The 72,089-nt window shown below is 41.5% G+C and overlaps 2 protein-coding genes across 2 annotated transcripts in view; both read right to left on the bottom strand.

The window, feature by feature from the left end:
* Positions 1-13,708: 13,708 nt before the first annotated feature.
* atf7ip (activating transcription factor 7 interacting protein) lies at positions 13,709-43,115 on the bottom strand. Its single transcript, XM_030780263.1, has 14 exons — positions 43,052-43,115; positions 25,192-25,489; positions 24,136-24,421; positions 22,690-22,886; positions 21,816-21,953; positions 21,270-21,344; positions 21,020-21,084; positions 20,615-20,676; positions 19,840-20,520; positions 19,603-19,643; positions 19,363-19,420; positions 19,085-19,177; positions 14,487-14,560; positions 13,709-14,205 (listed from the first exon to the last, which is right to left on the bottom strand). The coding sequence occupies exons 2-14, from the start codon at positions 25,480-25,482 to the stop codon at positions 13,729-13,731; spliced, it is 2,538 nt and encodes an 845-aa protein (XP_030636123.1). The 5' UTR covers positions 25,483-25,489; positions 43,052-43,115; the 3' UTR covers positions 13,709-13,728.
* Positions 43,116-65,298: 22,183 nt separating this feature from the next.
* The window catches only part of septin3 (septin 3), a 12,100-nt gene continuing 5,309 nt past the window's right edge, over positions 65,299-72,089 (bottom strand). Inside the window, exons 5-10 of the mRNA XM_030779558.1 lie at positions 71,791-71,928; positions 71,091-71,208; positions 70,767-70,862; positions 70,207-70,303; positions 66,036-66,087; positions 65,299-65,636 (exon numbers count right to left, since the gene is read on the bottom strand). Coding sequence (XP_030635418.1) covers positions 65,498-65,636; positions 66,036-66,087; positions 70,207-70,303; positions 70,767-70,862; positions 71,091-71,208; positions 71,791-71,928 — 640 coding nt within the window. The 3' untranslated portion in view covers positions 65,299-65,497. The remainder of the gene's footprint in view (positions 65,637-66,035; positions 66,088-70,206; positions 70,304-70,766; positions 70,863-71,090; positions 71,209-71,790; positions 71,929-72,089) is intronic.

Genomic DNA, 72,089 nt, shown 5'->3' with positions numbered 1-72,089 from the left:
GATGGTGAAGACTTGAATCTTGACTCTGACTTGCAGAGCAGTAAATTGGACCCATGTCTGGTTACTCTAAGAATATGGATAAGATGTAAAAAAAAAAAGAAAAAAAAGATGGTTTGTTGTGGCATGGGCAGGGACACATTACACATTTTGCATTGTTGAAACATTTGAATGCTCCATAGCTAACTTATTATCATACTTAATACATACAAGCTTTATATGAAATAACTTATGTCATATTACTGTTATCAGTGGCTATTACGTTCACATAAACTGTAAATAAAACATTTATTACCTGTTATAAGAAGGAAACACGGAGCAGAATAACTTTATGCTGGAATTGCCTATGGTGATAATTTAGCTTTGTTATGACACGGTACCCTGCAAGTATTTTGATTGGCTGTCCATTCTATGACCTCACCTTCTAATACAGCAGCTAAAACCCTATTAGTGCTCTCTGAACTGTCTTAGCTCCTCCCTGTAGCCTCTCTTTAACAACAACACCTGGGTAACATAAATGACCTCTTTTATGTTTATGGCAGCTTTGTACACTCATTCACCCATACAGACACACACACACACACAATTGATGAATTAATGTTTGCCATCTAAGATGTTTGTCTCAAACATCTTTTATGTGTGACCCGTTCTCTTATTTCTTTGCCCCAATTCATAACAGACACCCTCTCAAGCATGTACAGGCACAAACACACAAACACACACAAGCACACACACACACACACACACACACAGACAGAACCTAATCCTGCCCTTGCTGTCCAAATCCTGTTAATTGCTTCGTCAATATTTTGAAGTGGTTCAGGTGAGTTGTTCGGCACTGGTTAATGAGAACGTCGCCCATCTGTTCTTCTCTAACACTAACTCTAACGCCGTATCGATCGGCGAAAGAGGGTCATTACGAATGAACTAACGCTCCGCAAGACACCTGTGCAGCTTAACCATGAAAACCATCAAACAGACCATCACAGGATAATCCTACTCTTGTCTCTCATTGGACCAAAAAAAAAAAAAAAAGACACTACCAAAAAACGAAATGATACCTCTACCAAAAATAAACTCAGAGATAAACTTAAACTCACCTAGCTTTATCTGACAGAAACAATAATGTCAGCACAGTTTGTCTCAACTGGATACAAAACTGTCATGGTTTTCTTAATGGTCATGGGTTGCTTACAGATTTTGACTTGGGTAGGTCCAAAAGTGGATAAGACATGGGTAAATCCAGAGTGCTCACTGTCAAGAGATGGAAGGTTCTAGAAAGTGTCTTGAGCACTAATTATACAGGGGAGATTGAGACATTTAGTACAAGTGCACAATATTCTTCTTCCTCTTCTTCTTCTTTGTAATTTCACTATCAAGCGCAGTAAAAAATTACAATTAGTATAAACCAAAAAACTCCATCACCATATGTGAGACGTGATAAGATTTCTATATCATTAAAATGACGAACATTGACGTAACTTTGACATAGCACACCATGATACTTTATGACAACTGGCGTGACTGTTTTTTTTGGTCCTTAAATTATTCCTGGGCTGAAGAACACCAAGCTAAGGTTGCATTTCAACACTGCCAAAAATCTTTATGTAAGGCTCCAGAAGGTTGCTAGACCCCCTCCCAGTAGATGTTTCACCATCCCTTGGGTCGATGTCAATCAAACTCAAGCATGGCAGACAGCTCTTCGTGACCCCATCAAACAAGGTTAAAACAAATCTGTCACCCCAAATGAAAAGCCTTGAATGACTGGGACGAAGAGCCGTGTCATCGTGGATCTCGGTTAAGTAAATGAGCCTTTTTCATCCATACGGATCCACTCTTTAGCGATCTCACTACAGACCTCTTAAAAAGGGCTGATAAATGAATAGAGGACGACCTGTCCTTCTCTCTCACCCTTTCTCCCTCTCTCTCTCTCTCTCTCTCTCTCTCTCTCTCTCCCTCTCTCTCTCTCTCTCTCGTCTGTGACTCTTCAGTCGATCCACTTAGCTGCTGTTTCTCACGAAAGCTGAGACGCGTGACTCAAGTTCAAAAAAAAGAAAAAGAAAAAACTATCAGGCTCAGGAGTATTACTGCACACTTAATCTCCAACAGGTACTACTGATATAATACACACACACAGTCACACACACACACACACACACATACGCACGCACACACACACACACACACACACGTACACAAACACACACACAGTCACACAGACACACACACACACACATATACACACACACACATACGCACGCACATACGCACGCACACACACACACACACACGTACACACACACACACACATATATAAACACACACACATATATAAACACACACACACACATACAGTCACACAGACACACACATATACACACACACACACATATACACACACACACACACACATACACACAAAGAGAGAGGGGGGTGGGGTGTCACAGCTAATATGACACAAAGGAAATATGAACTTTGCTTATATAGTACAGAGAGAGAGAGAGAGAGAGAGAGACAGAGAGAGAGATCCTGCATCCTTACCTTGAACATTGCCAGCCCAACTCTCATCCTTTCTCCTCAACTCTGGCATGATGGTGTGATCTGGAAATCCTCTCTTCCTCTCATAGCCTCGGATGGAGAGATGACAGACAGCTGAAGCCACACAAGGAGGAGAGAGCAGAGAGAGAGGGAGCGAGGGAGGGAGGGAGATCTGGTGCGTAGGTCTGGAGTGTTGGCTGAGCGAAGTTCAAAGGTGAAGTATGTCGGGCTCTACAGCGCAGCCACGCTGGACCGACAAGAGCTAAGAGGTGATCCTAAGTTAAAATATTTATCAAGAACAACTCAGATTAACGTTTTACGGTTTACATCTGACCATCCATCATGAGTTTAAAAAATGTAGAGATAACACACGGATACACTTACTGACCGAAATGTACAAAACGTGCCTAAAGTAGCCTAAATGTATTGGAAGAAAAAAAAAATTCGGCGATGAACAAACAAAAGAATGGCCGTTTAAATTAAAAAGTACTGTCGTACGGTTCTCTGCCTCTTATATCCATATTCACGTCAAAAAAATTGAGATTTTGGTCTCAAATATTGAGCTACGCTTGCAACGGCGGCCGACAACGTCTGCTACCGCTTCTTCTCAACAAACTGCACGTTGAAGAGTAGGTAAGGAGTGGAATTGGAGGTTTGAAGACACATGCGGCTGCTCATTCACATATTTTTTTTTTTCGCTGATCCTTGTTCGTCTTTCGTAGGAGAGGAGGCCGCTTAACTGAGTTTTCTCCGCAGGTAGCGCGCACTCTTCCCCGCGGCCGCGCTTTCCGAATTAGATAGTGAGAGTGGAAGAGTTGCACGTTGCACAGTCGGACGTCTCTCTCTTTCCCGAACCCTTCTCGCGGTTCTTTTGAGGCTCAGTCCCTGTTGAGACTGTTCACGAGTCTTTGTTGCGTTTTCCTTATCGTCAAACTACAAAAGGAAATGAAGAGAACGTTTGAATGTATGAACGTGTGAATAGGCAACATTGTTTTCTACCTTTCACCAAATCTAATATTACTTTTTTTTAAATCAACTCTCGTTAACCATCTCTCTCTCTCTCTCTCTCTCTCTCATTTCAAATAATCAAGGACTATCAGACAGTTTCATTTAGGAAGTGTTATCCTATCCAGTGGCGTATTCCCAACTCCGTCAACACAAAACCTGAAATGGCATGCGTAATCGTATATATCTGTCGTATATCACATATATGCCTGTATTTCTGGCATATAATAATAATAATAATAATAATAATAATAATAATAATAATAATAATAATGTTGTTATTATTTCTGTGTCTTAACCCACAGTTAACCATGTTATATTGTTATCTTGAATATAGACTTGATGTTATAGACTTGAAACAGGGTTGTGACTGACCGGTTGGAATAAACAATATATTGGGATAGACCTTTCTCAAATACTGTCAACGTGTGCTCAAGCGCGCACACACACACACACACACACACACTTACACACATACAGAGATGTGGCATGTTACTCACCAAATTAACCCATTGTTGTATTTCATCAGTAATTTAGAGGTGATGTTTTGAAAGACTGGACACACAGAACAGGAAAGACAGCACAAGCACTCAAGAACACAAGACACAATGTTTTTTCTCCTCCGCCATGTTCCTCCACTCAAAACCATCTCACAGCCATGTCAATAGTCCACAAGAAACAAATAAAGACAAAAAAAAAAAAAAGTTTGATTTCTTAGGAAAAAAAAAAAAAAGGATATATATTTTACTTATAGACCTGATATGACCAAATTACAAAAACAGTTCTTTATGGGACACACACTGATAACAAAAAAAAGTGCAGTGAGCTAGTCTTCGAAATTGTTTGGTTCAGTTTTTTCTTCAGACTAGTCAACCATGATAGGGAAGAAATCATTGCATGAACCTTCTCGTGTGAATCACAGGTGGGGGGGGTCGGGGTGGGGGGGGGGGGGTAATGGAAGGACTGAGACAGAAGGGAAGAGGGGGCAAAAAATGGCAGTTTGACATGAAATGGAGCAGTCTTCACAGGTTTAAGCTTTAGCATTAGCCTGACATGATGTTCAGAGCTGTTCCGTTTCCTACCCTTTTATAATATCCTCTTTTTGTCTCTGTCAACAAACCCCTGGTTCCGCCATCATTTCTGGCCAAATTAACATTTAAAGCGCACAACCGTTTAAAATAAGAGTATCAAAAAACCAAAAAAGCCTCAAACTTTCTCACTTAGAACTGAAGCACATTTCCAAACAGACTAAACAATTATACCCCCTGTTCAAAAGGAACAGATGTATAGATATTAAATAAACTACATGGAAAGAAACTGAATGAGTATGGTATGAAAAAACAATCAGAAATGTTGTTAACGTAGAAGAAGAGGAGGATTCAAAGACAAAAAGGGGTCCAGAAAAAAGACTTTTGGACACAGGGAAGAATTTATCAGGGGTAAAGAGGAAAACCTTGTGGGAGTCTCCCCAATGTGCATCAAGTGGACCACGAGAAAGAAAGAGAGGAGGAGAGAGAGAAACAGAGAGAGAGAGAAAAGGGGTTGATGAAATTCTTACATGAGCAAGATTTGGTCTTATATAATAGAAATAGATAATACACAGGAAGAGGCTAAATTAATAAAGAACTAAAAGTGAAAGAAGAAAAACCAAACGTCAACGTGGGACGAGATGAAACGGATCCACAAGGACCGTCACCCTAAACCAAACCCAAACCCAAACCAAGATCCGGGGGGGGGATGTTCCATGTGCCTTGTACTGTGATGAAATCTGTCTCACAGGTCTAACAAACATTCCAGTTGTCCAAAACCCAATGTAATCAGAACCCTCTGAGACATCCTTAAAACCATTTCGTTCAATTGCTTAAGTAAAGGGGACTGACAGAACCGCAGTCGAGGCTGTGCCGACAAACAGGCTTCGTAATCTCGTTTTACATCCTCGTACAGTAACACATCAGAGAGATCCTCGCGTGTGAACAAATGTCTTTACCAACGTCTCAAAACAACATCCAAAATCCAAAAGCCAATGATAAGCCAAACACGTAGCCGCCGAGGTTTAGGCTGGAACGTGTACTACAACCTGTTTGAATTTTTGAAAACAACTAAAAGATGATTTTTTTTGACTCAGAGCAGCGGAATGGACAACTCATGCATAATCTCTGTTAGAAATGCAAGGCCAGATTAAATCATCTGAGGGAAGACGGAGATTATAAAGAAAGACGGATGGAACGAGGGATGAGATGGTTAACCCCTCTCTTGGTGAATGACAGAGAAAAATGAGAGATTTTTTTTTTTGGGGGGGGGGATTGGATAAAAGAAGTGGGTAAAAACAAAATGAGTAGTAACTGACTGCTATCAAAGCCCTGGAGTCATTTGGATAAATCTATAGTTTAGTGTGTGTATGTGTGTATGTATGTGTGTGTCAATGTGTGTTTTATGTACACGTAAAGAACACACAAATACACACACAGACAAACAGGTAGACAGACACTAAACAGTTATTAAACCTACCTAGAAGTATATTAAAGCATCCAGCAAGAAACCGAGTGATGCGAAAAGAGGAGGAATGGTGAAGGGGCCAAAGGAGGAAGTAAAAGAAGAAAAAAAAAGGGCGGGAAAAAAGAGAGAAGCAAAGAACTGATGAGGACGTGCTGAGATTCGTCTCCCGAAATTCCGTCCAAGTTTCATTCGGAGCGCGGTCGAGTTTGGTGACGGAGGGAGTGGGAGGTCTAGAGCGAGGGAGGTGGGGATGGTCAGAGAGGGGCAGCGGAGAGATGGAAAAGAGGGACCGGTGAAAGGATGAGGGGAGAATGAACCGGGTGGAAGAAAAGAGGAAATCACAATAAAGAAACAAATAAAGAACGAAAAAAGGCTCTCCCCCTCTCTCTCTTTTCTCTCTTCTCCTCTCAGTCATAAATAGACAAAATTGTACACCAGGTAGATGGAGAAGTAGATCAGAAGGCAAATGATGGAGAGAGCGAATAAATGAAAAGATGAAGCACCTCCCAGCACCACGATGAGGAAGAAGAAAAACAAAAAACGAAAGAAAAAAACGAATACTCCAGTGCCTTCCGTTTTCCTTTCTGTTTTTTCTTTTTTTTTTTTTTTAAAGGAAGGAAGGAAGGAGGTCTTTCAGTTTATTCCCCCTGTCCCCTTCCTCTATTTTTTTCCTCTTTCTTTCTCTCTCTCTCTCTCTTTCTCTCTCTCTTTCTCTCTCCCTCTCTCTTTGCATTCACAAAAAAAAAGTGTCCTCCGTTCCGAATGGGAAATAGCCCTTTTCCATTGACTCTGAGGTGTAGAAGACAGCCACTGCAGACAGAGGTGGACTCGCAGCAATGTCTGCTTAAGAATGCCTAACTGTGAGTCTACCCGCTCTCTTTCCCTACCCCTCCCTCAGCAGCGTGTAACGGGAGTGTGGGAGAGAGAGAATGAGGAGGTGTGTGTGTGTGTATGTGTGTGTGTGTGTGCGAGAGAGAGAGAGAGAGAGAGAGAGAGAGAGAGAGAGATGAAGGAAGAGAGTGGGAGATGGGTCCCTCTACAGGATTATAATTCAGTTGTGTGCGTGTGTGTGTGTGTGTGTGTGTGTGTGTGTGTGTGTGTGTTTGTGAGGGAGAAATTGGCAGTATCTTTGAAACAAATGTCCTGTATGTTGTGAATTGTTTTGTGGAGTAGAGAAGAGAACAATGGGGTCACTCTGGGATCAACAAATAAAAGTGTCTGTCTCATATTGTCTTGTGCACTTGTCTGTTTTGAGAATTTAGTAGGAAAAAAAAAAAAAATATATATATATATATATATATATATATATATGCCTATATATATTGTCTCAAACGTTGTCAATTCAATGTACAAATACACATTTAACAGCTTTTGATTGCTGCAGTGTTGTGCATTGAAGGTCTTCTCTTTAATACCACATAAGCAGCGATTTCAATTACATCTCTACCTCTACCTCACTCATTTCATCTTAAGGCTATACCTCGTCTTTTCTCCCTCTCTCTGTCTCTCTCTCTCTCTCTGTCTCTTAAGTTGAAGTGCCTGCTTTTTCTTTTGATCCTTTCTGTCTTGGCACCTATCATATTCTTCCCTCTGAATTGTCTGCCTGCTCCACACATGTCTGTCTATACAGTTTTGGCTCATGAAAAAAGGCATGTATATACAGAGAGAGAGAGAGAGAGAAAGAGAGAAAGAGAGAGAGAGAGAGAGAGAATTGAATTTGAAATCCCCATTTTATTAGGTCAGAACCAAATTAAAGATCAGACAATCACACCTCAAGTAGTTTCCTCAAAAGAAAGAGAAAAGGGAAAGTGAGTGATCAATAATAAATTAAAAGAGAGAGAAAGAGGTGGAGGGGAGAGAGAGGAAGAGAGAGAGAAAGATTCTTTACGTAAATGAAGACAGGCTGGACTCAGGGAAGTGTAGGTAGATGAGAAACCGACAGAGATATTAAGTCTGTAAGTATTTCAGAATAAGTATTGAAAGATTGCACTAATGTTTGTGGTGTTTACTTTGAAGACCGGCTAAGATGGTTTTGAACCTTCCCAGACTCATTATGAGGTACTTACCATGACTTAACAGACTAGTCTTCAATATCTCACAATCATAACTAGTTGATATGAAAAGCCCAAGCTGTTTTTTGTTTGTTTGTTTGTGTTTTTTTAAATGATTTTTAATGTAAACTTATGTAGTGGTGACTCATATGTCAGTCAAAATACTTTTAAATACTTCTTGATTATTCATGATCTTAATACTTAGGACTTATCTATTATTTCTGCTGACTGCTTGTTGTGATCAGTCCTCTGTTCTGGAAACTGGTTGCCATGTGAGTGTATCTTACTGACACCTCGTGGTCATTAAGGTGTATTGCTGTCACGGGCTGTCAGACTAAGGCCAGTTTTTTACTGACACCCTGTGGTAAGATTCTGAAAATTTCAGTAGCTCAGTCTCCTGTACCTCTGTGGCATGAAGTCAGAAGCTGGCAGTCCATTGGTTCATTGTTTGTTAAATGTGACCATGAGAATGTCCCCTTCTAATTTTTATTCAACTGGTTCTCCACCTCTAAGAGGTCACGTATGGCATCATATGGTGTATATATATATTTCACTTCACTAAAAAACATATTTACGAAGACCCACCCTAGCCACTTCCAAAACACTGAGATATTCAAAAAAGTTTAGGTACTGAAATTGTCCAGAATGTATCACACTCATTCATAATTTACAGTTAATGACAGCTCAAACATGACTGAAAAAAGCTGTTTTTAACAGTCTCAAAAGAAACTACCAGTACTTAAAGAGTGCCTAATGAACATCTAATTGTGGAAACAGTGGTTACTATAACCAAGTCAAGCTACAACTGTTTTTTTTTTCTCTTTTTTTGTAGGATTCAACTCCTTTTCCATCATACTGATACTTTTGTGATGAAGATGTGATATCAAACATCTGAAGTGCCCCGAAGATTGTCTTGCCCACATGCAGTGCAGAACAAAATGTAATACCAACAAAGCTGTTAACACCCCCCCCCCCCCCCCCCCCCCCGCCCCCATCATTCAGATTAGACCACTACGACTACAACTTTCCATTTGAACTTCAAGATTTTTCTGTGACGACTCCTGCGTGTTGAAGATGTTGAAAGTCCTAGAGCTATTTCCCAGATTCACCTCCCAGGTTCATCTCTTTTTGTCATCACTTTGACAAGACTGAATTTTATATAGTCTCATATTTAGATTTACAGACACCACTGATGTCATTATCTTACCCCAATTCAATGCATTTTCTCATCAGACAAGACTGCAAAAATGTATAGTCTCCTGCTGGTTTCCCTGTGGTGTTTTGCTATAGCCGCGTTGAAGGGAAGTTGGCTTACCTGCGCTGTGCCTCACTTGTGGATTCATACATTTTCTTTTGGTCTCTCATTCTGCATGATGGATACACCTGGCTGTAGATTATGCCTTGCTCCTCTTAACCCTCCTGATTTTCATAATGCATTCCCCTCCGGTCAACCTAGACCTCCTCCGTGAATCAATCACAGGGCCACATGTGCAACGTGCTGTTCTCCCTTTTTGGTGACGCGTGAACATCAGCTTGCGAGTTTAATTCTGGCAACGAATAATATGTTTCCACTGTCTGGGGTACCTGTATCCCTGCCCACTGAGAGGAACATAGCCTCAAGTACCACCATGCCACCTTGACTGCAAAGTCAAGCCTGACACTAAATCAGTGCCTCTTATTGGGGATGATAATCTCTCCACATCTGCGGCTCATTTAGAATCACTGCTGTTCCAGTTTAAAGTGTCGCTGGGAGCAACTTCCTGCAGGTAAATCGCTCATTCTAGCCTCAGTTCCATCTGAAGTGGATGCTAGCTCCTCTTTTGAGGTTGATTTAGCTTCCACGGGAGTCGCCGACTTCTTTCCTCATGGAGCACGGCATGAGTCCCGTGAACTCCATCAAACTACAGCATCGGGAAACTCAAATGATTTCTCGGTGGGCAGGTCTCATGCCCTGTCAGCCACTATCTAGTTATTCTTGTTCCCTATCCAGTTGGCCTTGCTTGGCTTCGGTGTAGTGCAGCCTTTTGGGAAACCTGTGGTGTATGTGACCCTGCCTGAACCTTTTCACCGAAGAGACAGCGACTCACTCTTGACCTTACATTGCAAAACAAACTCTGAGTTCTGGGGAGCACGAAGGATGAGTCCTAATTTGTCAGGGACTATGACCTTGCCGTCCGGATCTGCAACATCGATAGAACAATTTGCTACCTTCTTGCTTTGCGGTCATCCTTTGCAGCAGATGGCTGTTAGCCAAGGATTAGCTACATTACCCGTGAGTTGGGTGCCTTATTCCCACCTATTCTGATCTCATTGTCCAGGGCTACTCTGTGCAATCCGCCCCTTGATTGGCTATTTTTGGCCTTGTTCGGAAAGAAAAAAAAAAGCCTCAAACTGCTGTGAGAGCATCTCTGAGTCTTTTGCCGGCAAGTGGCAAATGGAAGCTCACCAATATCTGGAGATCTGATTTCCCTAATGCCCTATGCCCCTTGGAGTGCGGTTTGCCTCAGAAACGACTCTGCCTTGCCTGGGCACAGACTAAATAGCGTGTTGCTGTAGCATCCGTAACCAGCCTCGATATACCAACCTCCCACTAGTGCACTGTCTAGCCTCTGTTACAATGAGATCTGCTGGCCAATGGGAGGGCTGTACTATCCTTCCATGTGAGTCTAGGGAACTTGAGTTCTCACAGACGCTGTCAGGGAACTACCACCACCTGCAGCTCTGACAGGCTGGCACATTTTCGTTTTCTCTGATTTCATTTTGACATCTCAAATACAAGATCTTACTGTACCTTTACTCCAAGGGAACTCGCAAATTGTATTCATTTCAGTCCTGATTCATCTCTGCTAATGGAAACAGGGACAAAAATTCTGTTTTTGAATGACTGGCTCAGGCAATTTTGGGAACACAGTCTAATAGATAATTTGGCCCTGCTGTACCACTGGGCCTGTATAGGCAGAGACCTTGGAGAGGAACTCTCGCACCGTATGCATTTCATCCCATTCTTTATCCTCTGGAGGTCTTACGCTGAACTCAGCAGTGTGGCCACCTAGTGGGTACATAAAGATTGGCCTAGCATTAGTCTAAACTTTTACTCTCACTTCTAAAAGGCACCTTCTGCATCCAGCTGGAGGTGCTACCTCACTCCAATGACAAGGCGTGGAACCCCCTTAGCCTGTGTGACCAAGTCGGTTCTAAACCTGCAATCCTACTGATGTGAGCATGACTCAGGATTGTAAGACCGTGTGATTGACTGCTGTACAGAAATCAGTGGAAATTGTTCCTTTGACTAGTGTGCTACTGTGGTATACTGAGCTATGCAGTTCCTGATGATGCTGAGATCTTGTCAAGGATTCCTTGATGTTGTAAATGTCACTCACGATGAAAGAGTACGTTCTTGCCATTATCTGCTGTCAGCAGCAGGCTGGATGCGAGCCGTGGTGTCTGTGAAAAGTTCCGGCTAATTGCATGCACCATCCGTTAGCCTTAGCTGTGCGACAGGGTTCTGGCGCCACACTGTGGACTAATCTGGTATTTCTGGATACGTTTTTCTTAAGGTTTCTGCCAAGGTGCAGTGGAACCCTGCAGCGACGCTTGACTGGAAGTGTTTTGACAACATGGTTTGTTTACAAGGGGTGTTCAACGGACTCTCGACAGCGCGACACCTCGTGCAGTTTTACAAGATTCTGCATGAACAGTGCAGCTTCAGCCACTGCGATAAACCCCTGTTTTTCTGCCAGCGGAGGACCTACACATGGGTGAACTGCCTTGTGTGTCTGTTTTCTGAGGATGTAAAATGCATGAAAATGGCTTCTATGTCAAATCCTGTATCATCCCCTTTTTGTAGGGGTAAATACATGCTACATGCAGGAGGTGATCCATAGGTATAGCCACCCTTTTTACAGTTCTCCAGTAACCAGAGTCCCAACCAGAATTCGTTGCCACAGGTGACATGGTTGCTGTAGGCAAAACACATGTGTAAGTGAGCAAGACTTGGGCAAGAGGAGGATCTTTTAGTGAACTGAGCCCAAAGTTAATAGGTCTCTGTTTGAACTGGACCGTCCCAAATTCGTTGCCACAGGTGACAAGGTTGCTGTAGGCAAAACACATGTGCAAGTGAGCAAGACTTTGGCAGGAGGAGGATCTTTTAGTGAACTGAGCCCAAAGTTAATAGGTCTCTGTTTGAACTGAACCGTCCCAAAGTCGTGAACTGTCCCTTACTCGTCTCACCAGATCAAGTCCAAAAGGCTGTCGCTAGAAAGCTCCTGATGGTCAGTTTGCAAAGTCAATCCCTGTGCCCTTGACAGTATCACCAGAAAGATACCACGTATAGAGAATGAAATACAGGCTGAACAGGCCCTCTGAAGCCCCCCTCCGAGACCCCCCCCCAAATGTGGTTTCTAAACATTCTAAAAGTTACTGTCGGTTTGCTTCGGAATGTTATTTCATTTTCTGAGTTACTTCACAGCACAAACGTTTCTCTCTGTTTGTGGTGCACAGCAGCGAACAGTTTGTGAATCGTGAGGCATCTACTCAGTGCGTTTATTTAGACCTAACACAGTATCTGCTCATCTCTCTGTAGTGCCCTGCATTATTTCTATTGCATAAGCATAACGCTCAGTTATTTGTCCATAAATAATTCAGTACTTTGCAGCTCAAAATATGTAATCATGTATGTGTGGCCTAAATCTGGAGTAAACCTTGAGGGCATGAACGGGCAACTCAAGACTTTCAAGATTGTGAGACTGCACACGAATATTTCAATGAGCTCTAACAAAAAACAAACAAACCAAACCAAAAAAAAAAAAAAACAATCCAAAGTTTTATTTTCTTTTTTATGTCAATACCTTTATTGAACATCATTCCTGTAGCGTCTGGTTACCAGACAGAAAATTTCAAAACGTTAACGCTGTCATTCCCTTCAGCTTCAGACTGTATGTATGGAGCGTTTGTGCAACTTATTGAGTGTTTTTTAAAAAACAAAAGTCGTCATCCTTTTAAAAAAAAGAGAGGGAATAAAAAAAAAAGAAGAAGAAGAAGAAGAAGAAACAGGGGAACACAACCGTATAAATATCTGACCCGTCAGGCAAACGTTTAACTCTGTACAAGAAATCTACGCACAAAAAGTGTAATTTTTAGGCAAAACGAAAACCACCGTCAATTCCCTTAGCCACTGTTCAAAGTAACATCTGAACACATAGTGTGTATGTTTATCTGTTTGTGTAAGTATCAGTGTGTGTATTAATATCTTCATGGCATCCTCAAGTTCCAAATACCACAAACAGGCAAAAAAAAAAAAAAGACAAAAACATAAACATAAACAAAAACGGCAACAACAAAAAAAAAGTTCAGTGGTTGGACACACAATAAGCTATGACATGTTTTTCTCCAGTTTCTCATTTTAAGTATTTTAAGCCTCACAGTTGTCCATCATGTTGTCCACAGCTGTCCCATCAGTCAGTCTCGAACGTTTCTCTCTACGAGGAGAACAAAAAAGCTAGAGAAACCCTGATGGCACAAAGGATGCAACAGGAAAAGAAAAAGAAAAACAAAACAAAACAAAAAAAGATTGTGTAGCTTCGCTGTTGTCAGTCGAAGCATTCAGTCCTTAATGGCGTTCCCGTGCCTCCGCTCCGTCCGCTCAAGAGGACGAAGTACTGATGACGTCAGTACACTGAGGTTCGCAGAAGGGCCCGAAACGACCGTACACGTCTTTGGCCCTCACGGCAAAGTAGTACGTGGATCCGGACACAAACTGCGTCAGGGTGCAGGCCATGGGCAAGGGGAGAGCCTTCACCTCCCCGATCTTCTTCCAAAGGGACTGGGTCGCGTTGGCAGAGTGGTCCTGGTGATAGGCGTACAAGTGGTAGCTGTCCACCGCCGCGCAGTTGCGGTCGGTTTCGGCCACGCACCAGGACAAGACGATGCCGTTCTGGCTCTGGACGCGCGCCAGCTTCAGCTGAGGCTGCTGTGGAGGAGACGTCTGGGCCGCTTCCGGGGGCAAGCGGACCGGGATGCCGGGTGGTAACGGCAAAGGAGGGAGAGTCACTGAGGAGGAGGAGGAGGAGGAGGAGGAGGTAGCAGAGGAAGACCCCGGACGAGATTTGGATGGGGAGTCCTGCAGGAAGAGAGAGAGAGAGTGGGGGAAACAAGAGTTAGAAGGAAAAATGATGTAGTCTTTCTTAATGAGTATGCGGCTACGCATCACGCAGAAACTTAACAGTTTTAGCTCTTTAAACGTTCATCAAATGAGCTGGAAACACTGCCGCAGTATTTCAGAATGACACAAGTGTGTCTGTTTGAGAGAACTGGGGTGCAAGAACTCCAAAAAATGGGTGGTGTCAATCATTTTCTTTCTTTACGGACATGGTGGGGATAAATTGGACGCAGTATACTCACCATTGGGGAGCGGTTTAATGCGAGCTGAGAGTTATTGCCAACGCGCTGTCCTGGAGAAGATCGCGCAGTGGAACCTACAAACGAGATCATTTAAGAACCGTTTACTGACGTCCTGAATAAAACACTGACTGAACCGACTTAACGCTGAATGTTTAAAAAGCACTGCTGTTTATAATACAACAACAAATAACACAAATCAGATTGCACTCTCAGAAAGTAACAAGTAACCCCTCTGAGGCAGGGACGGTCTGTGGCCAGTGAGTAAATACTTGAGCCAAAAAGAAGAACTATATAACAGTATATGTAATTTAGAATATACAATAATATATAATATAACCCTATATAATATAGGATATAATGCAGAGGCAGAGAGAGGCAGACAAAGAGAGTGATATAATACAGCCAGATAATGCGTATGGGGAAATATAAAGAGAGAGAGAGAGGGAGAGAGAGAGAGAGAGAAGACTACTTAACACTAGTAGCGCCGTGCTGGTTTTACCTACTTATAGCGTGGCTAGGCGGTCAAAAGACCGCTGAGTCTTCAGACAAGGACGCTGTTACTGACACATAATGGTCGCTAGATGGCGCTACTTGCACGAAGCAAATAGTTGAGTCATAAAATCAGTTGGCGTTGGGCCAATCTGCCATTCATTTTCGTGTTGATAGTCAGTGATTATTCATGAGAGCGTTTGTTGTCCAGTTCTCCCATCATTCCATTAAGCACAATGTTTTGATTATTTATTTATAGGCGGCAACCATGTTTCCAAAGGCATAAATTCCGGAGTCTTGATGAAACTCGACTGAGAAAACCACCTGAACAAGACTAGACAAGACTAGTTCAGCTAACTGTTTCATAGTGCTTGTTTTTAATCTGCAGTCTTCTATCCTGGCGAATTCGTTTTTAAAAGGGATGTCACACACGTTACGAGTTAGACTGCAGCTGGTCTGTAAATGCGTAACCTGACTATCAGCATTCAACTGTCGGCTGACAATGATCATATCGTTGTCCCTTGTCATTCATTAACTGCAAGGGCATGGTCTAAGTAGTGCAAAACTCAGAGACAACTGTGATTGTAAATTAAGTATCGTCGCGACAGATTACAGATTTGGACATTCCAATTGTTGGGCGACATGTCGGGTGACGGAGTCGGCTATAAACCGGACTTGATGCCTATTCAATATAAGAACCTATCGGAATGACAAGACAGGCACTAAAAACGTCATACTGATTGAGAATTACAGTGAATTACAATGTGTGTGAGACGAAACTTGCGTAAGTTTAGAATGTGAGGGGGCTTTGGGTAGCGCTGCAGAAGTAGGCTAAGGCGCTTCAGTTCCGAACTCGTCTGTCTCCGTGAAATTACTGCATGACGTGTTTGAAACGAGGACGTTTTATTTTCCGAAGGGGGAGGGGGTTAGTGCAAGAACTGAAAATGGGTCTGTTTCTAAATATTGCTCAGTATTGACTACATTTCCCATACTACTCTGTTCTAGAGTCAGGGAAACTGAGAGAACAAAGGGGCTGCCGGGATGTTTTCAGAGTGTGAGAGTGCTTTGAATGGCGCTGGAGAAGTACGCGTGTCAGTTCATAACTCGGCTTTTACAATAAATAGCGTAACATACGAGAGGCTGCATTTTTACCATTTATTGAAACTGAATTACAGCCAGAAAAAAGGGGGAAAAAAACCCAAGAAAAACTTCCTTCCTTCCACAGCTGTAAAAATGTGTAGTTTATTTACAATAAATACTTAGGACAAAATAAATTATACATTATACAAGATAGATACGTTAGATCTATACAAATTCTATACAATGAAAATGTACAAAGTAAATACATCACAAAGTACTTTTCGAGCTATTCAGTATCCTGTGTGTAGAGATGCTGCTACCCCCTTTGCACGGCATGCCTAAGCAGGAAATGTTGCACCTTTATGTTGCGTTTACATTTCAAGTGGAGAGATATTCGACCGACAGCCTAGAACAATGGCCTAGGCGTGATCCCAACCCCCTCCTAAAGACCGCGTCATGAATCATTTGGACAACGGACCAACTCAGAGGTTCCCTCCAACAGAGGCTAATGTTTTGCTAGTAGCTTCACCACCATTCAAAGGCTTACATTGCAAGGTTTACATTTGGTTTGCATTTCTGGCAGATGTCATAAGTTTTGTTCCCTTAACATTTGCACTGAACATTGATACAGTGAGGAAATAGTCTCTAGCAGTTTTCTTTGCGCCAAGGTCAGCTGCAACTGTCTGATGTGTTGTGCTCGTAATGACAGCGTCAAGAATAGTTTGATTCGCTGACCAGCTCGAGTCAAATTCCCTTCAACGTAGCGAACTGCGCACGTCGCGTTGTCAACATTCCAAGCACAGCTTTGGTGCATTCTTGGAGCATCTGCCACAGACAAGTCGCTTGCAGATCAGGCAGATGTCACAAGTTTTGTTCCCCGAACATCTGCCGACTTGACACTGTCTCCTTTTCACAGGTGCGAACGTAATTTCATGCAAAAGGGTCCTACGCGCTGCTGCCGCTGCTGCCTTCGCCATTTTCTGATTCGCGCACAGCTCCCTCACCAGCTCGAGAATAAATTTCCTTCGGCTTATGGTAACGTTCATGCACTGTTTGTACAGAATGTGTGCATTAATTGCAGCCAGGTCTAGGAGCTTGTAAAACACAGCTACAGGCCAACGGCGGCTGCCCCCCTTTACCGAGTACAGCCGTGCCATGTGATCCATAACATCAACGCCAACTTTAGTGCTGTTGTAGTAGGAAATTGTTTCAGGCAGTTTCTTTGCGCTGTTATCCGTTGAAACTGTCTGATGCATTGTGCTCAGGATGCAAACGTTTTTCTTTGGTTTTGCCTGGTAAATCGTGAGTGTGACTTCTCCAGCCCTCAGCACCTTAGTGGAAAATCTTTCAGACTGTGTCCGTGTACAGGGGGGCATCTCTCTTCTGTTTTTATTCAGCGCGCCAACAATGGTGGTTTCGTTCACCAAAAGGTAGTTTGCCATTGCCAATGAGGTGAAGAAATTATTTGTGGTTACATTTCTCCCTTTCCCCAGGAAAGGCTCCAGCAGACGCATCACAACATTGTCCAATAACTGCTGACCAGCCAGCCAACAGTCATCTCTCCCTAGATAGGGAATTGCATTCAACATATATTTTGTTTCAGCATCAGCGGCCACCCAGAATTTAATACCAAATTTCTCAAGTTTATTGGCCATGTACTGTGTGAAACGACAGCGCGCCTTAGTAGGGAACAGTTGCTCATCTACAGTTATGTTCTCACCGGGGGTGTAAGAGGCAATACTGTTCTTCACAAATTTATCAAATATCTCAGATATCAGTGCAAATTTATCTGTCACAAGGCGGAGAGCCCTCGTGTTCTTGTCGTCGAAGCGCAGGTAGCGCATGATCTCTCGGAATTTCTGCCGAGACATCGTCTCTTTGAAAATGGGATTTCCCAAGTCAGCAGACCAGTAGTCATCCAGTTTCATGTTTTTACCGCCCGTAATACCTCTCAAATAGAGGAGACCCACGAACGCTTTAAGTTCGTCGGCCGTCAGTTCGAACGCGTCAGCGTTATCTCGACCGGCTTCCGCTTCAGTGTACTTCTGAATCGTTTCCCACATTTCTGTGTCAATCAAACACAGTAAACTGCTCAATGGACTTGTAATATTGTCCTTGGCATAACACGTGGGCCCTGGGGTTTCTCTCATCGTACTGCACTCTCGCGCTCTACCCCCAGGGTTGCCAGCGGTTTGCTCAACCCATACTGTGCCATCTCTCGCCTCCTGAAACGAGTCCCCAGCGCACTCAATTTCACAGTCTGATTCTGAACCCGAACCAGATTCAAGATTCAGATTCAGATTCAATTCACTTCCGTCCTCTCTCTCATCATCTCCATCCGAAACCCCACACAGTTCGCCCTCCGATTCCATCTCATCAATATTCCACAGCAGGTCCAGCACTGCTTTGTTTTGAGGTCGGGAGAGTTCAGAGAACAAGTTACGCCCATGTAGGCCTACATGAAACAAAAATGCGCTTCGTAATTATTAAATTAAGTTAATGTTGTCATTTTGCAATATGTTATACATATTGTGTGCAAAATGATGACAATGTATGTGTATATACATACACACTGTACATATTATTGCTGCTATAAATACAAATCTTATTCACACGTCTGAATGACAGAAAACTCATTTGAGCGAACCCTTGCGACATCTGCTGACAGAAAAGAGAACTGCAGCCTCGAAAGGCAGGAAACAACATGGCCGAACGTAAGGCTGGCAGCAGTTTCACACAAATAGGAGCAAAACAGCTTTAAACTAGCTTGTAACGGTGTGATCTGGAAAATTTAAGGATGCTGGGTGATACAACGCACAAATCTAGGAAAAATCTTGAAAGGAGGACTTGGAGTGCAAAGAATTTTTTTTTTTTGGTCACTACGGTCAGGTGACTGCTGCTCGGTGCTTCTGGGTAGTAAGTAGCTTAAACCAGCGCGGTGCTTCTAGTAAGACGTCACAGCGGTCACATGACTGGAGCTCGGCGCTTCTAGCATTAATGAATGAAGGACAGGCTGGGGAGACACTCACCGGTGGGCGTGGAGCTAATGAGAGGAGGGGGCTGTCCTGAGGGACGCTGGTTAATGGCTGATGGGGGAACTGGGGCTTTCTTCACTCCAGTCACTATACGACAACAACAACAACAACAACACAACCAGGGAGAGGGAGTGAGAGTTAGAGAGAGAGAGAGAGAAAAAAAACCAATAAGTGTAAAAAGAAAGAAAGGAACAACCACAAAAAAAAAAAAAACAGCTTTGGGGTAAAGGTAGTGGAAAAAGAGGGACGATCAGCAAAGGTCAGATCCTCACCTTGGACGTCGTCATCGTCTTCTGTGAGGTCGATGACAGAGCCTTTGGCTCGAGCAGCCTGTGAAGGAGAGTTTAGAAACCCATTCAGTTTATTCTCCACACAACACTTCAAAAACTCAATCTGCATGCCAACGTGAAGCAAGATTTCACTGAATCAATGCAATGGGCAGATTAATCTCAATAAAACTCAGTGAATATATGTAACATAACGAGTATGTTTAAACCCAGAGAGAGACAGACCTGTGTTGGCATCTTGTTTACAGAGTTTGATGCTTGATTATCTGTGACAAAGAGAGATAGAGAGAGAGAGAGAGAGAGAAAAAGATGAAAATCTAACCCATCTCATCCAGACACACTTTGCAGTAAAAGAGGCTTTAGTGACACAGTAATAACAGGTTAACATGCCACCTTTACATCCCAGGTTGCACTGCATGGAATCATGATGTCATTTCAGCTCCTGCCGTCTCACACTCTCACCTGTTTTTGATGCCATGGCAGCAGCAGAGGGCGGTCCGACCGCCCCCGACCCCGTGGCCGCCGGGCCTGTGGTCGCCGGAGACGAGGAGGCGGAGGCTACGCCTATCCCGGCGGCGCACTGGGTGGGCACGCGGGCCGTCGTCACGGAGACGCCGGCGCTCGGCGTGCTGATCATCCCGCTGCCCCCCTGGTGGACCGGCCTCGCCACCGCGGCCTGGCCGGACGAGGATGATAACGATGAGGGCGTCGAAGACGTGGTGGCACTGGTCTTCTGCAGGATGAAGGTCGTGCCGGGGGTCGTGGTCTTGGCCTTGTTGAGGTTGTTCACGGTTGCTAGGGACGACACGGGGATGAGTCCGACCCCACCGGCAGTGTTGTGCGTGGTTACCAGCGCGCCGCTCTGCCCGTTGGCCATCGCTAAGGGCAACTGGATCAGCAAAGGCTGGATCGACACAGGCTGCGACCCCGAGGTCGCAGGTGACGAGGTCATGACCCCGGTGCCCGGGCCAGTTTTCAGCAGCAACGTGCCAGTCTGGGTCTGACCCGTCAGCGTGGATGAAGACGAGGGGGTGGAGCTTGTCGTCGTGGAGATGATCTGCAGAATGGGGGGCGCAGGAGAAGCCAGAGCGGAGGAGGTGGGTGTAGCCGGGGTGGAGAGGGGTTTGGGCTGGGCTGGTGTAGCTGGGTAAGAGATCAATGAGGAAAGAGTTTAAGAAGAGCAACTAATAGACAGTCTCTCTTTCAGCTGTCAGGTAACGCCTCTTATAAAACTTACCAGAACTGGTCGCACTTGGACTCTGATTGTTCATCTTAGGGTCCACTGTGACCTTAACAGTCCTGCAAAAAAAAAAGAGAAAAAAAAGCCAGGTTTACAGACAAATTATCAATAGAAGTTCATGACCAGACTCAGTCGGGCCACACATACAGTATACTCTATATGTGGATGACAATGAAATTCTGCATTTCACCACCGGGGGGAGTGAGACATCACTGAAAACTTTGAGCTGTGTGATGTGAAAGCATAGATCCAAGAGTCTTAACAGCTACAGGTTTTACACATGAGAGATCGGAGAGTTGTAATCAGCCGACATAATAAAGATCATGCAAATGTATGGAAATGCTGACAGATAATCAAACAGAAACACTGGAAGGTATAAGATAGCAAGAACAGTTTATTTACCGTTGGGCATTTTGAGCTGTGTTGGCAGAAGACGTAGCCTTTGCAGCAGCAGCGGCGGCAAGTGCCTGATGAAAAAAAAAAAAAGAAAAAAAAAAGAAAAGGTAAACATTTTTTTTAAAAATTAACAGAATGTTTGTTTTTCAGCTTCTGGTTCTCCGTACTGTGGCCATTCCATGCGTCTCCTGAGGGCATAAAAAAAAATGAATATCTAAAATGTGGTGAATTATTTAACAGGGTCGGCCTAACACACCTCTTGAGTTTTCTTTGTGTTCTCGGACGCCTGATTGGCGGCTCCAAACTTCTTGGCCAGTCTCGCGATCTTGGCCTAAAATCAGAAGAAACAAAGTCATGAAGGAAATCAAGGCGTAAGTGTGAGGGAAAAAATGTTGATCGTAGCATCGGAAGCCAGTTTGTGCAAAAGTGTGTGTGTGTGTTTGTGTGTGTGTGTGTGTGTGTGTGTGTGTGTGTGTATTTGTGTTTACACCTGTGAGCAGAGTCTTTTCAAATGGCAAAATCATTAATCCTAGAACCTAGCCAAAGACTCTCGGGTAACACGAATGCGGTCGTCTTATTAATTCAAAAGGTGAAGTGTAGCAACTCTTCACTCCGTATATCAAACCAAAACAGCTTTCTCCCCCCCCCCCCTCGGAGGGACGGCAGTTAGACAAACAGCCAAGCGAGCGGTCATAGTAAACGTTCGCATTCCACAGACGCGTGAAAGCCGGTTGAGTGAGTTAAAAAAAACCCCAAAACAAACCAAAAAAAAAAGGCTGACGGGGGTAAAACGCTGTCTGACCTGTAGTGTGTTAAGGGTTGTCTGGTGTTTAGTGGCACAGTCGATCTTCTCCACCCTCTCTCTCAGCTCCTGTAAACTCTGGTCGAAGACGGTGAGCTGCAAAGCCCGCAATCTCTCCTCAACCAGCTGCTGCACCAACTGAATCACGGGAAAGAGAAGGATTTAAGTCTTAGCCGTTCACGTAGACACAGTAACCAGTCCCCCGGCTGATGCTTTTTTGTGCCCCTGTGAAACATTCTGGAGTAGTCATGGACTTGCTGTTTTTTCGTCATTCCATATTACAGTACTGACTTACAAGACCACAGCGTAATGACTTGTACTAATACAGACTAGGGTTAAATATGAAGTCTATGCAAAATAGGATGTTCTTCCATAATAATAATAATAATAATGATAATATTAATATTAATAATAACAACAACGATAATAACTATTATTATTATTATTACTGACACATCATCAATAACAAAATAACAATAATAATAAAATAGACAAGATTTAACAAAATTAAACAGTTAATGTTTATTCCCCCCCTCTAATATTTAATAATAAATATTTAATTAAAATAAAAACAACATTAAGAATTTAATCAAGCTAGCATTTTTTATAACTACTGCATTCGCAATTACTGCAATACTACAGAGGTCTTACTCCCACTGCTGCAAAACTGTGAATAGAAACTTAAATTAACTGACATAGCTGATGCAGGATTAAATCAAATGAAACATTTTAAGAAATAAAATAAACATTGAATGTCATCATTAAAATTCTAACGAAGAAATATAAGAAATCAATTTAACATTAAGAAAATCGACAATCATGAAAAATAAATAAACAAATAAATAAACGAATAAATAAAAATCACGCCTCTCACCTTTTCCAGTTTGAGCCGACTGCCAGCGTTGGCCGTGATCTTCAGTTCCAGTTGAGCCTCCAGTTCCACACCTTCCACCTTCTGCCTCTTCTCGTCTCTTTCGCTCTCTGCACCTTTCCCTCCGTTCTCCTCCTCCTCCTCCTCTTCCTCTTCCGCTCGGCCTCTCTTCCTCCCGGTGGGAAGGCTGTCGTCGGGCGCTGACGTGACACAGCCATAAACAGAGCGGGTCTTAATTCAAAGGCATTCGTTCTATTCTACGGTCCTGTCATAATGTGTTTTACATCACTGTTGAGTCGACTTCATCGGCGTGCCAGGGCTATCTTTAACGATTACAAACAATCTTGGCTTTTTCGTATGTGTTACTGAGCGAGCAGGGGGGGATGTAAGAATATTAAAGTCGGTTTGAAGACGGATTTCTCCGGGAAAGACAAAGCGTTGTCATGAAACGAACAGTAAACTTTTCATTTTAATTTTTAATTCGCAAAAAAAAAAAAAACATGAAGAGAGAGAGAGAAGGAGAAATTACGACCCCGAATTTCAGATTGAAGGGGCCTGAAAACCATGCTCAGCCCAGGCTAAATACTCAAGAGTAAATTACTGGGTTATTTTAAATAAGGCTCTTCCGGCCTGTCATACTCCACCAGCCACCAGCTGACTCCACAATTCAAAAGCAACGAGTAATGTGTACTCAGGACAGGACGCGACCGCAGTCAAGGAAAACTACACAGGCGTGACTGTAACACTTGATGAGTTGTTGAGATGACTTATCGCATGTGTCACTGCTTTTACGAGTCCCAGTCTGAGTCAGAGTGAGAGTCAGAGCATGTCTGCGTGGTGTCCAATAGCAACGAAAGATGGGTGTTTAGAGGCAATCATGCGGAATATCTGAACTGGACAGGATAAAAAAAAAAAAAAAAAAAAAAAAAAAAAACATTTGCGCTCTGCCTAGCATCAGAATCACTTTGAATCAGATTTGGATTTTAGTCTGTGACTAAAGATGAATTCGAGTCAAATATCTTACTTTAAACAAATAAATAAATAAATAAACAGGTGTCTGTCACACCAAATGACCAGAAGGATCATAAAGTGGCCTCCTGATTGGGTGACGTAAATTCACTGCAGGTGAGCTTACGTCTGCTCCTCTGATTACCTGTGCTAAACGGCGTACCTTTTTTCGTTTCGCAATTCCTCCGTTTTGCCACGAAAAAAACATGCGATTCCTCCATGTCTCCTTTGAGGTGGATGGAGTTTGAAATGCTACATCAGAAGCCCAGTGCTAATACATCTCAATTTTTTTAAGGATTTTTTTTTTTTTTTGTTCAATCCCAGAGGTGAATTTTTTTTTGGAACATGGGACACACTGATAAAAGATAAGGACCAAGATATAGAACACATTCCAGTGTTTTTGCAGCCAAAGGAACCATTTTATACCTGTGTCCACTGAACCAGCAGATCTGGGTCTGGGGGAATCCTTCTCGTCCTTGACTTTCTCGCTATCCGAATCCATCTTTTCGTCTTTCGTATCGTTCATGTCATCCCTCTCTCCCTGCACGTCATCCTCCTCGCTGAGACAGAGGAATCCCTCTTTCACGTCGGGGTCCGATTCCAGGCCGGCCGACTGGGCCGGGGACGAGGGAGAGGAGGGAGACGACAACTTGCTGCTCTTCTCCTCGGGGGAGCTGGCGGGTCCGTCATCCACGTCCATGGTGACGGGTTCCTCTTTTTCCGTCTTCTCCTCTTTCTTCGGTTCTTTCGCGTCTGCCTTTTTTTCCGATTTCGCAGGGGATGACGGAGAGTCCAAGGAACGGGCGGCTTTCCTTTTCCCCTGAGGTTTCACATCCTGGGGGGGGGGGGAAAGAGAAGACAGAGAGAGACTTGAGTACAATTCATAACAGAAGGACAATATCACTGGACCGACCAACCATCTCAATCTCTGCTATCATCTCCACCCCTGAACCCTGCTCTCAACGCGTTTGCCTAGAACAGAACTACTCCACCGAGGTTCCTCGAAGACCCCATGAACCGCACCATCCCACCCCAGTTTAACCTAGGGCTCAGGTCTGATAATGTGGCTAATCTGATGCACTTATTTGGCCTTGTGTGTTCTACCTATGATAGGACAAAAACAATTCATCCAAAATTTGGATTTGAGGGCCAGAGTTGAGCACCACTGGCCCAGAACAGGTGTTGCTTGGCATTGAAATGAGGAACGTTATTTAAAGCGGTAGGAGCTAATCTTAGATGAACCCGCCTTGCCACAGAGTAACTCTAAAACCATGTGAACATCCTGTTCCCTCATGATCGTCTGCTGTTTCCTGTTACGCGGAGACCAACCTCTGAATCCATTTCCTCTTTGTCTGGCTTGGTTTCCTCTTCCTTCTTTTCACCTTTTCTCTCCTCTGTTTTGGCAGACTCCTTGGTTCTTTCATCCTTTTTGCTCTTCTCCGTCTCTTTCTTCACGGCCGGCGACGGTGAAGAGTTTTGGCTCCTGATGGCGGCTGCGGACGGCGACGGGGAACGAGAGAGAGCGAGGGTGAGGAGCGGAGAGTGAGACCTGGGCGACTTGGAGTCCGTCTCCTTGTGGTTCGTCTCTTTCTCTTTCCCCTTCTTTCCGTTCTCTGCGTGCGTGCCGTTCACTAATGGGGTGTGGGGTCGCGAAGAGGAGGAGGAGGAGGAGGAAGATGATGTCAGGGTGTTGTGGAGAGCTTCCAGCTGCTGCCGGTCGCTCGTCTTCATCGTTTTCCTAGCGCGGAAGATCTTTTTCTGGGGTTCCTCTGCCACAGCAACCTCCATTTTTCACCTGTGGAGCGAGAGAGAGAGAGAGAGAGAGAGAGACAAACAGTGAGTTAATCAGTGAAACACAGGTGGTTTTAGTACCTTGCAGTTCTGACTGGGTCCTTTGGTCCAGTTACACTGTGCACACCGCTTTGCTCCCTAATGCAGCAAAAAGATTCACACAGCGTGGCCAGAAAGTATCTGAAAACTACCACTAGGGTGCACTCTAACGCCTATGTTCCATTTCTCTTTTGTTCCAGAAGCTTCTCTTGACCTCCTAAAAAAAAAAAAAAAAACCATTCTGGCTAGTTCTTTTTGTCATGGAGGTTTTGACCTGTGGCTGCCTGGTCCTAGTAAATCCACAAAAGACAGTTGGACCACTAAGTTTCTCTGAGGTCAAACTGGACCCTACTCTCACATTCCTGACCCAGGAATGAAAAGGTCAGTAATGTGAAATACTCCCCAGAGTGGGGAAGGACACAGCAGTCAGACCTTTCCTACATCAGTGTTCTCTCTCTCTCCATTCATGTAATCCAATTTTCATACCTTTAAATGAATGTTCACTACAGCAGCACTTCTGTAGTGAAAGTGGTTTGAAAGAACAGAGAGGGAAAAAACCCTCTCTCTCTCTCTCTCTCTGTCCCCTCCCATTTGCCCTGATTGGACAGACCCTCAGCAAATCAGCAAAGTAGAAAAATCAGCCTTGCTAGCGACAAGGACAAAGCATATCATGTAATGCTGAGATGATTTGCAAAGTTTAAACTGCGATTCGTAGCTTGATTTCGGGACTTCACTTCCCATCTCAAGGACTAGATTAAAATCACTAACACCCAATCTAATCATTCATATCAAGAGGATCTTTGACTGTACTGTAACGTTTCATTTGCATTAAAATTTAAGTTCACTGCACAGGGGGAAAATGAAACATTTGCTCCTGTGAGACGCAGACCAGCGCAGTTTTATTTTAGCATTAGAGCTAATATCACAAAGGTCGTCCACAAGGTCACCTTCACGTAAAGGTTCAACTCTGTCTGAGAGCTGTGAGATCAAGAACAGCCCAGCTCAGGGATATATATGATTTCTCTGTCGTCTGTCATTTGCCCGAGAAAATACCTGGATTTGTTTATAGGGTTTCTAATAGTAAAGGTTTATGTCAACTATTGCTGTGTGACTACGATTGCTACGTAACGCATACCTATAGCCTGCTTGAATTTAATACTTAAAAAATACTGGAACAAAAAAAAAAAAAAAAAAAGAAGGAAAAAATTACAATAAGTACATAAAATACAAAACAGAACAACAACAGCGCTATTAAAAAAAAAAAAAAAAAAAAAGATTTATCATGAATTCTGTTAACCCGTTTTCAGGTTAGGGTCATTCCCTGAAACAAACCAGCGATCACACAGGCCTATAAGCTTAGAGCTTAGTTTTAGTATGACATCTTTTTATTTATTTATTTTTATTAAAAATCTGTGCTGGCGTGGCAAGCATCCACATGCTTACCTAGTGTACACCATGTGGGCTAACGTCATTCTTTACACATCTGCTCTAATACAAACAGTCTATACAAATTTACTGCATAACACTGCATAACCTGTCATCTACATCAGGCAAAAAAAAACAAAAACAAAAACAAAAAAACAATCAGCATCAAGTCTGAAGTAAAAAGAAACAAGAGCCCTTGGATCACTGGGATATAATTAGTTCTGGACAAGGTTTTAAAAATAAAAACAACAAAAAAAAAGAGTTCAATAAAAATGTCTCCGGGAATGTATGTGAGCTTAAAATAGTTTCTTCATACCTGAGGAAGAAAAAAAAAAAAGAAAAGAAAAAATAGCCTAGCTAATAAAAGATACGGCACTAATTTAGCTCTGGGGGACAATCAGTGAAAGGTGTTACCATTCATGTAAGGGAGTGTAGCGTGACAGTGTGTTATAAATGAATTCATCAAAACCTACACTGGTCTTCAGTATGAGTTACTATGGATACAAACAGTAGCAGGGCTGAATCCCCGGGGGGGGGGGGGGGGTGTTGATGATCAAAATTTCACTCCCCCCCCCCCCCCCCCCCCAAAAAAAAGACAATTCACTCATGACAACTGCTGTGACCGAAACTAGATATTGGTGAGTAGGACAGAATGACTTTTCCCTCCAAACCGTAGCTTCAACTGCGTGAGGTTTAAAGGATCTGCTTCTGAGAAGAACCCTAGCTCTGACTCCGCAGCCTACTGACTGTGAAGACCACACAAGGACACCATTCAGATCAGGCCAGTTGCTTACACCGCACGTCCAAAGTCATTATTTGTAATAATTGAGGATATTAGACGCTGTTCACCATTGCTGAGGCTCTCTCTGAGCCAAACCTAACAATTTCTGGCACTCAGGGTAGCGAAGCATAAACCAAACCAAATATAAATATCCTGTTAGGCCGTAGTGCAAACAAAACAAAACAAACACACCACACAAACGCTTCAAAACTTGGCATAAACACACGCTTTCACCATCACACGTCAAATACGGGAGGTGAGAGACACGAGATGGATAGAAAGGAGGAAGAAGAAGAAGAAGAAAAGGGGGAGAAAAAAAAAAAAGAGAGAAAAAAAATTCCACCGTTGCAATTTCTGCTGCAGCGCTGCTGCATATATGCAAGCTGCATTACCGCTGCCGCTGAAGTCTCTGCCTATATTTAGCCCTGCTCTGCCAGTTCTGCACTGCAGCTGTGCCTCCACCAGTGAAGACTCTCTCGTTTCCTGTCAGCAAGCTCTTCTTCAGTGGAACTCTCCCCCTCGGGCTAGTATCCATGACAACCGGAACACAGAATTTTTTTTTTTTTTTTTTTTTACTAAATCGAGGGGAAAGATCAATGGAGCTGAGAGAGAGAGAGAGAGAGAGAGAGCGACTAGCTTCCTTTACACGCAGCGTTCCGCCAGTGTGTTAAGTAAAGGTGAGGATGAGAGGGAGTAGGAGATGTTAAATCAAATTCATACACAGATTTTAATAACGACGAAATTGTGAATTCTACTGGCTCAATTTTTTGGTTTTTTTTTTTTTTAATCTCATTTTTTCCGCTGCTTGAAGTGTAGCTATGTTTCAAAAACACACGAGAGGCAAAAAAAAAAAAAAAAAAAGAAGAAACTAAAAAACAAACCAGGGCGAATGCAGAAACTGCAGGACATGCCTTGTCTTCCAAGCGCATGAACCATGCAGCATAAGCTAACGGCGTGAAGAGTCTCTGTTAGCAAAACTGAGGGACACTGAAGAATGGGGAAAGAAGTCCACCAAAGCAGAAGAGCTTCAGAAACTTCAAACAGAAGACTGGTTTGTTTGTTTTTTTTCCTCTTTGAAGCATCATTCGTTCGTAGAGGTGTAGGTATTTGACAAATTATTCGCGTTAAATCACATCACAACCCAAACCCGAAAGGTCAAAACGGGTACGAGAGAGAGAAAAAAAAAAAAGATCAAAAAAGTTTGACAGGCCACATCTTTCACTTGGTTCCCACTTCTTTTTTTTTTTTTTTTTTTTTTTTTAAATAGAGGACTAAACACTCTCAGATTGAGTGCTAGAGCTGAAGGAAGAAAAAAAAAAAAAAAAAAAAAAGACTGCTAGCATTCAGTGCCATCCTCAAGTCAATACTGTGGTTTTTTTGTTTTGTTTTGTTTTGTTTTGTTTCTCTCTCTCTCGGTATTCCCCTCCCCCACACCAGAGCCAGGCCATTCTGCCGTAACCGGGTTGAGTCTGGCTCACGTCTGCACAGACTCAAAATGGCGGCCGGAGCCGCAGCGAGCTGCCAGGTTTTATAGCTCCACAGTCGCCCCTGCAGGAGCTGATAACTCCTCCTGAGACAGGGCCTACTGTTCCTCCTGCCCGACGAGCGGCTGGATCCAGAACAGGGCTTTGATGGCGTTCCAGGTTAGACGAGGATTTTTTTTTGTTTGTTTTTTTGTTTCTTTGTTTTGAGCCACCAGATTGGGATTTATGTTGTTTTGTTTTTTTTTTAAAAAAACTTTCGCAAATTTGATTTTATTAATATCTTGTGCTGCTTTAATTCTTTGTGTCAAACAGTCTTGTATTTTCCGTGTAACTTGCTCGAGTTCTGCTGTCTATCTAAAAAAAATATATATATATAAAAAAAATTTTTCCATTCCAATAAAATCACTAATTAAAAAACAAATTCACAAAACTGACGACGCTCCCATTACAGTGCTCCAAATCTTTCCCAAACATCAGGCAAACAGCAAACATACTCTTTAAAGAGAGTTCCTCATCTTGGTCTCCTTACCTTAGTCCCATCCAGCTCAGTCTCCTGATACGCTCACCTACAGCGACACGACCGTTTCAGCCGGATGACTCACGCACCCTCCGCACACAGCTGCATCTCCCATTACTACAGAGTGCAGGTGGAAAGCCCTCCATAAACAACCGAGGCATGAATAAAAACAAACACGCGAGTCTTCAAGACACACGCCCAAATGTTCTCTCCAGAGTGGGTTTTTTTTTTTTTTTTGTAAGTGATAAGTAGGAATACTGGTGAAGAAAAAACAAAAGACTTAAATGTGTCTGACCAGAAAAAAAAAAAGAGAGGAAAAAACGGATTGTTCTGTTTCTCAGCGGCGTCCGTGGTAACGACAGGTGATAGTTTGAATATGGACACCGTTCACACCTAAGGATTAGTTCACTGATCCATATGAAAACAGCCTCGTAAGAGAAAAACAAAGGACAACTCTTCAGATAAGTATCGTACCACGGTAAATTCACTCTAACGTTGGCAACAGCCTAATAGCGGTATTCACTAGGGGTGTAACGGTACACTTATCTGTACCGTACTGTTCGGTACAGGACGTACGGTTTGCTGCGCTTTGTGATCTGAGTGAATATGGTCCAGCTTTAACCCCGCACGTTACGTGCCTGGCTTTTTACGCTCTGACGGTCAGTCGACCAAACCGTGAGTGAATGAAGTGATACTTGACAAGATCCAGTGCACCCTTCTCTTCTACACTTCTGTGTGCAGAACTAAAACTAAGTTTCCTCTCCGATTCTATAACGGAGCTGTAATGTAGCAACTGAATTAGCACATGTTCAGTGATGCAGCCTCTTTAAGTATGGAGGCCGCAAAGCCAGAGCTTGTATCCTTCCTGTATCCTTCAGGTCTCCTGTTTGGGAACATTTCGGTCTTCCGTTGAACGACAGCCCCCCCCCCCCCCCCTACCCAAAGCGTACCAAACCTTGACCTCAAAACTGAGAGTCTTACTGAACTGTGACTTTTGCGTACCCTAGTATTCACCGACAGGCTGTAGTTGAAACAGTGGCGTGTTGGAGAAGAGACAGCAAATCGCCTGCTGCTATAATTCAATTATATTTCAGTTCATTTTTCCTTGTCTGCATGTATCTTCATTCCAGCTACTAATGCAGGCAGAGTGTTTAGCTTAATCACAGACTTTAAGCTGGCCTAGAAAAAGCCAAGCCTGTAGCAGATGGAGTAGACTGTCCACACAGTATTACATTTAACATTACATTTAACAATACAAAGTTGTGTTATAATAAATAGAAGGGATTTTGGTTGGGTTTTTTTTTGGTAATAGAGGAATAAGAGGCACTGTTGGTCTTTCCAGTCTAAGAGGAGCAGTTGTAGCCCCGGTTTTATCAGGTTAATAATTGGAAATGTAGAAAAGCAGAAGTGAGAGAAAGGGCTGGTGCATTAAAAAGAGAAGGGGTAACACAGACCGATGAAAAAGGGTGAAAGGGTGGGGATAAACAGATGTCCGGACGGATGGATCGGCGTTTGGGGGGGGGCGAAAAGGAGGAAGGAGGAGATGGAAAAACAGACAAGAAAATGTCTCATAACAACAGACGAGCGGGGTATGTTAGACGCACGCTGTGTAAGAGTTTAACCAAAGCAGAGGACGGTACAGAAGGGTGAAATGAAAAAATAACTGAGGAAGGATGAGGGGATAAACAGACGGATGAAGACGACGGGAAAAGAAAGGGTAACAAGGTTACCGCGTCGTTACGAGAGATTTATGGAATCTGTGGTTATAGTAACCGCTGTTACCGATGGATATATTTACGAATGATGGTTGTTTAGCAGGTAGCTACGCAGAGTGGGTGGCTGTTAAGAGGAGTCTTCTTAACAGACAGCATACAGTAATTTCACAGACAGATTACAGAACTGAGGCAGGATTGATAGAGGAAAGAGGGGATGAATAGAACAACAAGAAAAAAGGCAACAGACTTTCGGTCCAGTTATGACGGGCGTATTGCTGGCATAGTGAACAGTAAAAGTCCTAGTGATTAATTAGCGAAAAGCTTGCTTAACCAGACACACAATCACAAAATAGGAACGAATGAATAAATACAGAACAGAACAGAACAGAGGGGATGGACAACAGTTTTGTGGTAATAATTAAGAAGAGGACATGGAGAACATTAGAACATCTCTTTTTAATGCACCAGCCCTTTCTCTCACTTCTGCTTTTCTACATTTCCACTTATTAACCTGATAAAACCGGGGCTACAACTGCTCCTCTTAGACTGGAAAGACCAACAGTGCCTCTTATTCCTCTATTACCAAAAAACCCCAACCAAAATCCCTTCTATTTATTATAACACAACTTTGTATTGGTGACAAATGTTGAATGTAATACTGTGTGGACAGTCTACTGGACCTGCTACAGGCTTGGCTTTTTCTAGGCCAGCTTAAAGTTCTAATTAGAACATTAAAATGGTCTAATGGTCTGGATGGATGATGGATACATGCATGGGGAGGACAGAGGGAGACATGGGGGGAGAGAAAGAGGGATGGGGTTAAAGGACAGAGAGTGCTGAGGAGCTGTGTGGTAAAAAAAAAAAAAGAAAGAAAGAAAGAAAGAAAGAAAGAGTGTGTATTGCATGAGCCACACTAACTGTTCACTGAGGAGTACTGGGGACTGTGAAATCAGCTGGTACTGGAATGGTTCAGATTTAGCTTTCTAAACATTCTGAGCTTTTTTTCCACCTCCCCCGAGTATAAAACCGCTAATATCTGAGAATGTATTAAAAACAGCAGAATATCTTCAATAAGACACTAAAATTCAACAATACTTTAAGGTATCTTCCAAGCTGTAAGAAAAGTTACCTTCTTAGCATCAGAACCTAAGAACATAATTAAGACTTGACATTTTTAAAGAGCAGCAAATTGGGTATTTCAAGCTAAATTAATTAGTAACAAAACGGCCCCGTTCATTGTTTTCTCCCAAAGGGACAGATGAACGTACATGCCTGCTTTTCCCTGAGAAAGCACTCCCAAAAATATTCTACCCCAGTGCCAACAAAGGGCGCATTCCCACCAGACTCTCTTGCCCTAACCATATCAAGACAATGCAAAAAAGCCCTCAGTGCAAATACCATAGCGTGATGTTCACATTCGCCTGCTACGTCACAAGCTAACTGAGCTTCTTCTAGTTACAAAACAGGTGAAAAAATGAAAATGTTTGTTAATGACATTAAGTATTTGTTACTAGCAGACTGTGGCTAACTGCAATAATCCGACGTTCACCTTGGAAATTAAAGACCAGAACATATAACTGGTGTTTCCTGCTGTAATTTGCTAGCAGTCTGTGCTGCTGTGTTAACACTCACAAATCCAGCCACGGTGCTAACCATCTCACCAAGAAAGGAAAACCTTCAAAAGGCAGAATCCACAGTTAAGTTAAACAATTACTGTTCCAAAATAAACAACAACAACAACAACTATATATATATATATATATATATATCAACTTTTTATTTTGTTTCTGAATACCCCAACAGATAACAGACAGGTGAGTTCGGATCACCATCATCTAACTCCATAACACTAACTGCAAAAGAGATCAACTTAAACTTTGGGCGCAGTCTTCACACGGGGGCCAGTCGCAGTGTAAAGAGAGTAAGGACAATGAGAACGCGCTTGGCCTCCCACCGATTTCAACAGTCTGTTGTATGTCAGCAGGACAGAGGAGAGGGGGGAGGGGTACCGAACCAGGACACCACCACGTGTGGAGTGTGCATTTTTTAGCAGTGTTGTGGTCGTCCACAGCTACAGTCACCACTGAATTACAAAACACTCACAGAGACTCTGAAAAGCACGCGCTTCATTCCTATAAAAGGAGATTTTCTCACACACAAAGACCAACAGTAAATGTTAGTCTCTATGTCTCATAGATTCTGTAAAACCTTTCATTTGTCATGAGACAAAGAGCAACAATTTCCCAGCCTAGTCCTCTGCAACGGAGACAACAATAACAACTACAATTCTACAGAGTAAGAATACAACAACAACAACAACAACAACAACAAAAGGCAACAATGACTGCAGGCTGACCCCTCCCCCACTGCAGCACAATGAAGAACAGGGTGGAAAATTACAGACAGCCACGGACCGTACCATTCTGTTTAAGCTGGGGGGGGGGACATGTCTGAACACAAGGGGGAGCAAGTCAAATCCACAGAATATTCCCTTTACTGAGAGAAACAAGCAATCTCAAAAAACCAAAAAAAAACCCCCAAAACACTGAATTTCTATTATAGGATGGCTACTCATTCAAGTGTGCAGGCTCTAATATTTCATGTTTTCCTACATCTTGCTCTTTTGTGTAATAGTAGATTTCTTCTAAATCTGCTACGCCTACAACGCAACGGTGGTTTCAAAGCTAGCACAATGCCAGGATGCCTTCCAACGTTCCCAGAACGTTGGCATAGCGTGTACGGCTGAGGATCGGGATCCAGAGGAATCTCAGTGCATGCAGCGGTTTCTCGGCAACCTCTCTGTGTTCTTGGCCGTTTGCAAACCTCTGTGGCATTGCACACGGCTTTCTCAAGTCAGAGGAGGGCACGAACACGGCATAAACAAACAGGCTGCACAGTAATTCGGAAACGTTTCAGATAATCTGACCTTGAACTGGAAAACGCTCCGGCCTGATTGCTGATCACAAGCCTGGTTTCAAAATCCAAGCTTGACTCCGAACGTTGCCTTTGCAGCTTTGTTTATTTCTGTGCTAAGGTCAGGGACGCTGTGTATAGTGGACATGTGGAGCTATCGGATGTGCATCTGTCTATGGGAAACAACATTCCCTGTCTGAATTCCCATCTCTACCAGCTCTATGAAGTCACACAGAGTCCAGTCACCCGCGGCATTCCAGCTTTTATCCCTCGGGGACCTTGATCCTAAGTTTTTTTTTTTTTCCCTTCAAAAATGATAAACACTATGTATTATATTATAAGGGAAGACTTTAATTCAGCAGGTGGAATTAGGAGAAAATGGCTTGATATTAATTAATAAAATGATACCTCTTACAGTGCTTGAGCAGGGTAATACTGGCAATGGGATTTATCGCTGCCAAGGAAAGCCTGGCATTTTTACACTGACCCTGGAAGGGCTGTCTAAAATGAATGCAGTCGGTCTACTGGAGGAAAATACTGCATTGTGTTTATTAAAAAAAATATTGATACGCCTCTATTACAGTATGCTACTAAGTGTTTGGACGGATATTTCAGACTCCATATCCAAATGTCAGTTATGTTACGTCTGTTCCATTTTGGGTTTTTTTTTTCTTTTTCCTTTCTTTCTTTCAGGTCTGATGGTTTTTGTCCTCCCTGTCCTATGTTAAGTATCTCCAGGCCTTTTGATGTTGTCCATTTTATCATAACATTAAAGTAATGAATGTGTGATGTGAATAGACATTTCATAAATTATCCCATATTCGTATTTTCCCGATGGCCTGCTGTCAAGTCAATAAAACATATTTAAGATGTCAGAACAAGTCTGTAAAATGGTTACCCTTAACAGGACAGAGGTGTTCCACATCATATTGAATTATCTGTGAATATTTGTGTTTGTATTTATGTTTTTGTAGTGCAATAATGGCAGTACACTGCCACGCTCATTTAAAAGTCAAACGGCGTTAATATTCAGGTGTATAAATAAAGGCTGGTTGTTAAGGGAGAGGCCTTTCATGGGCGCCCCTCCCCCCACGCAGATGCCGAGGCTCACTCAGTGCTGCACTGACTCAAAATGGCCACCAGCTCCACTGAAAACCTAGAGCTGGTGCAGTTCAAATGATCACACTGCTGAAGTGCCCAAAAACCTCCCCCAAAAAAACCAACCAAACAAAAAAAAAAAATCTGTACATTAGTCCTGAAATCCAGATGATATTTTCTCTTGAGGTGGGTTCACGCAATTTTTTCCCATTGTCATTTTGCATTTAAACATGTTGGTTACTGTATACTAACTAGTTCACTCCATTCCTAGTTTTTGGACATAAGCCAACTTTTTTTCTCCCCTGTGAAAACCTATACTATGTTGTTGATATCTGTTGAGAAATGCTGTCCATGTTCTCCAGCTGATGCAGTAGCGTTAAGGACAAGGTGTGGTTTACAGTATCGTATACAATACCATTACGCAAGAGCGAGCTTTTCACTCTTAGCTCTTCATTCGGTTCATTCAGCGAGCGCTTCTCTGATGGCCTGGTCCAGCCCACGTCTCAAAGGCGGTCTTCATGCTGAGTAGGCTGAGTTTGAGTGGGGGGGGGAGACAGTTCTGGTGACCTGGTGAGGAGGGGGCGTTAGGGAAATGGCCGTGTGGTATGTCAGATTTCCTTATACCAAGTACTCAAAGTGTGTATCTATACTCATTGTACATCAATCATGTTTATGCATGTTACTGTGTGTCCACTTGTTCTCTCCTCAAATACCGCACCGTGTGCGTCATCGGGGCTGAACACGGATTTCTGAGAATTGTCCCACTGGTGTAGACAGATCAGAACCGATACCACGGAGAAAACCTGGCAGCTATTTCCAAAACTCTGTTTTATACAGCTCTCAGCATGCAAGATATGAAAGGCATATTTTCAACGACAACAAGAAGAATAGCACGATATTTAAAAACCTCAACACTCAGTTTGGTCTGGTTCATATCCACCGCAATAAACCGCTGTTAAATAAAGAACTATGAAATCTCACACACCCCCCAACATACTAAACATCTGATTTTTTTTTTTTTTGTGAATTACTATAACTAGCGATCGTATATACTGAAGTCATGGACCGCCATGTCACATGTGTGCCCACGCGCAACATGACGGTCACACACACACTCACACACACACACACACACACACACACACACACAACAGGATGTTTTACTGCACAGTCAGTCATGTATAATTTTTCCTCCAGTCCCATTCGTAAACCATTTTTTAGAGGAAATAAGCAAAAGTCAAATGAACAGTTTTTCACGTGTAAAACGTGCTGTTGCAACAACGGAAAAACATGGATCTGTGGGAGTCTCCTGAGCTGAATGGTTTGACCTTTGAGAGAGGTCAAGAAAGTAGGCCATCCACTAAGAGAGACAGAGCACTGGCATGGGTGACGTTGCTATTGTCACAGTGGCGCCTAAGGTGGGTGTGAGAGAGAAACAGTAGGGGTGGGATAAGAGCAGAAAGTCGGTCTATACCACGTGACTGGAGGGTGGCGGGATAGTTCTTTTAAGATGTTACCCTCTTGCACGCTGTACCGACACGTATTTCAAAGCATTTCAAAAGCAGATATGCTGAAGATTTATAACACACGTGTTAAGATCAGTAAAACATAACGTAGTGATAAAAAAAATAAAATAAACAAAAATAAACAGATATTGAGCTCATTTGATTTCTCTTGAAACTCAGCGAATTACCCTCCTGAAAACTTTATTATATGTAAGGGTCATGGGGAGCTATTTATAAAACCAAAAAATTCCCCCAATGACACAAAACATGCAAACACCTACACACATATAAAGAAAAAAAAATCTAGCCCCTCCCCCACCAAATGGAACAGAAAGCAGAGAGAGAAAAAATACTGCAGAGCATGGACTGTACCATTTAAAGGGTGGCATGGGGTGGGTGAAACAGTACAGGGAGCAGAGCTACTAAATAGAGAAAAAAAATTCATGAAGCATAAAAACAGAAAAATCAAATAAAATCATGATTAAATGAAAGCAAAAAAACAAAACAAAAAAAACCCCAAAACAAAACCATAAATCACTGCCATGATTCCACTTCTCACAGAAACACAACACTCCAGTATATGTTTTGTAGCTTGTTTACTGTAAACTATATTAATTAAATCACACACATCTGAATGTATTTACTTCAGTGCTAGTACTATAAAGCGCTCGGTGGGACTTAGCACAAACTAAGCTATATTTACAGCCTGTTTCACGGTAGGAGGTTGGCACATGTAGACAAAGTGTTTCAGGGAAAGGTCTGGAGACAGACAGCATGCATGAGAAGAATTGTTTTAACAGAAACAGAATCAATTGTGTCTGTTTTTGAATCATAACTAGCAGACTCATCAAGAAGTCGGGGGAAAAAAAACATTAATCAACAACAAATTCTCTTTTCCAACCCCCTTGCGCTGTCAGCCAACCAGGGAGAACAGCAACTAAAACCGGTTTGAGGCGGTTTGAACCAGCTGCAGACTTGCCAGTTGCTGAAATTGCCAGAAAGAGAGGGACAGATTTACACTTTCCACTCTCTGCTGTAGCTTCATAACCCACAGAAACTGGGCTGAAGAACAATGCCAAGTTTAATAAGAGAGCATATCTAGCCTAGTAAACTATAAAATTAGAGTGAAACCTTCTCTAACAAGTTATAGCTATAACAAATACATGCTTGAAAACGTGCTAATTATGGGCTTGCTTGAAGCAGCGGTGGTATTAATAAGACGGTTTGAAGCTCCAAGCAGGAACATTTGTGTCAATTTACTCATGTCCTTCAGATATATCGTGTGAAACTTCAAGTCTTGTAACACTCATTTCACAAAAGTCACTATGACTAAACATGTACACTTAGAATGGCCCAAACAAGATTTTGCATCCTGCCTGATCAGTCACATACAATCACACTTGAGGAGCTGAAATAATAATAATAATAATAATTATTATTATTATTATTACTATTATTATTATTATTATTATTATTAAAGATTTAGTACATCTATGTCAAAAAGGAATTAATTTTGCAGCTGAGCTGCAGAATTTAAGCTATAAAATGCTTGGTAATTAAAACATTGGGGTTTCAGGGAGTAAAAAAAAGGAGACCGCTTTACTGTCTGATAAAACTGAACTAATAAATTTAGAACAGTTCCCAAAGGCTGAAAGTAAACTTTCTTCAAAGTCTAGAAAATAACTAGATCCATATAAAACGATACATCTTTGCTTTGAACGCTCCTGTTAGGCTAATTATAAGGCAGTGGTGAGGTACTGTGAGGTGTCCACTCCATCCCAAAGCAGACATTTTGTAGAACTACCCCACTGCACTTTCACAAAATGGCCACAAGCTCAGCCAGCAATCTGAAAGTCCAGCAGCTGCACATTAGATGTGAACACTATACCAGGGCAGACTTAATGAGATGAGCACTGATGTATCAGGTTTACATTTTGTCATCAGGGATGTTTCATCATGTCTTGTGTCATGAATGAAGATTTATCTTAGTTCAAATTTTGGTTGTCAGCTGTCTGTCTCATGGGTTTTTGTACGGGGGTAAATTTATTTTCTGTCTGCTCTCTGGTAATTACATGACTCTCTCAGTTTTTCATCGCTTTCCAAATGATGAGGCACCACTGTGTCAACATTTCTGACATGAAAGCCTGAAACCACCTGCCAAATATCGACATATGACTGTAATCCATGTATGGTTTTTGTGGTTTATAATGCTCCTTCCATTAGATATCGTATCCAAATTAGTCGGATGTGGCTGTACTCATGTGGCAAGCCGAATCTTCAGTGCTCTAGACTTCATTGTTTTGCATAAAAACGCCATTATCCGTCGCTTGTACCATCATTTCACAGCTACTGTGCATTGTACCTTGGCATGTGACAAACAAAACTTTGAAACTTGAAAGTTTAAAAAAAAAAAAGAAAGTATTTTCCATTTCCCCATAAAGTCATATCTGCAGGCAAGGTAGAGGTTGTTAGACAAGTTTGCTCGCGCTGCCTGGTTAACAAGATGTTCATTATTCAAAATTTGGCAGCTAATTTGTTGCAGTCAGCCAAAAGATTGCACTGACTTATTAGCGGCTAATTAGTAGCAGCCAGAGAGTTAATTCTATCTCGTTAAAGGGTAATAATATTAACGACATGTTGACGAATAGTTAAACCTGAATATTAAGCATATGTTGCTTTGCTTTGCTTGCTCAGACCAGTTAGATGCTAGCTTGTGCTGACAAGTTACCGGCAAGTTGCGGTAGTAGGAAACACACCGTCTTAGTTGGCAGCTAACACAGGCTCCCAAGATGAATAAAAGAAGTAAGAATGTTTCGTCCTGACTGATTGGACCTTGTGCTACCGCTGGAGCGACGCCGGAGCTTAGACTGCGACACCGGCCAAACTGCATTACATCACCTACGTGCTTAATGGTTGAAGGGCTTACTGAGACTAAGTGGCCAGTTTGATTCCTTTGGCTACAGTTCAGTTCACTCAAAAGCCTCGGCCCAAGCAAAGCCCTGTGTGTGGCTCCAACATCACACGACTGTCCACTTGCCGAACAACAGTAAGACAGGTTCAGGGCGAGACAGAGCTCCAAAAAATGAAGATGGGACCAGCTGTTGCTTTATTCTGCGTGGTAGGCCTAACCAAATTCAAAGAGTTTGGCTCTTTACTGTAATTGTTAGTTTCTTCTGCATTTGTAAATTGATTCTTAGTCTGTATTTTCACTGCTTTGAACCAGATTTTAAATCCATCCACGCTGGGACATTTCGACTTGTAATGTTCACCATTATGAAGACTTGCCTCATACAATCTTCACTTAAGACCATGATGATCAAACATCCGGGTTGTAAAGGAGTTAGTCAAAGGGGAGGCAGCAAGGCTAGGTGTCCAAAGGCATTTCTAAAGCAGAATTTTCCCCTATCCACTCGCATTTGACATGCCCATTTCCCCCGTTCTCTTATAAGTCCCTAGCATCGGACGAACCCGCGTGGAAACGTGGGAGAACAAGGACTTGCATATGTGTCCTCTGAGCAGAGCAAAACCAGGTACCGGACAGTGCGGAAAAAGGTTCCCGGCAGGATTGAACACGCGTGGAGCCCCACACTCTGCATGGATCTCCTGCAACTATGCAGGCATGCCACCAATGCTCTGAGCCACCGAAGTACGACGACGAAGAGCGCATCCCCGTCCAGCCAACCCCGCACTTAGCAACGCTCGACCCAACAGGCGCCAACCCCCGAGATTCAAAATCAGAACCTCGGCGTTAGCGAGCGGCGCCTGCGGTTCTGCTGCCCGCGTGAGCAGTCTCGTTTGTGACTGGACGCACAAGATACGAAGATGTCACGTCGACATGATCAAGCTGTTTCCTAGACTGATCACGTCAAAGATCCGTGATTTTTGGTCCCCGCCTGTGCTGACATTTTACTGGCAACCACAAATGAGCTTCAACCTGCCACATGCCACCCGCGGTTTTCCCTTTTTAGTGGAGCAGGCCCCTTAATTCCTCACAGGTGTTCCAGATCTACAGCTAATATTGGTCTGTTTTCACAGATAAGACAAGAATCAGGAAACAAAGTGACAAATTAAACGACTAATTGATCGACTAACCCACAGCATGCAGACCTCTCTACCTGACACAGAAACACACTGACAGACAAAATTGTGCACAAAGATTACTGTACTCTCCAATCTGATCTGGTCTAATCTAATCTGCAGTGTTAACCATAGTTAATCAATGCCAAAAAAAAAAAGAGAAAAAAAAAATAGAGATTATTTGAACAAATCCAGCAGCATATGGTCACCTTGCATTTTAGACTGATTGACTGTTGCAGCTAAAATGGCCAGCAATAAAAAAATTTAGAGAGAAAGAGTTAAAACACCTCACGTTCGCAACTTAGCCAGTTAGCACAGTGCAAAGAAGACAGAAAAAGGTAACTCCACAGACATCTGTACAAGGTAAACAGAGGCAGACAGAGAGCAAGAGAGCTTTGACCTTAAATTGCAGTCTTCAGTTGCAGGCTGTGAACCAGTTTGGAGGGAAAGATTGCATGTGTGACTGCCCTCCTTGTGAAGAGCACACCACATTAGGAAGGAAAACGTTAGTGGGGGGAGGGGAATGCTAGGACCATACCATTTACTTCACAGAAGACATTTTTTTGCTCAACACATGTTCAGAACTTTGAAAAAAAAAAGCTAAAATGAGATCACATGAAATCCCCACATAAAATGACACTGGATTATGGAGTGAACATGTAAGTGTAAGTATGTTTTGGTTCTTTCCCTCTTAAAAAAAACAAAGAAACAAATAAAGAAAGAAACAAAAAAAACACTGACAAATGAACTATTGAAATTTAAACGAGTCACCCCTGAAAAAGAAGCAAAGAAGCCTTTGTACCACAGAAAAAACTCTGAACTTTCACCAAACACTACACAAGCAGCAGTGTGGCTCCTCCCTCACCGTTCTCTGCTATGGTCAAACTAGAACACAGTGGAAAAATACAGCCAAGCATGGACTGTACCATTCCCACAATTCAGGGGTGACATGCAAAATCACTTTCAACACAAGGGGGAGCCAGGTGGAAGCACGATTTAATCAAAAATGAAAAAAAAATGTGGCTATTCCAAACTAAATCTTTTAAATTAGCAAAAACAAACAAATTAGCCAAAACTCATCATAAAATCTTTTTTTTTTTTTTGAAACAGCACAATTAGACAGGACTCTAATTAGGCTGGACACCTATGTATGCAGTGCCTTGCGTCTCCAGCTAGCATCAAGCACAAGTGATTCCTCTGTCTCAGCATCTGTCTATGTGCAGTGAATCCACATTAACCTCACAGTACTGAATGACTGAGTACATTTCTGAGGGAAAAAAAAAAAACATACTGACATAGGCTGAGTAGGACAGTAAATCTACATTACACTGTGCGTAGCACTAATCCCTGGAGGAAGGCAGCATATAACCCTCCTGTGATTGTTAGCAGGCCCTGGGTAGGTGTGTCAGTACTTCACACCTACCCATCCCCCACTCTCCCTTACATGGGAGCCCATCCCCCCCGCTCTCTCTCACATAGCTGATTGTATCTGGGAAACCTAACGGAAAATCAAAAGGTATGGGGAAGTAAATGATGGCTGTGACTGCTTATTAAACTGCTTGGATTACAGTTTATTGATTTGAATGAGGCTGTTCTTAACCATCATCTTATTGTGAACTGAATCTCACACTCCACAGAGTGGAGTGAATAGAAGGTAGGCAGCCAACACTGGTGCAGTTTGGCAGGCTATATCTGTTTGGCCATCGCCCTTTACTGGACCCTTTACGCATAGAGGAACATACAGACGGTGTATGATGAGATTCAGACCAATTTCGTTTGTTTATTTGTGATGTGGAGTTGGTGTGTTAATCGTGTCACGGATATCAGCGAACTACGCTGAAATCTACTTCACACACGTCGTCTGCCAAGCCTATCCTGTAACTGCATGTCAATCAACTTACTGTACCTGAGCTTTAAAATGTATCAGCGTTGGCCTGTGTGGACAGATGTGTTGGCAGCATATTAAATTAATGGAGCGGAGTACAGTGACTCAGCAGAGGTTTCTAACTCACCACGTTCTGTCTTGTGAAGTTACTGTGAGATACGGCTTAGGTCACTCGAATGCTCCAAACGGTGAAGAATATCCCTGTGGAAAATAAATTACAGACCTTATGTCACAAATTCAGTCTCATCGAATATTGCGCAACATACAGAATAAAGAGGATGGAGCGACACAAAAAACATGATTTTACGATTTTATTTGAACCAATGAAGTCAGGCTGTTTGCTGATTGAAAAATAGAAGTAGCCTAAACAACACAAAGCCATTTTATTTTCAATTTTAAACCATCTGTAGATTTCTGTGTGTTATGCAGTGAATGTCTCTGGAGATAACTAATAACTATTATTAAGCATTATTAAGCAACTCACACAACCAGTAACTAATGGTAATTAATATCTGTGGTTTTAGCTATCAAGAAAAAAAAAAGGGGGGGGGTCAATGTATTTGTCAACACCACATGTGAATAGATATCACCTGACTGTCTCCCGTTCCTCTGACATCCTGTTAACCAATCAGGGGACTGTAACACAGACCGGTTTAAACCAGCAGAGACTTGTTCAGGTAATTGTATTCTGCTGAGGATAGAGTTACATCTCCTCACAGGGTCCCTGTCTCTCTCTCTCTCTCTCTCTCTCTCTCTCAGGAGCTAAGAACTTCAGCATTTAGTATACTCCAGAGATCCACCAATGATTGTTTTAGTTCTCCTCAAATGAGGCAGAAAAGGAGAAGACTCAGATATGTTCTTGAACTACTTATTGCACAGTTCTAACAAACTGTCACAATGTGTAAAAAAAAAGGAAAAAAAAGGCCCATTTCTGTTCTGGAAATTACACATATGTTTACATGTGTTTCTGTGTCACTAGGACACTCAGAGAGACCTGAGCAATGCAAACATTCTCTCAAAACCTTTAGGTGAGTTATCCATGTTTCCCACCTAAGAAAATAAAAAAAAAAATTGTTGGTACTCCATAACTGTTTTGTAATTTGTCCATTGAATTAGCTAGAAGCAATTAATATTTAAACTGTGTGTGTGTTGACTTAGTGAAAAAAAAATCAGACAAAAATATGTAATATACATTATATCCTATGTGTCTAAATGAAACCAAAAATGACGGTTTTAGCAAAACAGTTTAGCAACACCGCTTTAGCAACAGCAAACGTGCCGGCGGCCCGCTGGGGACAACACAACAGGGACATGAATGTCCTTGTGTAAGGTTGGGGAAAAAAAAAAAATACTAGGTCAGTTGTTGGGGCACTGAGGTCCTTATTTGCAGAATTCAGAGCAACCTGCTCCAGAATTTCCATAGAGGACCAAGACCATTCTTTAGGAAATCCAAGATTCTGATGAGAGGAATACGTTTTTGGCCAAATTGGGAAATTATATCCGAAATGGGCATACTGGATATCGGGTAACTACAATCTAAAAATGCTGGGCTTCCATTCAGTACTGAGAGAACATTTGACCCTTTGATCACAAGTTCTTAGTTTGTGTTTCTATCTTGCTTTTTCTGAAATAATATTTCTGAAAATGATTTTAAAAAAATAGAAGATTCTGGAACTCCTCTCAGAGACAAGAGGAGACAACACTGCTTTTCACTTAGTCTTCTATTTACGTTTGCATTTGAATTGTAACGCGCTTCAGATAACCAGTTCTAACATGTCGTTGGGTCTTATTTTGCCTCACTTGGAAGTCACTTTGGATAAGTGTCTGCTCATGAAGAAATATAAATGTAAAATTGTTGTCATTTCTCAGACTAGATGAGGTTTGGCCAGTGATACAAGCCTCAAGTTACTCTTGGACAGCTTTGCTGTCTAAAAAAACACATTTCTGTTTAACCAGGCTTTGCATGAACATGGGTGAGTCAATTAATTGAGTTAAATTCTTCCTAATTAGACATTCAGGTAACGTCGAAGCCTGCGCTAAGATAAGAACTATTTATCTCTTTCCTGGGACTGGAGTTCAGATGCAGAGCTTAAGGAGACACCAAACTTACAAACTTGATCAATGTGGTCCCTTATTGAGCAACAAGTCAGAGTGAACTAAACAAGCACCTTAGGACCTAAGTTGTGCAACCCTGTGAGCCTGCAAGTTACGGACTGCTGAACAAGCTTTGTTTGCTGATTAAAGAAACAGGTCATGTTCAAACCTGATCTTCGAGGCATAATGATCTTAGACAAATGAGTAGTGTTCTACCATTGACAATAATATCCTCTGTAATAAAATACTTTCAAAATTCTGATAAAATATTCTGGTACAACTTTGTCAGTGCTGCATAGATTTCTCTCTCAGTTTTCCATGGTCTTTTCTAAGGCTATAAACAATTCCAGAGTATTAAATAAATACCATACACAATAACAATGTTTAAAATGGAGAATTCAACTACCACAACTGAGAACATAGATGGACTATGCATTTTGGTCACACCTTGAAGTGATTTAGCTGTAGCTACTGTAGCTAGCATCCCAAAGCCAATAAACATACATACTCAAAATCGACACTGGACTGAGTACAACTTACTTATTATCAATGTCTTCTTCTCAACAAAGTAAATCAAACAATAAAAGATGTAGGCTTGACTTGTGCCTTTACAAGCAGGGCATTTTTAGATCAGAACAGTATAAGCAAAAGCAGCTATACTGAGATCGTGCTAATCTTTTGCGAAAAGTGGAGGGAAAAAATGTGGGCGGGGCACATGAGATAGGCCTGTACCATTTGTCTTGAGATTTAGGGTACAATCTAGTGAATATACAAACTGGATGATCGCGCAAACTGTATGGTAATGGGCCACGATGGTGGCAGCCTGTTGCAGCAGCTCCAGTCACCTTCTTGTTTTCTGTAATTTCTTGGGTTTTCAGAAGGGCGTGGAATTTGGTAGGGACGGTAAGGACATGTCAATGTATTTGGTACACAAACGGTTAACGTGTGAAAGGCTGTTGCTACATCTCGTTGTAAGAGGCGGCAAAGGTCCGTCAACTAGATGTCTAGCACGTTAGCAAGAAACAGCAAAGCCTATTAGCGATATTGGGTTAGGGAGGCAGGACTCGTAGTAGAGAACGACAACTGTTAACCGTTTGTGTACCAAATACACTGACATGTCCTTACCAAATTCTACGCCCTTTTATGTCTGTCAAAACACTCCAAAAAAAAAAAAAAAAAAAAAAAAATCCATCCGTTAAAACTCATCATGCTGAAATGGATACTGTGTGGCTGAATCGATTTCTACTTGTCCTGATGGTATTTTTAACTTTTGTTGACCGGGTCACCATGCCAGCGGGGGTATTTCACCTCCGCTACCAGTTGATAACGCTTTCCAAACCAAAATTACTGCCTGGAGCGAGATCCAAATCCCCAACGAGTTGAGGAGGAGATGTAGGGGAAATATAAACTATTCCTTCTTTCGATTGTCATGGAGAATGTGAGGTCTCGAATAAGATGGACGAACTCGTGGCGCTGACGAAGACACAGAGGGAATCTCGGGAATGCAGTGTCATAAATTTCATCGAGACATGGCTGCAGGAATATATTCCGGACTTCGACTCCATCGTCCCTGGCTTTTAGACCGTAAGGGCTGACAGAGAATGCAGACAGCGCGCTAAGAAGAAAGGAGGGCGGTTTGCAGTGCTTATGAACAACAGATAGTGTAATCCCGGACATGTTACTGTGAAGGAGCGTTTCTGTAGCCCGGACATCGAACTGTTTGCCGTACATTTGCTTCCACACTGTCTGCCGAGGGAGCTCACATGTGCCATTGTTGCTGTTTACAATCCGCCATCAGCTGATGCCGACGAGTCGGCAGGTCTTATTTTGCCTCACTTGGAAGTCACTTTGGATAAAAGCGTCTGCTCATGAAGAAATATAAATGTAATGTTTTTGTCATTTCTCAGACTAGATGAAGTTTGGCCAGTGATACAAGCTTCACGCTACTCTTGGACAGCTTTACTGTCTAAAACCAGCAAAGAGTTGAACCATCCCTAACTTGCAGGCTCACAGGGCTGCACAACTGAAGCACTCAAGGTTCTTGTTTAGTTCACTCTGACATGCAGCATAAACATGACGGACAATACTTTACATCCCCTACACGACCTACTGGTCGGACAGCAGAGCGTTTTCAGTCGGAGGCTCCTTCAGCTCCGCTGCAATAATGACCGTTACAAGAAGTCGTTCCTGCTCATCGCAATGACAATATATAATGATTCCCCTCTGTGCCTGGAGAGGACACTTATCCTGTGAGGGGCGATACATAATGCACATTCTACATTAAAATTGCACAGTTAGAGCTATATCTTAAATTCTGTTTTTATTAAGTAGAATTCTATTCTACTGCATAAATAAATTCTAGTCATATATATTTGTAATTATAGTATTTTAAATTTACCTCATTGTGTGTTTGTGTGTAAATTATGTGTGTGTTTTGGGATTTATGTCAATTGCTGCTGCAACACTGCAATTTCCCTTGGGGATCAATAAAGTTATGTATGTATCTATCTATCTATCTATCTATCTATCTATCTATCTATGTATCTGTCTATCTGCATAACTCAAATAATGTCTGAAATCAGTTGAATCCAAGACATGGTTATGAATAATCTTTTGTATTCCATATTGGTAAGAGCAACACAATTATGCAGACAGCAATAAGTGTATTTTAATATCTTAAAATTTACTGCATAACAGTTTTTTTTTGCAGTATTCACTCTGATGCAGTAAGAGAACATGGTTTGATACATAAGACCAAGCTCTTACTGAAACATCAATCTAACTTGCACTATAAATGTTAAACATCCTATAATAAACGTCCTCACAGTTTATCTAATAACGTGCAAACTAGATTGGAAAACTGGGGGGAAAATATTGCTTTGCATTACGATTGTAACTTTTAGAAGGCCCCTGTGCCTTATGACTTATTGCCATGATGAAGTATTAATATTGTAGGGACCTGTGCTTGCTTAATTATTATATGCTGCAAAATGTATCTGTGTGTTAGAACAATGAGCATTTATTATACGGAAGACAAGACCTCTGAGTGAACTGTGTGTCTGTACCACCTGGGGAGCGAACACCAAATATCCTTCTCCATGAAAAAAGTGATCTTGCAAACCCCCACACATGTCCTTGGACTTGTTTGTCTTATTGTATGAAAAGCTCTGCGTTTCTCAACTCCAGTGAGAACTGTGCTTTATCTCTGAGGCGTGCTTCTCCCATGCCACATGAAATAAAGACTGATTTGTAATATCTATATTGATTGATTCTTCTGAGACTTAGCAACTCTGTTCCAGATAGAAGAATTTCCCACACAAGACAAACTAGGCTATAGTTCGAAAAAAGTGGAAACTACATCTTATGTTTCCTTGTCAGTAAACAGTCAACTCATCAGACATAGTCATAGTTAGCAAATGCAAACTTTACTTTCTATTCCTTAAAGTATACAGATTTTGTCAAATTCAATTTAGTTAGCACATGCAATACTTTTTTTAAGCTGCTGATACAAACATTAATTTTATCCTAGGGTTGCTAATCAATAGCACATTGTAAATTCTTCTTTTGCACTGTTAGCTTCAGAGGGAGTGAGGTCATATGAAACCAGCAACTGACTGACATGGCGCTCCACCAAACCACTGCTTAAATGCAGCCAACTTTTCCCACGACGAGCTACATATTTCGTTAAAAATTGACAGTCGCACCCTCCTTAGCCACTGTTCCTATCTAACATCCAGCTACTGGTTACTTTGTTGCCTACTTTGCAGATGTAATCATTAAGTTATAGCACACAACATTATCATCTCGAATACATCCCAAAATAGATTTTATATAGCCCTGCACGCTACTTTATCAGTGCCTGGACATTGTTAGTCTGAAGGTTTAAGAGGGGTGCAAGAATTTTTAACAAATGATAGAAATCCATAGGTTGTTGGCAAATCACCAATACATCATTGTTTCATTTGTTTTGACGATGGTTGAGAAAACTGAAAGACTATGGCCCAGTTCCACTCCATTTGTATGTCTATTTTTGGGCTTTTTAATAACCAACTGTGAGTATTCCTACTGCAAAACTAACATTCAAAATGAATGTTCTTGTAAAAGCTAAAGAACAAACAAAAAAAACCCAAACAAACAAACAAAGAAAAAACACTGAATTTTTGACAGGAGTCTTAAAAGCTGATGATTTGCAATTCCCAAGGACAAAAGCAGACCTAGCTTCACTGAACTCTAGCTAGCTCTAAGCAGGGTTGGATGGTACCATTCCCACAACATTCATACTGGAAATGGATAATCTACGACAAACGCTGGAGCGAAGCAGGACAATCGCTCACCAATGGAGCCACAGTTCAGAAGTTTCAAATGTGGATTTGAAGCGTAAAACAGTATCTAAAAAAACCCTACAGGTGTGCCTAGTGAGGTCTGAGCTGTCTTTTGATTTGTGTCAGTCTGTTTTGGGTTAACGGAATACTATGTGAATTTGTGTCATTAGGCAGATCCAATATCCAGCATGATTTTCTTCTTTGCTGCTGTGTCTCATTTCTGTGTGTGTGTGTGTGTGCGTGTGTGTGTGTACACGGGGTGAGCTGTTGCTATGCAAGATCCATGCTTAGTAGACATGTCTGACAGAGAATCTTGTGTTATCAGTAGATTACAACAGTCTACAGAGGAAGTAGCACGTAACACACTCCTGCTAATGTTCACTTGTGAGACATAAGGTTCAATGTGAAGGGAGAGAAACAGTTTTAGAACGATCCAAAATGTCTTTAATGCCAATCCTTACGCCACTAAAAGTATTTGTACCGATGTTATTAAAATATGCAAATTTAAAAAGTTTACATTTACATTTTTAGAGTTAGAGTTACGATCATTAGGGTGACCATCATTAGTCTCTGTTCCACATAAAATTAGCATTTAAAAACCTCGTAGCGACCTTTTTTTTTTTTTTAAACCAACTATGAAGGTTAATCTTAATTTATTTCCATAAAAACCCACACACAGAGAATATGTGTAAATCTAAACTCCCCCCGTTGCAACTGTTCTGAATCTCTCCCGTTTTTTTCTCAAATATTTTTTTTCTGAGGAGATCTACGCATATTCTGCGGGAGATTAATGCTTGAAAGGATCACTGTTTCATCTTTCAAACTGCCTTCAGAACACATGCTATATTCATCTGCTGAAATGGGTTAGCACTTGTGAGTAGCCCTCAAAGTCATGACCTCTTCAGTTGCCACAGCGTGTGTCTGTGGTACTGAACTAAACTTCAGGGGGAGGGATGTGTGTGACATGTGATTCAGGGCCCCTGAACACAACCAGGTAAAAACCACCCTGACCTCATTTTCACACTAGAAGCAAAAGTTATCTATTACCACAACATCTACCACATTTCACAGGGTTCAAATTAGCTAGTGCTGTCTAACTCCCATTATATTCAGTAAAATTATGATTCATACAGGAACGTAATATTTACTTGGTAGTAAATATTAGTTTTTGTTTAGTCATTGTGCTAATCATTATATTTATTTATTTGTTTGCCTGTCGGTTTGTTTATTTTTATTGTCTCTCATTCCTCATTTGAGGGACCCCCAATCACACAATATATGTCATAAGCCATAATTAGCAAACCGCATTTAAAACCAAACGCTGGATCAGGTGTGTCAGCGCAGATGAAAGTCGGCCCACGATGATCTCCGTTAAGAGAGACTTGAGATGTTGACTTTGTGTATAAGCTCCTGGTTCAAAGGGAAAACACAAGTTTGTTTTTTTTTTTTTACATGAGCCCTGCTGTCATGTCCCCTCAGGCTGGGAATGCAGTGAACTCAGCAGACCGGGGCTGATCTCGCTATAGTTGCAATGTAGCATGCAGGGTTTTTTTTTTCCCACAGCAGTGAACCTGGAAAGCTATGTGGAGCCCAGTACAGTCATGCCTCGCATAACGCATGAAGCAGATCATAAATGCTGTGATGAGTTGAATCAGGCAGGTTAGTGCTGGATTTAATCCAACATATGGGCCTGCTGATCTTGTGGGTCTACTGAACCAGAGAAGAGAAACACTTCTCAAGTACTAATGAAATAATGGATAGCAAGTAGGCTAATATATATATATAAAAAAATGAAATTAACCTGATGGAACCAAAATTTTAAAAAAAGTAAACAATAAGTGAAACAAGTCATCTCTCTACAGATGACTTTGCCTTGAGTATTAAATAAGGAAACAATGAATGTGCACATCAGCTGATTCCTACTAGTGGAGAATGAAATTACTAACCTTGCTACTGATAAGTATAGTGACTCATCTTGAATTTATATCTAACATTTCAAACCACAAAAAATGTTCATCGTTTCCCACACTATTTAAAAACAAACAAACAAACGTTTTTTTAAGTAACAGCTGTGGAAACTGCTGAAGATCATTTAAGACTACAAATAAATGGTTAATCGTGTACTAATAAAGTGACATATTATGAATATTGAAAGGAATAACATGCTTTTTTCTAACCGAGGTCCTTTGTCCACCATCTATTAGCCAATCAGGAAGTTGTTTAGCAGAAACTGGTCTAAACCAGTTGAAGTTTGTCTGAACTAGAAAAAAAGCCCCCCCCCCCCCCCCTTACATAGCTGTTCTTTTCCTCTCTAAGACAGTGTAGGCAATGTCGATGTTAGTATGACCTTAACCGATTTTATCCAGAACCTCATTTATCATGAACAAATCCACTGTATTACAAAAAAGTTTCAACTAAGCAAATTATGATTCAGGAATCCTGGTCTTGGTCTTAAATGATTACAAAAAAAAGATATTATTATAATTTTTTTTGAAAAAATACATTCTTTATGTATTCCTACATCTGACCTTACAAGCTGAGTCTATTTTCTATTTTATTTTATGTATGGATAATATTAAAACTCTGTGAGCTCTGTTTTACAAATCAAGAACTGTCACTTTACTACCTCGAATATATTTTTGAAATATTATTGTGCAACAGACTGCATATAAGCGTATAATGTGACTTTAACTTTAATGTTTTTGTTGCTAAATTCTCTATTCTCTATTTGCAGTGCATTTGCACAGATCTGCAGATATCCTGTCAAAGTGCCAAAGATTAGTGACCACAAAAAGGAACATGATCACATAGGGGGCTTCTTTTTTTTGTTTTTTGTTTTGTTTTTTTTTTAAATCCAAGGTCAATTGAAGGACAACAGTAACCCAGTGGACTCTATTTTGTTTTTTTTTTAAATCACCTTTAGTCTCACTGTTTTCACTGATAGGGAATGCAGCTCGTGTAACTGCTTCTTGTTTTCAAAATGGCGATTAACACCACGTGCTTTCAGAACTGCCCATCCCCCATACAGGCATCTTCCTCCCACTGGCACTTGCAGTAACACGACATGGCCACCAGCTCAGCCTGCTATCTGGAGGCCTAGCAGCTGCATGTTAAATGTGAGCACTGCACCAGGAGAGCTGCATTGTGAGACTGGCTAACGTAATGCAGTTACTCAGGAGCCGTTCCATGCGTATGTGTATTCATATGCAATGGTGTTCTCTCTGGATTTCAAATTCAGTGTCCAAGCTAATGATTCAGTCACTGGTGCCGAGCAACTGTCTTGGTTATTCATTAACCTAGAGATCTCCTTTTCTGTTTCACTCCTCAAAAAAGCATTTACATGTCTTTATGTTAGATATTACATGATATCAGGTTACATTTCCTATTTCAGTGGAGGAGAAAGAGGTCTCCAGTTACTCTGTTTTTTCAGTTTGACATGCTTATTGGGGTCATTCTACCATGAGCAGGAGCACTGTTACTCAAACAAACGTTAGCGGTAAACTTTGACACAGCAAAGTGATCAGGTTCAACTTAGGGTTACACCTGAAGGTGGCTCTTATATATTATATCCTATACATTAGATTAGATTAGATTAGATTCAGCTTTATTGTCATTGTGCAGAGTACTGGTACAAAGCCAATGAAATGCAGTTATCATCTAACCAGAAGTCCAAAAGAATAGTATTATTTATAAATAAGTGCAGGTATAGTGAGTACTACTCTCTCTCTCTATCTACATATATGTGTGTGTGTGTGTGTGTGTGTGTGTGTATATATATATATGTATGTATGTGTGTGTATACACACACACACACACACACACATATATATATATATATATATATATATATATATATATATATATAGATAGATAGATAGATAGATAGATAGATAGAGAGGGAGAGAGAGAGAGATGTATTAGGGTTGTCAAAGTTAATGCGTTAATAACGTGTTAACGCATTTTTTTTTAAACGCCACTCAATTTTTGTAGCGCGGTAAACACAAATCCTAATATAAGCCTTTGAATCACCTGTAGTTCAAAGAAAGCTAGACTAGCTGGCTAGCTGACTAAGTCACCTGCCACATCAGTACCTTGTGAGAGGTTGTTTTCCCTCTCTGGGCATATTGTTCAGTAAGCGAGCTGCCTCATCGTCTGAAAATGTAACCAGACTCGTGTGTCTGAGTAACTGGCTCGGTGCAAAGGAAAGTATATCTGCCTTATCTAAGAGTAGTATTAAAAATTTTGAATCAAGTCAAAACTCTGTAATTTTTTTCTGAGCTCTCAAGATTCTGGATTATTAGTCATTCCAAGAGTTAAAAAGAAGTTCGCTGGCAACTGAGCCTTTTCCTACCGCTCTCCCTTCCTTTGGAATGGTTTACCTAAAGAAGTTGGAGAGGCAAACTCTCTCAATCCCTTTAAAGCAAAACTAAAGACTTATCTATTTTCTCAAACTTATGCATGAGATAATTTTGATTTGACTTTGTTATAGACATGTAAAGCCCTTTGAGAGTATAAATAGTGATATTGGGCTCTAAATAATAATAATTATTATTATTATTATTATTATTATTAAAACGCACAAAATCCACAATGGCCAACCTGCTGTTGGGCAGAGTTAATGAATGTGTTTAGGAAAGCTGTTCATCTTCAGTAGACTAATAATGTGGAATTAATAATGTTAAACTCCTGTTGTAAACTCCTGTTGATGGCGTAGGTTTTCTTTGACTTGCTGGAAAATAATAAATTCATTTGGACGAAGCATATTTAGGCCACTCTTGTTTATACACATACACTTGAATAATCTTTCATTATGGTAAAATTTGAGCAGATAAAAAAAAAGTGTGATTAATTGCAATTAACTGAACAAACTCATTCGAGTAATTGCGATTAATTATTTTAATTCTTTGACAACTCTAATGTGTGTGTGTATACATATATAGATATAGATAGATAGATATAAATACAGATGTATAGATATAGATATAAGATATGTATAAATATATATATTAGGGTTTCTGCTAGGATTTTTTCTTGCTGGCCTGATGTCCGGAAAGAATTTATTTTACTGGACGAATTTGAAACTTACTGGTCACGTTTCAATAACGGTCTATGTTACAAATGAAAACATAATGTATACAAAAGAATGGCAACGACCTTGAATCAGTTTGACTATTTAATGAACAGTAACGATTAAGCAAAACCTCAACGTTAGCCACTAAAATGTAGGCTATAACAAAACATCTGTAACCCGTAACATCTGTTGCCTGTTTAAAAAAAAGGTTAGGCCCTCCTGGCATCAAATGTGGCCTACAGGCTACCAGGTAACATTTTATTTTCTCCTTTTTTTCACTGCGGCAAAATCCTCTGCTGCCGACTTGAAATTAAATGTGTCCCATGAGCCTTTGCAGCTTGATATGGACACCAGCCGCGTCACTCTCTCCTCCTCCTCCTCCTCCAGACGACTCCGCAGCGCCGTCTTAATTGTATGCGCATTATTACCATACATTTTGACCGTCAAGTTTTTAATATATCGTTTTTATTCATATGTTTTACCAGCTAAAAAATGCTATTTACTGGCTAACGGAAACCCTGAGAATATATATATATATATAAACTGTGATCTCTGCACAGAGCAAGAGTGTCTAACTTAGTAACCTTGCACTGCCTTTTCTGCACTGTCTGCACTGTACTTACGCACTTTATGTACTCTGTGTAGGCCTATGGGTTTTTTGTTTTTTTGACTCAGTTCTGTGTACTCTCATGTGATTCTGTGTTGTTCTATGTAGCACCGTGGTCCAGGAGGAAGGTTTGTTTCATCTCACCATGTACTAGCTGCATATTGCTGAAATGACAAAGCCTTCCTCTAACGTCTAACCTCTAACCTCTACTGAGGTACAGGAAGCACCCATGATGTTTGTCTGACGAGTTTCTACAGGAAACAAACATATTATTTGTGCAAGGTCCTTAAGGCTTATGTTGAGTGTATAGAATCAGAAAACGTGAACCCTGGGAAAGTCTCCGTGACGTGTCAGACCGCTGCTGCGGGCCGATGCCTGGGCAGAGGCGTGACTGGGGTGGTTAGGTGCCCTGGCTGCCCTCTCTCTGTAGCCTACATTTGTTTCTCTGCTGGCTATGAGGGGTGCCCTCCAACGTATCCAGTTTTCAAAGTCTAGGCCGTCAAATGATACGGGATCACAGGAACCCGTACACGCTGAATCCTTTACCCACTATACAATACTTACAATGATGGGTTTTTATTTAAGAGTTCTTTACATATCTGCTGTTAACATCGCTTGATTTTGTTGGAATAAGCGTACTTGATGAGGTCGTGGATAAATAGAAATGCTGTTAAATTGATTAAATAGAGTTAGTATGATGTAAAAAAAAAAAATGTCATAACTATTTTCACACTGCCTATACTGATACGTGCATTTTGTCCTCGTACATGATAAGTAAAGTGATAAGATGAGGACAATCCTTTTAAAAGTGCTTGTTGTAATGTCCTTGATTGTATCTTTTGTTGGTCACGGTCAGCATTCATAATTGACATGCTTAGCTCATTTTTCCATGCCTTTTCCCAAAGGCCTTGGTAACAGTGGGACTTTTAGCATTGAGATCAGTTATGAATTCCCCGAAAATTCAACACTGTGATTCGTTTCTCTTCACAGCAGATGCAGACTTTCCTAAGCCTGTGCCGTTTGTGTTAGCTCCACCCACTGTCATGTCCGTCTGCTCTTAGCTGGACTGTGTTCATTCAGCTTGATGTTAACAACACTGGTAACATGGACCACACCCAAATAGCAACGTATAGCTTGATGAAATCTGCTCAGCTCCAGAAACTCTGAGCGTGCTGAGCTAGTCTTGCGACATGCACCACCGTACCTATCGTTTGGCTAAATGACCACGACCGGCTCTAAGGGGGAATCCTTCATTCAATACATGGAAGTCCCCTGGCATGCAACAAAACAGGGCTTTGTAGTGTCTCATAACACACACACTTTTTCAGACATAGCAACTCTTCACTTGGGAATGGGAACCCTTTTGTGGTTTAGAAAAACTGTGGTAGAATGGCACACGGTCTTAAACAGGCTAGCGTGAAGTCTAAATTAGGTCTCTCTGTCTCATGTCCACAGTTCTTCTGATCACTAAGTCCACAGTTAGCACACAGTAAGAACGCAATGGTTGAGCTGTTCTGTTCATTTAGAGGACGCATCTTTAATCTAGTGAATTTCATCCTGTCATGTTTAAAAAAAAAAAAGAAGTAAAACTGTTTTATTCTCAATTGTTATTAACTGCTAATATCATCATTATTAATATCACCAGGCTCTTTTAAAAATGATGTGCGTCTTCATCAAAATGAAATACCCCACTTTTTCTGTTCCATGTACACAAGCCCCAAACTAAGTGGTATTATTCTAAAAATTAATTTCAGAGTGAACTGTGTGAGGAAATTCAGGACACACTGCCAACCAGCGAACATCATTATTTGCAGCAGTAAATGTGGGGCTTAGGTTTCTTATGTCATATACTTATAACAATAACTGCAGTAAAATGCACAAAATGCTCACTGGTTCACTTGAATTATTAAAATGTTTGAAAGCAACCTTGATAACAATGAACCCTGAGTCTTCATTAAATTATATGACTGTTTAACAGCATAATGCATAAAACGAAAAGAAATCAAATCTTACTGTAGCTAATTTTGATCTCCACAGAGCCTCATACAGTATGACAAGACATACAGTGTTGACCTTTGTAGTGTGTGAACGTGGGAACTAACTGTTGTAGCAGAGGACAAAAAACAACGACAACACCACCACCACCATACTAACAAATATAATTAGGCCTAAGTGGTGTGAGAAAAAGCTACAACACAAAGCCATGAGGCTGATGGAGGTGGAGTTAAAAAAGAAGCCCTGAGTTTAGACTGTACCACGAGTTCACCGCTCACACCAGTGCAAACCCAACAGGGGCTAGGCCTATAATTATGTTGAGTGGCATTCAGATCTTTGACACTCATAGATAGAGAGAGACATTTATCAGCAATAAAAAACAGAGAAAAGAACCTGGAGGAAAAAAAAAAAAGCCCTGCAAACTGGATAAAAATCAAAACTGTCAGAGTATCTCTGAACACATGTTTACTCACATACAGACACATCACTGACCTATATCAGGGTGGGACACACAAACTACAGAACAAGAACTACAGAAAACAACAGCACAGTTAAGTGTGTCACTTAATCACAGGCACCGCCATGCCCCTCCCCTTTGTGAACACAATGTGCGCAAAGCAGTCAGTGGAAAATTACTGGAAAGAATGGGCCGTACCATTCTGAGAAAGAGTTAAGGGGAGGACAAGATCGAGTAACATACTAAGAAGAAGTATGGCCTACTGTGTTGGCTCTGAACACTTTTAGATTACATTCCAAAAACAGAGAAAGTAGATACTATGATTAAAAGACCATAGACAATATTTTATTTGCAAAAATCAGTGACTTTCCCTAAAGCAAGGAATGAGGAATTAGCAAAAAAAAAAAAAAAAAAAATGCAGAGAGTAGTGACTTATAACTGATCACAGCTAATTCTGAACTGGGTCACCAGACTGTTTTTGAAATGTCAATGCCCAGCATACACAGCAGTGTTTCACATGCCAGTCACAGATTAGCAACAAGTGCACCCTTGGTCCAACGCTGCAAAACTTTACCTAAATTTAAGGTTCAGGAACAATGTAGTCTATCCAGTCAGGACAACACTGCTCTCTTCAGTGTTATGGGTGCATGGGGTAGGAAAAGGGAGAGACAGTGAACCCTGTGAGCTTGCATGTTTGCACATGCAGTTTTGATATGATGCGACCCAAGTCAAAAAAAAAATCTTCCATTCGGAGACGAAATTTCACGCAGATACAATTAGGGTGTGTCCACCATATACCTTGTGCAAGACAACAGAATTCACATAGGTTACTCACAAAGGCCTTTTGTTTCATTGCTATGGCTCACATTGTCTCTGTACAAAAAAACCTTCTGACAACTAAAAAGAGTTAGGCCTAACCATGCTATCTGCAGTTTGGTTTTAGGTTAACTGTGCCTCCATCAGGACGTTGTTAGCTACATTTTATCGCTAGTATTATTATTCACATTAAGTCGAGTACAGTGGGCAAACTCTTTAACAGAGTAAAAGGTCAGGAAGAGCTCATCAAGGCCATCTTGTTTCAGTCTAATTTAGTCAAAATTCGTAACTGACTAAATTTTGCGGCTAAACAATGTCGAGGTAACCAGCTTGACCAGTTTTCCTGCCAAAACGCTTCACTTTTATGCAAAATGACTAGAGTTGTGAACCCTAATCCTCGCCTTGCAGGAACTGTGTCTTTAGGAAATCATTTTTCAGTGACAAGGTAAAGCTTTTAAATGTCAGAGCAATGCGACATCCAGCTGAGAGAAACTGCCAGCGCTGTAGCTGTTACATTTTCTCATGATGTACGGTGCCCAGTGAATATGGGGTCTGGATCCACCACTGGATCCAAGTGCTGAGGATGAAAACTCCCGGTATGATCTGAGCTTGGAGGGAACTGTGTCGTTACTGGTAAATTCTTATACTTCTATGGTGGGTTCCATTCTGCACTACTTAACAACACTGATTCCATTATTTGACTGTTCCTCCAGTTTGTACCACCTATTCCTAACACATCGTGATGCAGCGGAGACAAAAACTAACTGATGGAAAAAAATAAAGAGGACTTTCTATTGCGTTGTGCTCAGTGGTTGCACGCGACAACAAACGGCGCCACAATTCTCAGCAGCTCAAAAACATTCAAACTGTCTCTATTTCAACTACACGTTGCTGTGCCAACACATCTCCAAAGTACTACCAAACCATATGACCATTTCTTGTGCTGTGATTGGTTCATGTTTTGTACCTCCTCAATCTAACAATGCCAATGTACTTCCTCGCAACATGTTGGGAAGCACCGTTACTCAGTAAATGGCCTAAAGAAAGCCACTCGTTGAGGGACGATTGCGAAATTTCTAATCAGTGTATTGGGGGGGGGGGGGGGGGGGGGGGTGTCTAGCTCTTCTGTTCTTGGTTTAATCTCATTAGAAGCCTACTGAGCAATGAATATCTTTCACACAAATTTATCATTTATCATAACAACTACTTTCTTGGTATCAAGTCACACCTGATCAATTAAGTGACCATAGACAGTAACAACTCCTCTCTGGAGTAACGCATTTGGTTAAGGCCCTAGCCAGCGATACAATGGTATTTTCCCAACATCTGGGATTCAAGGTTGGAAGTTTGGCTAGGGGTAGCTGTGAACACCATGGCCCAGAGTTCCAGCTGCATTGCAGCTGTCACAGTTAATCAGGCCTCTGCACAGCTGCTGGTTGAATTATTTAAAAAAAAAAAGCACTCTCCGGTAAATGTTTTGCAACACTTGACATTATTTCACAACTTGCAATGCGCAATAAAATATGCTAACATGTGCTAGCTTCATCCCGCTAGCTTGAAATGGTTAATTGCGAGAAGCGCATAAACACTGTTGATTTGCCATGCAAAAAGGGTATGAAATTAATAAAAAATAATAATAATTAGCATGTATTTTAAGACAGAGAATCACATAGTGCTCACAGGACTCAAGTGGACACAACTGTGACTTTTCCATTTGAAAACAATTGGTTGGAGTCTTTACATTCTGTTTGGGACTGTGTGCAGGTTTGTGTTGAAAGTATGGGTCCGTCTACATCAGGGGAGCATGGTAGATTTGGGCTGGTTAAACTCATTTGACTACTGTATGCCAGAGAGATGGATGGATTCAGTTTATATGTAAGGAGGCTAAATGTAGATTTTCAGACAGAGTGAGGAATAATCTCATCATGAATTACAGCCAGACGCCACATTTCAGTGGAAGTTTCAGTAATCATGTTGACAATTCAAAGCTTTATAAGATCAGTGTATGCAGATTCTCCAAAACAGTTAAAAGGCACCGGAGAAGTTAGCAGTATTTCATCCTAGATAGCTAGTCATGAATTTCCCTTCTTTATCAAACTTAAAAATAATAAATCGCTCCCACGAAGCAATGGTGAAAGACCTATTTCGACAAAATATTTTATTGTACATAACAGCTGAGACAGATTTTCAGGGTTAATGTAATGGAACCTGTGTCAGAGAACAGCCTTAACTTCACTGGCATTTGTTGACAGACAAATAAACCACACTCATAAAGGATCGCATTTCGATTAAAAGGTTCGCCAAGAAACCGCATGCATAACATATGACTCTTGCGAAAGTGTGTAGAAACGTGTGTAGAAACGAGTAAAAACTGAGGAGGCAAAACAACTCACGTTCACAATAAAATGACTTGCCTGCACGAGTGTCTCCGGTACATCCAGTATCCGCTACAGTCAGAAGCTTTGCATTACTGTTGTTTGTGTTTTTCTGTCGCTAAGTCAGAGCGGTCAACTCAAAAACAGCGTCAAGCTTTTGCTACAGTTGAGTTTTCACCGCGTGAGGGTGACACAATCAGACACAGTCATACACAAATTAGCACACACACACACACACATACAAGATGACTGACTGTTGCGCACACTACGGTTGTGCCTGACGGCGCTAAGAAGATCACAGTCACACTATGTCTCGCGCGCTCTTCCTCTCAGGGTGGAAAGTGAAGGGGGGTTGAGTTTCGCGGGAGAGATGGAAGGTAAGAATGGGCACTAGAAAAAATAAGGACCTCCTACAAGCTGTCATGTGTTAAAGAAAATGTGCTTGCTTGAAAGTAAACTAATCTGAGCACCAAAAATGATCTTTACTCGATCATTTATGTGCTTACAGTTGGCTTTAAACTTAAAATGTGGATTGGACAGTACACAGTCTTCTTTATTGAGCTCTGAGCAGATCTATCTATCTATCTATATATATATATATATACTTGTAGTTTAATTTTCGAAGAGTAAACACTGAATTTAATTGTGGACACTCAAATCACGGCTCTGTTTAAAGTATTTTATGCCACGCAATTATATCACGACCTTGCTGAGTTCCCATTGTTCAAGCCTTATGCATTGAAGGACTATTACGTCACGCCCCGGTGCTTTGACCCCTCCCTCGCAATTCAACGAAAACGAAAAAAAAAAAAGAGGCGACTTCAACATCAAGTTCAACGCGACATCGCATTGTCACCAGTAAACACTTATGAGTGTGATTATGCGACGGTTTTAAGTGATTAAAACACATCCACAAACGACCGCTCACTGCAAAAAGAAGTGGTCTAGGCGCTACATCCAGAGTCAGCAAGGGCGGGGGTTGGGCCGGAGAGAGAAGGATAGAGGACGGGGGGGGGGGGGGGGGGGGGTGATCGTGTGGTTTGGTGGGAGGAGCCTGAACGCAGACTGGTTTACTCAACTAAACTGATCTTGAACAACAGACTAATGTAGTCCAAACTGATATGCCAACGTCAGTGTTTAATCGCTGAGGTATTGGGGAAGAAGAAACCGAGAGCGCAAAATATGGTTGTTAAAGTGATCTTGAACAAGAGTCTAAGTCAAAGAAATACAAGATAGCTTTCACTTAGAACAAAGACCATTATGCACTAAACATGGACCTGCTCTTCTGTGGTGTCATACACTCTAGTTTTTTCTGTCTTGTTCCTCCACATGATTAACGACGACTGTTCCATTTTATGTGTTCTTCTTGAAGCAGGGTGCTTGTTAATTCTGGTACAAAAAGTGTGGTTTGTATTATGCAAGTAGAACATGTGTGTTTCTGTGTAAATGTATTTATGTAAAATTTAATTATCCTGTGAAATATAAGATTAGGTGATTGTAATTTCCATTTGATTTAATGTGTACAGCCCATTTTGTGGTCTCGTAGGAAGACAGCCATTTTGATTTCCGTCTCTCTCCCTATGTTTTCAACTTCTTCATCTAAGATGTCTCCCAGCTTAGCTGCAATACCACCATCAACCAACAGGTGTAATCACACATGAACAAAGAAAAGTTAATTAACGTGCTCCTTGGTTAACGTAATTTAAGGTAGATGATGGACACATCTGCCTACAATAAAATTGTGCTTGGATGTATTAGCCAAAGGACACAGAATCATAGTGTGACACACAATACCCACAGATGTCATAAAGAACTTTAACATGAATATATACGTATACATGCAAATTTTGTGTCAATAAATTTTCTGACCGAAACAAAAACAGCTTTTACCCCCTTAAAGGTATTTGATTCAAGCGAAAAGCATCTGCGTACTCGTTGTGTTAAGAGGGCAAGTGAATCACTGTGAAAAAAAAATTAGCATGTGTAAAAACAGGGGATATATCACTTAGGAGAATAGCAAATAGTGTGAAAAAAAAGATCTACTAACAGGATAGAGATTTCTGTTAAAAACAGAAGAAGAAGACAGAAAAAACAGACAGTACACGTGCTACAAAGCCAGAGTGGTGGACAGTCAAGAGACTGAGAAATTGTAGGAGAGTTGAGCATTTGCTCCTCCCCCTTTCTGCTGAGGAGAAGGAGGGGTGGAGGGGGTGAGCAAACACTACAGTCTCACACACACACACACATACTAACAGTGCAGGAAAGTGAGAGTGCGCGCGCTACCGTTTACAGTCAGATCAGACAAGCAGATTACACAACAGCCACAGAGAGAGAGAGAGCGAGAGAGAATTGTTCATTTGAATAAATAGTAACCAGCAGTAAAGTCAGAATCTCCTGAAAATGTAATGTACTGAACCAGATTAAATATTTTGCCTCCCTCAAGATTTTACTCGTATATTTATTGTAATATTATATCGATAAAGAAAACGCAGTCTCGCTTTTTCTCTCCTGGTAGAGGTGGTAATTGCTCAGACTTTCACCATGTGGTGTGTCGTTCTATTATTACAGCACCCAACCTGCCAAGGCTTCAAACTGCTGTATAAGTCGTTGTTCATTTTCATGGTACGGGCAAGTTCGCCATCGCGTGGCTGCTCTGTGCGGTTTCCAACCTGAAACTTTGTGTTATGTCTCCTCCTACTGGTGAATCTGAACATGCTGCGCGGTTTCTTGATCACGAAAGAAAGTGACGCAGAATGAAGGTGGATTAATATTTTGCCTCGTATTAAACGCAGTTGTTCCTTTAATAAATTAAGCCGTTATCTACGGCACCAATAGTTTAATGGTAATGTTAATAAAAGTGACAGATAAGTGAGCGTTAAGACAAAGTTCAAAATCATGAAAATGGTGGCAAACGTGTTTATTACATTAAAAAATAACTCAAACATTATAATAAATAATATATAAATAAAATAAATTATAATACTGTAACTGTATTTAATATACCACAACATCATTAATGAGATTTGATATTAAATAAAAGCTGAGATATTCAACAGTCAAGAGAATGATCCATAGCAGGGGAGACATGTCAGTATATTGATATGACAACAGTTAATTATGTGAGGGTATTTTTTGTTTGTTTATTTTTTGGTTTTGTCATGATGTTCCAGCTTTAAAATGTCTCTGTCAACTGAGGTTTGACGTGTTCCACTGGCCATGATAGCTGAGTTTCAGGATTCAACCAATTAGCAGCGTTAGCTAGAAGAATAAAACAAACAAAACAAAACAAAAAAAAGAAAGAAAGCAAAGAAATGGTTTGGCTAGTTCAGATCTTGGTCTCTGTGACTCACGCATCTCACACACTGTTATTAGCTCTAAGGTCACTCGCCACTTAGTGTGAAATCCTCAAATCCTCATTTCACATGGTCATTTTAAAGTTAGGACAGTGACAAGTCAAACTTTTTTTTTTTTTGATTTGGGTATGGATGGACTGTAGCTTGTGAGCTGTAACTGAGAGATATATACTTACATGCACACAGACTAGCATGGCACACAGATTTTAGGGGAAAAAAAAAAAAAAAAGGTTTCATTTCTACAAATGTCTTACCCATCAGGGTAAGCGCACTTTCCTTCTCACACAAACACACACACACATACACACACACACACACACACACACACACACACACACAGAAATACAAAATTTGGTTCAGGTGGTGGGGGGGGGGGCGCCTTGCAGTACAGACCATATGTTTGGAAGGAACAGATGACATCTAAACTAATTCTACTGTGCTGTGTGGTGTGATTACTGTATTGTCAGTGGGAGACTATCTTAAAACAGTTCTACTGTGTAGTGTTGTGATTAATGTAAGTAGAAGACTATCTAAACCAGTTCAACTGTGCAGTGGTGCAATTACTATAATTTATGTGAGTAAACTGTAAAAGTGAACTGGTCACCATTGTATACTTGAGGCAAAAGTGCAATTTCAAACCATGTGAAACACTGGCTTGCATTTGACCTGTCTTCCCTTATTTGGAATGGTTGTGTCTCATATATTGAGAGTTTTCTCATATGCAGATATTTGTACTGATGATTAAGCAGGGCTGTAAACTTACACTGGGGTCTGTATCTGCAGTGGTTTGGCAGGTAGAGAGTTTGGAGGGAACGAGCATGCCCATATTGAGCAGATCTCTCTTCCCCAGTGCAGAGTGAAAATGAGCGGCAGTTTGGTCCTCCATCCATGTGGTGGTGCTATAAATGATACTGACTGTTCTACAGGGTGGTGCTGATTTTTTTTTTTTTCAATAATAATAATTGGGCAGGGGGAGGGGGGGGGGGGGGGGGGCACACGATTAAATCACAGAGAGCAAGACAAGAAGGCAAGAAAATAATTTTTGAAGTTTTAAGTGCACTTTTTTTTTGGTCAGCTGAAAAAGTGTACTTTTAGTATAAGTAATTATTAAATCTTAATGAATCTGCATAGGTCGCCCAGATGTCTTGCTCTACTGGCTCAAAAGTCATGATAATGTCCAGTTAGGAGGTGTTTTCTCTTTTTTCCTTTTCTTTCTTTTTTTTTAAGAGGCTCGTGAGAGGAGAAACAAAGACAGTGGGGTTTTTTTGGGGTTTTTTTTTGTTACGACAAGTAAAGACTAGAAACTCCACAGCGACAGACTCCTCAGAACATGCAGTGATGAAAAATATATAACACAGGATTTTTATCAATCATCAATCATCTTTATCTCTGCCATCTTTTCTTTTTACTTTGTTTCTCTCTTTTTCCGTCTGAGGGGTTTTTTTTTTGTTTGTAATCTCTCACTCGTCTCCCGTCGTCGTAGTTACAGGTTGCTCTCCTGTGTGTCGTTGGCGGTGGAGGTGGAGATTGGGTGGAGCCCTCCGTTGTCGTTGAGTCTCTTTGCGCGGTATGTTTCGTAGTGGATGTTGTGGGTGACCTCCTTCAGATCCTGCAGGTGAGACCTGAGAACAATGCATGGATCCGATTGGTTACACACAACAACAACAACAACAGCAACAGCTCTAATCTTCAGACTGAATTGAGTCACTAAAATGCAAAACGATTTTAAAAAAGAATATCGAGGAAAAAATGAAGCGTTTATAAACGAATTCAAAACGCGTTAACTAACAAAACACGTAATTAATCAATTTGTTTTAAGTTCATGTTATAATAAAAAAAAAACAAGAAGACACAATTATTGATAACCGTGATATGTAATATAATTAAACATATGTAGTGTTAAGTAGAGTAATTCATTTATTTTTTTCATAATGAAATAAAGAAGTAAAAAACAGACAAGCCTGACTTAACAACAGAACGGTACCATACCTTTAAAAAAAACAAAACAAAACATACTTTACCTAATGACAAAATCTCGCAGTAGGGAGAATTCGCAGTGATTTGGGTTCTCAACTGCAGAGGGAGAAGCACACAGACAAAAGTTGTGAGGCAGATTACATTATTACTCTGGTACAGCTGAAGAGGTAAGAGCTTTTTGTAAAGGAACCTTTGGGAGGCTGCTTAGAATAGGTGGCACTGCAGAGCACAAAGTAGCAAAAATCCCCTTTGTCTGTCACTATATTCTCACTGTAGCCCATCACCACAGCCAACTCAACCAACCAGGCACTGAACGAATTCTGTTGTCTGTCACTGTATTCTCACTGTAGCCCATCACCACAGCCAACTCAACCAAGCAGGCACTGAACGAATTCTGTTGTCTGTCACTGTATTCTCACTGTAGCCATTCACCACAGCCAACTCAACCAAGCAGGCACTGAACGAATTCTTTTGTCTGTCACTGTATTCTCACTGTAGCCCATCACCACAGCCAACTCAACCAAGCAGGCACTGAACGAATTCTTTTGTCTGTCACTGTATTCTCACTGTAGTCCATCACCACAGCCAACTTAACCAACCAGGCACTGAACGAATTCTTTTGTCTGTAGGCATCAGAAAAGCATCGGCCATTTACCACGTTTCATTCATTACGCGATTGAGAGCCTAAGGGTGTTGACACACGATACCATGTATGAAGAGAGAGAAAAAGTATTCTGAATTACGATTTTAAAAAATATCTGACGGTAAAAATCCTTGGGGAGACTTTAAAATAACCAACTATACTGAGCCAGACTCAGAAATACTTGCCTTGAAAAGAAAACAATGAGAGTTAAGTCGTGGCTCATTAACCGCAGCCTATCCATACATCATCAGATGTCGTTCCGGAGGCAGTACGGTGAATATCAGAGTAAAAATGGTAACAGAGGGAAGGCAGATTGGAAGATATCCCTCCATCCTTCCCTGGCAGAGAGATAAAGCCACTGGAGCGAGAAACTCCCCACGGCACACATCCCCACTGAGCTCAGAGCGGAGCTGACGGATGCGCGTACACACACACACGCGCGTGCGCGCACACACACACACACACACACAGACATCAGCTCTAGAAATATGACAGACCCAGCAAAAAACCCCCCGACCATCACCACATGCGCCCTGAGGCCAAAGCCCAGTTCCTGAGTCCCTGCTTCTCATTCTCTCTCTCTCTCTCTCTCTCTCTCTCCCTCTCTCTTTCCCTCTTTCTCTCTCCCTCTCTCTCCTCCTGTGTGTGTCAGACTGAGAAACTGCAGGAGAGCGGCACAGCTCATTACAGTGCAGGCAGAAGTGTGACCCCGCCGTCCTCAGTGTCAACGTCAGGTTTCGACTTGGACACCTTAAAAGGTACGCACCTCGGTGTACGAATCGTCAGCAGGGTACGAAACGTGTTTTATTTTCTATCCTCGCGCAAAAAAAAAAAAAAAAAAAAGATATGCAGCCTACCTACGTGTATTTGCGATCAACTCTGCTCAGCTGAATGGTGGGTCTAACTGATTGTTTCACCTCTGGGATCTAAGCTTTTTGAAAAAAGTCTTTTCTTTCCCAAGACAAATTTGGTGCCAAAACCCGGAAGCAAACAGAGCAGCAGGTGGGACAGCTTTGAAGCAGGCAATTGTGACTCAGGGCCACTATTAGTGTATTTTTATCCACTGCCCCACTGAGTCCAATAACATGAACTGCACCCCTCACGCCACAGTCTTTTAGCAGCGCTCAAATGTAATGTGCACTGGAGTCAACTGTGAGACCCAGGCAAATGACAGAAGCGAACAGTTTAGATCATTTGACGGAATGAGGGAATCCCTGGGGAGAGTTTTAACGGCCGGGGAAGGAAGAAAAATGCTTTTTGCGTGGGGTTTTTTTTGTTTGTTTGTTTGTTGTTTGTTTTTTATTACGAGGCTGCTCCTCATGGGAGCCTGTTGGAGCATGGTTGGTTTTATTAGGTGGGTTTTGGGTTGAAAAGAGCCCTTCGTAACTTCCAGCGCGAAACGTGACTCACATTTCTGACTCATTAACGAAAGAAAAGCCCTGTCAGCCTCACAGAGGCAAGACTAATGAGAGTGAACGGGAAAAGCGCGATTTCTTCACAAAACTGCTTTTCTTTTTTTAACATAACTCTTAATGTCCTACGAGTATTTGACTTTCTGTATGTGCTTTATGTGAATTTCTCACTACGTGGACTTCATTGCATGTGCTCATACTCCTTATCAGTTCTAGATCCAAATAGTCTAGAACAGTAACATAAGGCGTGATACAGTTGGTACTTGTTGGTTCTGTTCACATACCCCCAGGTTACAGCTCTGCTTCAGTTACATATTAATTTTTTTTCTCCCCAGACTCAGCAGACTGTTGAGCTGTGAGGTTTGTTTAGAAATACTCCTCTTCTCCTGTGTAATCTTCTTTAAGAGTCAAATCGTGAGGGACGTTTCAATATAAGAACGGATTGCTTTTAGTGTGAAATGTTTTCTTGTGCTAATGAATGCACCTGATATTTGATGCAGAAAATAACCTAACTTTGGCAAAAATAACCTAAATTAGCGTGTAATATTCAGCCGTTGCTGAGACTACGTAATGGTATATATAAAGTGAAGGTGTTGGTGTATTTTAGGTACTACTATACATGTTCTTGTTAAAGCTACGGTCTGTCAGGATAAGGACTGTTAGCGAAAAGAGCAACTCAGGTTTTACATTCTGGGCCAACTGGTTAAGGATGATGGAGGAAACGGCCAGGTCGACCCAGTAAAAAAAAGTGCGTTATCACATCTTCTAAACTCCGAATTTGGGGAGACTCCACAGGGAAGCTGCTGTCGACAAGAACATTTATGGGCAACATTTCAGGGCGATGAGTTTGAGTGTCCCCGAGTCTCTGGTTTGACAGGTTCCTTCTCCCCTCATCACCAGTATTTGAATTATGCAACAAAGGCTTCTCCACATGATTAAAAAGCTGCTGACTAAAGGTTGCTGCAATGCTGTACTTCACTGGAGAAGCATCTTTAAATAACAACTTGGTTATTCCTCCTCAAACTAGGGCCGGGCGATAAAACGATCTCGAAACGGGATCGCGATAAAATTTATTAAGCTTTGGACATTTTCACTCAATATAGATAAATCTAACAGCCTATCACACAGCAGAAATAAATGCGACAACAGCCAATCAGTCTGCAGTTTTGGGCTTTTCAAGGCACACGCCCATTTCCTACTGCAAAGCATTGTTTGACTACCGGCGGTGAAGAAAGCTCTGGAAACGAAGGAAAAAAATGAGCGGAACCAGCGAGGGGCACGAAAGCAACTGTGAAAGTGAACTCACGTTATCCTCCAGAACTGAGGAAATTGCTGACAAAAAAGGTAACGCGGCATCAATTTTATGGAAGTGGTTTGGATCATTTAAAAGCGACAAAGCGCAGATTAAGACGGTCTGCAAAATATGTCGTCGGTTGGTGCAAACCAAGACAGGAAACGCGACAAATCTTCTCCATCTTTTCTGTCATAGCTTTTAGTTTTATTTACATAATTTTAATAAGTTACAAGGCAAGCTAACTTGTATTGTTCTGTTAAGGTAGATAAAGCATGTTTGCACAGTTAAATGTTTATGTTATGTTATTCTATTTTTGTAAATAAACTATATTCTAAAGTTTAACTAATGAACCCTCTGATTTCTTCAGGCTTCAGTCATTATCAGGATACTCTTCAAATTGGCAACATTATCAAATTATATATCATGATAAATATCGATACTGATCAATATGGAAAAAAATATTGCGATCATATTTTTGGCCATATCATCCAGCTCTACCTGAAACTGTAAAACACTTAAAACAAATATCAGATCAACAAAGTGCTACAAAGCAAAACCACAAGCCATTAATTTTCACTTAGTCAACAATCATTTCAGATGCCCAAAAGATTTTGTATTTGGTACATCAGACAGGCTAGTAACCGAACATCAAATTCTTGATTGTGAACAAACAGAAACGGTGACCTAACAGCCAAAAATGACTGCAAATACAGCAACAGTTGAGGCTCAAAATATGGTATGCAATAAACCATGGCAAACAGGAAACAAAACCTATTAAACAGACACACACACACACACACACACACACACAAAGACACACACGCACATGCATACACACACAAACACACACACAGATAGAAACCCACCTTCCACCACTCCCCATGGCGTCTTCCTCCCCAGAACTCGTTTGCCGTTAACTTGGTACTCTTTATCACTGCCAACCACGGCAAAGGGCATAGCCTCCTGAGGACAGAACCGTTTAATGAGCCGTGTACAATGTACGACAATACATATGAGAGGAGAGAGATATGAGTCAGACAGGGAGGCATTGAGAGAGGAATGCAGAAAGGCACAGAGAAGCTGAGAGAGAGAGGGAGAGAGAGAGAGAGAGAGAGAGAGAGAGAGGTAAGATACAGAGCAGAGGTGGACAGCAGAATGTAATGAGGGTGAGAGATTGAGAGAGGATAGACAGAATGAGGAGGAAAAAGGCAGAGAGGCAGAGTATAACAGACAGCAAACAAGGAAACGTTGAAAATCTGAAGGCGAGATGTAGCTTCCTGATTTCGTTCATAAACGAAATCTATTTAGACAGCGTTCGTGTTAAGGTCAAGAGGTAATCCCACTGAGAAATTCAACAGCCCTTGATGTTAATGAGGAATGGGATCTGGATGAGGAGACTGAAGAGGGAGAGGCTGCCAGCTCTTACTCTGATCTTATCATTATCGCTCTTGTCTTCCATGTCCTCATCGAATTCCTTCTGCGGATAAAACTCAATCCCACACACCTCCAGTTCCTTCCTCACCTAAGACACCGAATAAAAAAAAAAAAATAGATGTTATGAGACTCTCTTTCCCCTATGATTGACATGACTCTATAATTATTTTACTTTTGGATAAATAACGTTAAAAAACATGCATAAAAAATGAATTGCTGTAATCATTTGCTATAAGTGCCATTAACAGTCTATTCTTTCGTATGTATGACCTGAGAGCATGCCAGCTCTCTCTCTCCCTGTCTCTCTCTATCTCACCCTCTGTTTGAATTCAATTTTCTCGTCGGGAGTCAGCGTATCGGACTTGGCGATAACTGGGATGATGTTGACCACACGACTCAGGTGTTTCATGAACTCGATGTCCAGCTGACGCAAACTGAGAGAGACAGGGAGAGAGAGACACACAGACAGAGAAACAGTGACAGAGAGACAGGGACAGAGACAGACACAGATAGACAGGGACGGACACAGAGAGACAGAGACAGAGAGACACACAGACAGAGAGACAGAGACAGAGAGACAGGGACAGACAGGGACAGAGAAACAGAAACAGAGAGACAGGGACAGAGAAACAGAGACAAAGGGACAGAGAGAGAGAGACAGGGACAGAGACACAGAGACAGGGACAGAGACACAGAGAGAGAGAGAGACAGGGACAGAGAGAGAGAGACAGGGACAGAGACAGAGAGACAGAATTAACAGTGCATGAGGGGAGATTAGAACAGTGACTGTCATAAGACTGACACAGCAAAACTCCTCAGACTTTGATCATTCATTCACTGACACGTCGGTGAAGTATTGAAGTGTGGCATATATCAAGTGTATTTATGGACTTCTTGGTTGAAAAAGATCACACAGCCCTTTATTAAGAACCCAAATCACACCTTTCAGCTGTATACCCTGTAAAGCATTCTAGTTATAATCACATCCATGATCTTGTGTGTACTCTCTAACTCACGAGTGTCCGGTGGGGGAGATGAAGTAGATGCAGCAGTGCACTCTAGTGTCAGGGATTCGTTTTTTGCGAGCGATGTTCACCTCCTCCTTTAGAAACTTCTCATATTGCTCATTAATGTATTTGGAGATGGGCTCCCAGCTGCAGACACAAAGAGCGACTGTGAATTTACCTTATACGTATAGAACATGAACACTGCATTAACTGTATAACTGATATGGAAGACAACGGTTCCTGTGAACGAATAATTTACATGGACTGTTCAGTTAGGCCAAGGTTAATCAACAGACCCACATTGTAGG

This window comes from Chanos chanos, chromosome 7, assembly GCF_902362185.1.
Source record: "Chanos chanos chromosome 7, fChaCha1.1, whole genome shotgun sequence".
Classification (NCBI taxonomy): Eukaryota; Metazoa; Chordata; class Actinopteri; order Gonorynchiformes; family Chanidae; genus Chanos; species Chanos chanos.
The sequence above is the reverse complement of the archived record's forward strand: the minus strand, read 5'-3'. Positions and strand labels throughout refer to the sequence as shown.

Excerpts from the sequence above, each read along its gene's own strand:
- atf7ip (XM_030780263.1), bottom strand. The coding sequence starts at position 25,482 with ATGGAGGTTGCTGTGGCAGAGGAACCCCAGAAAAAGATCTTCCGCGCT. Across the intron at positions 20,677-21,019 it reads ACAGCTCAAAATGCCCAACG|GACTGTTAAGGTCACAGTGG; the intron begins GTAAATAAACTG and ends TTTTTTTTGCAG. Across the intron at positions 19,644-19,839 it reads TGCCATGGCATCAAAAACAG|ATAATCAAGCATCAAACTCT; the intron begins GTGAGAGTGTGA and ends TCTTTGTCACAG.